Here is a 70,134-nt window from a genome sequence, read left to right on the forward strand (position 1 = left end):
ATGGTTGTGGGAACATGGAAATAATGACAGTATATTCACATTGTTCTCACCTACATTGTTTTTAGGCTTCATTTTGGAAATTACTGTGATGGTGTAGAACAATGTCTTTCAAAGTACGGGGAGGGAGAGCAGCTGGCTAGTGGAAAGTGGTGGCTGGGAGATAAGCCTTGTTTCAGCCATGGAAAGGATAGTTTTTTGAGTAGTTGTTTTTTAATGATAATAAAACCAAAGTTAGTGCATTGGATATATTACAGAAAAATTAATTATTTTGCTTTTAATGTCTAGCAAGCATTTAAGCTTGTAGGGCAGGCCCTCCTATATATATATCAATTTACTTAAATGTTAGAATAGGAAAATAAGCTTTCCTGCGTTTTCGAATTTCAATTGGTTTCTCAGTTTTGAATCAAGTTTCGGGGCTGTTTTTGTTAAACGACTAGCAGTGAAAATAATGCAAGTAGGCCTGTAGCCGTGATTTCCCGGAGGAACGCTGGGCAGGTCATGCCCCTCTGAGGCTGCCTTAAACGCTCTGCGGAGTCCAACCAGCCGGCCGCAGCCCCTGATGCCGCCCGGCCGCTTTTCCCCCGAGCTGGCGTGCGACAGCGGCTCCAGCGCCGGACTTCGCCACACCCCCAGCACAGGTTTGCCGCGAGGCATAAATTCTCTGCCAATGGCCGTGCTCGCCCCATGACCGGCGGATGGCCTGGAGAAGCCCGCGGGGTCCTGATGGGCCCCTCGGAGCGCGCTGACGAGCGCGGCCCAGACACACAGGCTTGGTTCGGGGATGCTCCGCGGCCTCTTTAAGGCAGGGGGCGGGGTGCCGCTCCGCGCGCATGCGCAGGGCGCCGGCCGTGGCCGCGGCGCTGGCTGTGGCGGCCGGCGGCGCCATGGGCTGCGGCGGAGGGGCCTGAGCCCGCCCGGCGGCGCCTCCCACCGCGCTCGGCCCGCGGTCGCCCATGGCGGAGCCGAGTGCTGAGGAGCCCGATGAGCGGCTGCTGCTCTTCGCGGAGCCGGCGCCTCAGGCAGGGCCGCCCCGGCGGGGGCCGCAAGGCGTGAAAGCCGCCCCCGGCGGGGCTGTGAGGCTGTGTGGGGAGCTGGGGCTGGAGGAGGAGGACTCGGGTGAGGAGGATTCGGGGCCCGAGGGGGATGGAGAGGACGAGCCTCTCCTGCGGGCCTCGGGCACCGGCCGCGGCCGCCGAGCGGGCGCCGCCCGGGACAAGGAGCCCCGCGCCGCCGCAGGTACGGCCCGGGGCCGCCGCCTCCCCCGCCGGGCTCGGCCGGACGCGGAGGGGAGCTGCGGGGGGCGCGCCGGCGCGGCTGGGGGCAGGCTGCCTTTGCTCGGGGAGGGCTGCCCGGCTGTCTCTGGGGCGAGAGGTAGCCCCTGCCCTGTCTGGCCAGCGAGGCTGGAAAAATACCTGTAGGGACTGAAGTACGCTTGATGTGCCATGCCCGGTGCCTCCTTAAGGTGTCCCTGTCCCCTGGGAAGCATATTACCAGCTTTTATCGCCAGGCGGTATCAGCGAGGGGCAGCGGTGCGTCACCCGTGCGCGGCGTGTGGGCTCGCTGACCATAGCCCTGGAAGGGAAAGTGCTCTGAATGGCTCGAAATTCAAATGCTTTGTCTTTCTGTGCAGGGCTGCACGAACTCATTTACATTTTCATGAGTGTCTCCACTGTTAACTTCTCCTTGTTCTCCGTCTCCTGTTTTGTTGGGCTTTCCTTTGTTTGCTTCTGTTTGTATTCTTCGAAACTTAGGGCTTTGCATGTTTTACAGACTGTGTTCTGTGGTGGGACTCGCTGCTGCTTCCTGAACACTTGGTGAACTCAGTCAAGTTTTCTATTTGTCCCACCTATTCCAGCAGTTAGTTGCTTGTGACACCCATGTTTTCATCCTTTAAAAAAATTTTAGTCTCTGTTCTTTGCTCCAGACATCTGTTCCCGTCTTTGTACCATCACATGTATTAAGAGTTTTTGATGTGGACACTTCTGTCATATTTTTGGTTTTCACAAAAATTTATCTGCTTTCCATGTTTTGAAATCTAGCCTTGGAGAGAGAAGGAAATGTAATGTGAAAATTCAGAAATGCAAAAACTTATTTATTAATTTGAAAGGAAGCATAAACATGGTCAGTATCTAATTCTAAATATACAGGCAAAATGATAAACTACACAATATTTATTGCTTACTTTTTTTCTTTAGACTTGCAAGCTTTCTGATTCTGTGCAGCTTTGTAAATAGGTGTACATCTAGGAAAGGTTTGCTGATGGAAATCTGTGGACTTCTATGACTTAATAGTGTTTGCTGTTGTAATTATACCATAGGATTTCTTGCCAGAGACTGGTGAAAATTGTTCCTTTTGCAACAATAGTGTGTTAAAAAAAAAAAAAATCCAAACAAAAACCCCATCCATCTGAGCAAAATATTTTAAGTTTTAAGTTATTAAAGTTGTTTTTTTAGTAGGCACAGAGAGTTTTTGCTAGTGTACGGTGTTAATCTCATCTTTTAACCAATGGTCCCAAGTGTAGACCAGACTTGTAATGCAAATGTGCCATTAAAATGTTAGAGTTCTCCTGTCTTGTTCCCACAAGGCTTAAGACGTGTTAATGCGACAGTGCTTTTAACAAAACGTAGTTAATGTTTCAGAGTGGAGACTAGAGCCATGGGTCTTGCACTACTGGGGCAGTTAGTGTAGTGAATGCAGAGTACTGCTTGGGAACTGCCCCAGGAGTATGTAAGAAAATCTCAGAACTGTGATTGATCGTAGCATCTCATCTCTTGCTGTTGCTTCTTTGTCCTTACCTTTTCTGTATGTCTAACACTTGAAGGTACAGCATTGTTTCATGTGTCAGGTGTAACAAACAGGCAAGGGATGTTATTCATGCATGTTATTGCAACGCAAGGAGTGTTTTCATAATGGAATTATGGTCAGAATATGAGACTCTGTATAGAAAAAGATGGAATTGGTTGAAGGGACTACCTTTAATTGTGTTAATGTTAAAATAGTATAAAGTTTGTTTAGTATTGAAGTTCATACATGTTACTCTTGTTAAGTGTATTAGTTTAGTTTATGTCATGTTAACATGGTGGAAGAACAGGTTAAGGTGTATACGTGGATGATAGTATTTGTATCTTCTTTGGCACGTCCTCATCATTCCAGTACAGCAGCCTGAAAGCTGTAGGCCTTGTTCAAATTAATTTGAAAACAGTTATTGAGCTTGGTAGTTAAGCTGTGTATGTGTGAGCCCTGGTCTCCTGAGTGGGAGTTCAATGAGAAGAGTAGTTTTCAAGAGCAGATGCAGGAAAAACCTTGATTAGTTACAGTTTTAAGTTTAGAGACTGTACTGGGAGTAAGTTGTGACCATGATACGCTTTCACAGTGAAAAACTTGGTTAAAATAATTTTTGAAGAGACCACCAACTCAGAAAACCCTGCCACATTCAGCAAATACTAGCTTCAATTAAAATGGCTTTTCATATGAAGAGTATTGATAAACTGAAAGGAAACTTCTTAAAACCGCCAGTTTCCTTGTTTTCAGCCTATATGTTTTTGTACAGCCACATCACTCTGGTAACAGCAGGCTTTCTAGTAGCGCAGTAGCAATACCACATGGATCATAAGCTTCAAAAATTATTGTTCTGTTCTTCCTTGAGCATACAGCATAATGTGGTTTCTTTGGTTTTAATTTGATTTTTAATTGAATATCTTTTTCCTGCAGTTATCTTTTATGTTAGAAAAGACATGGTTGAAGAATTTCCTTGAGGCAGTGAGACTAGTTACAGTTTTAGATTCTGGAATGAATGCACAGTCTGGAATGAATGCACAGAAATTAAAAACTGGCCTCTGAGAAAGTTGTTTTTCACATAGACAACTTCCGTCTTTGTGATAGAAAGTTCATCTGTAGGTCCTCTTCACCTGGAAGATGAATGTGCAGAGCAACTTAATACGGATGTTGCATTTCATCTGGTAACAGTATAATGCTGAACCCTGATTTTGCCTTCACTGGCAAAAATATGTAGTAGTTGCAGCTCAGCTGTGTGATGTGATGTTTCTTGTGTAGGGGTAGTTGAGGCTTGAGTATGGAATAAGAACCACCACATCACCAAGTGCCTTCTTCCGTAAAAATAAGTGTACTGTAGTTTTTTTGGTTTATTTCCCTACCTCACTTAAGTACTTTGTGACCAGGAAATCTTAAAACCCTTTCCCTCTCTCTTGGTGGCTGACTCTATGAACTGCAATTTCTTGATTGTCCCTGACAGTCCCAATAAAAATCTTAAACAGTAATTTATTGAAGAAGTATTGGCCAAGTAGTCTAACAGATTCTGATCTAATGGGCTGTAGTTGATCCTTATGAATGAGCTGCTATTAGTTTTAAGGCTTCTCTTCCTGTTGCCAAATTATGTTAAGGTTTTCTTGTGTTTTATGCTTTTTAGTTGTATTGGTTTGGAAGCCATGTTATTATCGGTGAGTGGTTCATGCAGGCAAGTGGTAATGTTCTAGAAAACTTTAGAGCATGTCCTGTGCTACAAAAAGGAGTTCCAAAACACCAACAGTGATTTGTATTATTGATTTTTTTATTTGGCTATCCGCAAACTCCTTAGGAGTATCTTTTCTGAATGGATTCTGTGTCAGCTGTCATTCCAGAAGAATGTATGTGTTTTATCTTACATTTCTTCAGGTGCTGAAATGGGAACAAGGCAACTTTATCTGTGAATGTTTAATTTAGAATGATGTAGCTGTTACTTAATACAGAAATGAGCCCTAATCCACAGTCCCATTAAAATGCATTCAGTAAGAATGTGGTATAACCTTAGCCTGGAAAGTAAGGTACAAAAATCTACAGTTTCAAAACTTGCAAAGACATAGTTTGAGAAAGTTTAAAGAGCAATAGAAGTATTAAATCCTGGCAACTTCTTTTCTAGTTATCTTTCTAAATAGTTGCATAGATGCAATAGTTGCATAAATGCCTGTGTGGAGCTGATCTTTTGGTCAGTACATAAAGAAATTCTACTAGTAGTTGATAGTATTTGAACGTTGGAATGGTGATGGCATGCAGTACTTCACCGGGATATTGGTGCAGCTTGTCAGTGCTAGTGTAACGGATTGTTTTGTAAATAACTTCATTGTGTCTTAGCAGATAATGAACATGTTAGCCAAGCTGTTAAATGAATGGTATGATACCATTCTAATAGTGGGTAACGGACAGTTTACTTTCAGGTAGCTTTCTCTACAGAAGGACACACAAATCTTAATAAAAATGGTATGTAAAATCTTTAGCACATTTTTTTACAGATACGGTTTTGAAGGGACTTTTTTCTTATAGGCTTCCTTACGTAAATCAAAATTTGAAAAAATCGTTGGAAAGTATAAACACTTTGCAGTGGTAGTCTCAAATTAGTTGTTGCAGATTTGGCTGATTTACTTGAAACAAAAGGTTGATTAGAGGCGGGTGAATCAGCAGCAAAACTTGCACTGGTTTAATGGACCAGATTTTTCAGCCTGCTGTTGAATGGGCATTAGCAGGGAAGGCTGTTAGCTTCTCAGTGTGTTTACTTAAGTTGCTGTGAATTTGTAGTACAAATTACGCTCAAGATGGCTTGTTTTCTTATTTTTCAGGACATACAGGACATACTGCTGATATGAATATATTTTTAGATGATCCAGAATTTGCAGAAATTATTCTGAGAGCAGAGCAAGCTATAGAGTGTGGAGTTTTTCCAGAAAGGATCTCACAAGGATCTAGTGGGAGTTACTTTGCCAAGGATCCAAAAGGGGTGAGCATGTTATTGAAAAGTCAGAGAAACGGTCAGCAATGAGTTTAAAATGGAAATTTTAAAATTCCATTTAAATGGAAATTAATTGAAATAAGTTGCTTAATAATTTGTGGTATGCCAAAATCTATGTTGGAAAAAATCAATGCAAGAAATACTTAGATTCCCAATTATGTCTTGCAGCATAAGCTTCTCTGTTGCAGTTTTACCATTTTTTGAATGATCTGCACCAAAGAAAATAAAAGGGCCTCTAACATCTGAAAATAATTCAGGAATTCCTTTGCACAGAATCTTTTTGTTCTTTGTATGTTTTAATTGATTTTTGACACAACCGAGCTTGTGATTTGGGTACTGTTTAGGTTTCATTAGCCAAGCTTTCTGTATTTTTATTTCTTTTCTTTTTAGACAGTCTTTTGTTTAGGTCATGTCTCCTTCCTCTTATATGATTGGTAGATGAGTAAGAAGAGTGATATAAACAAATCTACCTTTTTACTTGTATTTGTGTGCTGAATCTTCAGTTTCCCTCCTTTAGTGGTAGATGGTACCTTGAATAGTGATCATCAAAGAGGTGTTGAAAGGTTACTTTGAGACAGAGAAGTAACAGTTACCTGAATATCTTGCTTGAAAAGTAACATTTGGTTAGCATTATTTAGTAAGAGAAAATTATGTTTCAGACATACTTTCACATTGTTTTCTTTAAATCAGAATTACTTTGTCTGCTTACCAACCTGTTTGAAAAAAGATGGCTCCCAACCCCCACACCATTGTTAATTTGTCATATCTGATTTTATTTTAAACTCAATCAGTAGTCTTCTGGTCTTAGGTAGATGTAGGTATTCATTAATCCTGAAGATACCAGTTGTGTTGGACATGGAATTGTAAAATTTTAAGTGCGTAGGTTTTTAGAACATACTCAAAGTTGTTCTTCACTGCATCCCCAGAATGGTCATTTCCCATTTGTTTAGGAAGTATTATGGTTTTTGTTTAGCTTTTATTCATATTATTGGTCATTACAGAATATATTCCTGTTTTGCCATTTAATTTTCATAGATGCTTGGTTTTAATGACACTTTTCTGGTGATGATTTTTACACTTTAGTGAATGAGTGGTTTTTAGAATAGTTACCTGACTTAATACAAATAAACATATGAATTTACGACTTCATGTCTTAGATGGAAAGTAACAGAACTACCCCTTCAAAACCTTCTAAGAACTGCACCTTGCAATTCATATTCCTGTGTTCCAGGAACACTTGTTAGTCATGACCCCCTTCATTCTGGTGGAGGAGAGCCAAAGTAGGTTGGGAATGAGGATGTCTCTCTTTTTGAAACTGGAAGGAAAAAAAATAATTCGTTCTCTGATCGCTTTGTGGGATTCTTGCTGTCACGTACAATGCTGTTAATATGAAAACCTGTTCAAAGTTTCAGCAGACTTCTTAAACTTCAGGTCACTTCCCTACTTCAGTAGTTTGTAGGTTTCCAGGCTGTATGCTTATATATACGTATTGAAAATTTACACTGTTTTTAAAGAAGTATTTTAAATTAGGATTATAGCTTATTTAATATGCAATAGGGAAAAATCTGAGTAAGTAACCAAATACTGGTTTAAATCAATACTTTTTCAAAAATTCAATGCATGACCTGTCTAAAGAATATTCTATAGTGCTATGCTAAAAATGCTTTAAAACTGGTTAAGGGTTTGGGGGTTTTTTGAGTTTTTCTTAATGCTGTTCAATTGAGATCTTTTATTTTTAGGACATCAGTTAGTTGAGAAATGACTTGGAAAAAAGTCATCCCTGTTATGGATTTTCATATGTGCAAATCTCTTTTGTCTGAAGCCTCTCCAGACTGATTTTGCAGTTTTTTGGTGACTGGCAAATGCCTGAGAGGCTCACTGTGCCTTGAGGCTAATGAGAGAGTACTTACACCTGATTTTTGTAACCATAGCATTTTGAATGGAGCACCTTACTTCCTTGTTCTTACATGGTGATTTTCTTGTTGGTTTTACTTCTGTTTTGCAGTGAAGTGTTGGTTTTGTTCCTAATTAAGTTCCTAGTAGTGACTTGCCCTCCCCCTTTATGCAGGTCATTGATTTCAATGTAAGTATTTAGGAGAAAAGACTGAAAAACCACCAATATTTTTAACGTGGGCCATAAAAATTTAATTGCAAAAGTATTTGCTAACATGGGACTGTGAGAATAATGATGCTGAGTTCCTAGCTGCCTTTCAATTTTGCTTTTATTCTTTGCACTAAATTTAGAGCTTATCTAAGTTTGTTATCCATATTAAAAGTCTGATAAAACTTAATTTTGTCAGTAGTGCAACGCCCATTTGTAGAAGGGATTTCCCATCCTGTTTGTCACAGTATTGCATCATTCTACTTCAGACCAGTTTTGTGACTTGCTTTCTCCTATTCTTCTTGAGTAATCTCCTCTTCCTTATGCTGGGAAAGAGCTTATTAAAGACGTGCTAAGCTTTCTTACTGATCAGCTTCTGAAGTGTTTACCCACACAAATACCAAGTTACAGGTAAAATAACCTGTTTCCATTAGGTCATCTTATTCGCTGACTTGAGTCTATCAGAAAGATAAAACTAAAATTGTCTGATTAACACTAGAAACTTTTTGCATTTATTGGCATAGTTGTATACTGGTATGAAGCAGTTCAGTACTTAGTCAATACTTCAGCAACAGTGCTGCTTATTTCTGCAGTTGTTGTTCATTAAGTAACTAATAAAATAAAAGACATTGTGTCTGTTACAAACTGTTCTGCAACATGTTTTTGACAGTTTAGCTATTGGCTAATGCTAATGCCAATGGAGTCAGTCTAGAAATTAATTTTGACTTGCAAAATTAAGCATGTAAGTTGTCAACATATTGAGCTTTCTGGTTCTACTCTGGTCCTCAACAGCAGTGACTTTGCAAAATTTAGCAAGGTTCTGACTTAGGTGAAACCTTGAAAACTGTCTCTAGATTTGACAGTATAGCACAGTATGGTCCAGGCAAGTGATGGAATGGGCTAAGCTCCTTTTTAAAATGGGCAGTTTGTAGGAAGTATCCAGAGAGCGATTCAGAAAAGAGGTAATTAGTGGCTCAGCATATACTACCAAATACACCACTGTTTCAGGGAAATGAAAAGCTGCTAGCTTTGTTTTGAGTGGGTGGATACCTGTGATTCAATAGGAAAAAAATTGAACTTTATAACAATTCTAAACCTAACATTAGAATTTTGACTAAACTAGTATACTAAGTAAATTCAGTTTCTAAAGTGTGATTTTTTTTTTTTTTTTTTTTTTTGGGGGGGGGGGGGGGGGGAATGTTCAGAGAACATCATCTTGGCCTTTCACGTTGCATAGAATATTTTTTGTAAGTGCAACCTTTTGTGTAGGTCTAAACTGAATTGTGTCTGTGAAGTTGCATAGAACTTGGTTATGATTTTGAAAGTAGCCTTAGAGTCACAGATAACAGCATACCAAAACCAAGAGAATTTTTGTCAATTTGTTTCCTTCCCCAGTTGATAGGAAACTTATTTTATAGGATGAATGCAAATAATAATATTTCATAACTTATTTCTTCTGGTAGTTGATGGGAATGAATCAAAATAGATGGACAATACAGGTGATGCTACTAATGCCTGGTGTCTTATGTAATCTGTTTACAAACTGAATGAATAAAGTTCTCTGTAGTTTGTCTTGGACAAAGCAAGATTTTCTTGGACAATCTTGGACTAGTTGAATTGTCTTGGACAAAGTGGGTGAAAATTCTGGAGAAGCTAGAACAACTAGTCAAGTCTTCTCCCTAATCTAGTTGAATCAGCAGTTACTTGAAGCAGAACACTCATTTCTGACTGCCAGCAAACTTGTTCATGACTTAAGAGTGTAAATCATCTATGAGTGATGGCGCAACAGGAGGCAGTGTTTAGCTTAATGAGATACTCACTTTGAGAAGGATTCAGGAAAGTACTAATACGTGAAAATGCTTCTTAAACAGTTGTTCTTAAATATTTATTAGATGATAATTTCATTTATTCACCATGGTCCTGTGAGAAGGAATGAAGATACAGCATTTCTACAGCATTTCACTTGAGCTATGGAAGAGTCATTACATGGACTTTATGCACTAGGCTAAAGTTTATCACAGACAATTGGAAGGTTATATATTTTAGTGTGGTAATAATCTTGTGGTTTGAGGTTAACAAATATAGAATTGTGTGTAGGAGGCACCTTGAGAAATCATCCATTTAATGCCTGTGTTATGGAGCAGGATCGTTTTAACATGATTTCTGATGAATGTCTAACCAACCTGTTAGTGGCATCCTGTTTCAGAGACTCCACAACCTGGCAGTCTGTTCCAGTCTTGAGCCACTCTTAAGGTTCAAAAGGGTTTGTGTTTTTTTTAACTTATCTGCTGGGATTTAAGCCTATCATTTCTTGGCTTGTTAACAGTAAATGTGTTGTTCCTTTTTTCTCTGTAGCAACCTATTACATAGTTCATTGTGCCCTGATTTCTCTTAGGCTAAACAATCCCTGTTATACAGGCTTTCATTATTCACATTTTTTTGTGCTTATTCTCATTGTTTTTTCAACTTTCTCCAGTTTGTTAACAGATTTCTTGAAGCACAGTGTCCAAAATTGGATACAGTACTTTGAGTAATTTTAAGCTTTACTACATGTCTCCAATGTAAATGGAGGCTGATAGTGTGAGCCATTCTCAGCTTTGAGTTGAGGAATCTACAGCAGTGGTAAACAGCACCACCCTTGGGAATTGCGAAGTGCAGAACATTTTGATCCATTCAAACTTAAAGTAATACATAAAATAGATGTAAAAGAGAAAAGGTAACATCTGATTATTAGCATTCTGTATGTTTGTCACTTTCCTGGAACCATTATGTCTCTGAAATATCTCATCAATGCCTTAATTGGTGGGTTGAACATGATTTTTAAAACTACTTTTAAATCCTCGTTTTTAAAAAAACTCAATATAAAAGAAATTATATTCTAAAATGCTGTCCTCTAATTTTGAAAAACTAGTAAATGCTAGCTGGCTTTGATTTTTCTCTTATGAAGAGCTTATTTTGAATTTTTACTACTGTTAGATAAGCATTTGATGATAAATTTATTTGGAATACTATTTTGTAGTTTTATTATTTGATAATCTAAAAAGAGCAACTGTAAAATGCCATGTATGGTATCTGACCAATACTTTCAAATAACTAATTTTCATTATTGCAACTCAAAGTATTCATACTTTAATTTTATATTATTTATCCTAGAAAATTATTGGAGTGTTCAAACCAAAATCTGAAGAGCCTTATGGACATCTGAATCCAAAATGGACCAAATATTTTCACAAAGTTTGTTGTCCTTGCTGCTTTGGCAGAGGCTGCCTCGTTCCGAATCAGGGATACCTCTCTGAAGCTGGTGCCTATCTTGTGGATGACAAGCTTGGGCTAGGAGTTGTACCTAAAACCAAGGTAAAAGTTAAAATACATAAATTACTGAATGCAAAAAAATACATAGTGACTGACTTGTCAGTCTTTGGACTGTAGTTATGGAGACATCCTTGTGTATCATGCATTATCCCTAAGTCATTTATGAACTATCGCAAGTCCAAAGGCACAGTGGTTTGGTGTAGGAATAATGACTGTGATTTTTGTTTTAAAGGATAAGTTTGAAATCTGAATTGAATCTCTTCTTTGGAACTACTTCAGTTTCTAGCATTTTCTGACACTTCTGTGCCTCATGTTCTGATGCAAAAATTGCAAAAAGCAGCATATAAAGATTCCTGGTTTTGTTTGAGATATGTAAAATAGCAAATACTCATCTTTTCGTATAAAATTTGTCTGTTGGAAATGCCTGATGCTTCCTTTTTGCTTTTTTGACAACTGAGCATAAAATTTACTGTGATTTATAATTGAAATAATAAGGAATTCTGAGCTGTGTTTCTAACTTTCATATTTTAAGGTTGTCTGGCTTGTCAGTGAGACCTTTAATTACAGTGCAATAGATCGTGCAAAATCAAGAGGAAAAAAATATGCTTTAGAGAAAGTGCCAAAAGTTGCTAAAAAATTTAATCGAATTGGACTACCTCCTAAGGTAAGATGACAAATAAGTAATTTGTGCGTTTCTTGATTCTTACACAAAACTTTGAATTAAAAAAAAGAATATTTGTAGGTAACTTCAACAGTAGAAGAAAAACCTTGTTCCTTGTTGACAACTGTCTGAATGATTAAAGTTTGATAAATATGACTGTTTCTATGCAAAATCTATCCACTCTGTTACATCATTCCTTCATCTAACTGCTTTAATAATCTTGCCACTTTTTGTTTCAGTTTGCAGTCTAGCTTTTTGCTGGAGGAGTAATATGTTAAAATGTAAATCTCCCACCCCTGTGGTTTTTTTTTCTTGACTGTTTAGTATGTTTTCCTTCAGTGTCATGTTTTTATATTCTTAATTGTTTCTCCCCTGCAATTTATCTAGTGCTTTCATTTTTCCTGACTCTTCATTTTTTCCTTCTATTGTTCATTTTATTCCTTTAGATATGTGATTTTTGTGTTCATTCTACCTTCCTTTCATCTTGTGTGCAGTACTTCACTGACTAAAACCTCACATCTTTCCTGCCTAATGAGCCTTATTGTATCCCCAAAATGTTACCACAATTTTGATCCATGTGACATACATTACGCAAGCTTGTATCAGCATGGTTATTCCACATGCTGTGTGTTTATCCATGTCTCTGCATGTGTGCATCTATCCGTGTTTACTTCTCGAATATAAGTCCTTTTCTGAATTTTAATCTGGAGCTCCTTTCCTGTTGCCCACACATGTGGAGACTATGCTATCTGTAGTTTTTTTCCTTGGACTCTTTTGGGAAATGTATTTCAGCTATTTTCATGCAAAAAGTGTCTGTCTTGAAAAAATGGTTAATGCTGCTATTCTCATCAATGAAACATACAAATTTTTCTGAGATTTTTCTCCTGTGATTTCTTATGAACTATTGAACAAAGTGTTCCCAGTAGAAAAGAGAACAGATGCTATTTCTTTTTCTTTTGTTCCAACGATTGCTTATGACACTGTGTGTTCATCTACATTTTGCTGTCTGGCTACATCTTATTCCTGGTAAACTCAGTGAGTGCTTAAACAAATATTAAAAAAAACCAACAAAAAACCCGGAAAAAACCCTCACGATTTGAGTCTTACATTTTTCCTTTTTTTTTTTTTTAATGTCATACTTCCTGTTTTCTGAACTTTGAAAGTATATAATCAGTTCTTCTGTTAATGTTAAAATTAGTTATGTGACCTGCCCAAGTACATTTTCCAAATGCAGTTTCGTAATGTTTCAGGTTGGCTCCTTCCAGCTGTTTGTTGAAGGATATAAAGAAGCTGACTACTGGCTCAGGAAGTTTGAAACTGATCCTTTACCTGAGAATACAAGGAAAGAATTTCAGTCACAGTTTGAAAGATTGGTTATCTTGGATTATGTCATCAGAAATACAGGTATCTGTTAATGTCTCTCAGTATCTCATCTACTTTTGTGAGGCAAAAATGGTAAGCAGTGCTGGCTGAAAGCTGCTGCTGGAGGCTTTTAATGCATTTCAGATGCTTTTCTCAAAAGTGAAGGCCAGAATGTTGCATTTTAAACTTTAAAAAATATACTTTGAATTCAAACATTGAATATTGCAATATGACAAAGTCCAAACAACCCTTTTTAGCTGTTACTTGATATTTTAAGCAGTGTAAGAATTCAAGACCAACTACTTTCATTATGCTTTAATTCTGTCAATAAGCTAAGTCTGTCCTCATTAGGATAAGGGATGGTGGGGTTTCAGGAACCAAGAGAAAGCCATGACTACGCTTCCTTTTATACTAAGCTGGAGCCAATAACAGCACAGGTTCACATGAGTGCAAAATAGTTCATATTCATTGTGACTAGGCACTGAAGTACAACTGTGATGTATATCTCTCTGTTCTCGTGGATTCTTGTTTCTTTTACTCAGAAGCTGGGATTTTTCTGTTGACTATGTAGGTTGATTTATTTGCTCAAAAATGCAGAGGCAGTTTTATATTTAAAATACTTCCTTTGCTACTTTGTCAGAGGTGGGCGTCTTTACTCATCTTCAGACATACCAGTGCTAGTTCATTTTTCTTTTCTTAAATAAGTCACTCTAACCTGTGTCTTTTTAGAAGCGAACTAAAAGAGGAAAGTTTTGTAAGAACATAATACTTCCTACCTGTTGCTATGGTCTGTCAGCTTTATCAAATGGATCCCAGTGTTTCCAAACAATTCCTGTGTCCTGTGAAGTTCTTAAAATTGTAAGGAAAATACTCAAAATGCAAAACCTCATTATGTGGATGATTTTACCTCCACCTAATATATCTAACATGATAGAACATGAAAGTCTTCTGATGGATGCAGTCATCCTTTCTCTGAAAGACCTTGTCAAAGCCTTCAGTGTCTCAACTTTGTCTGAATGGTGCAGACATTTTCAGCTTCTGAAATGCTCTTCATTTTTTTTCTCACCTCCATCTTTGGAGAGTCTCTTTTCTCCATGTAGTCAAACATCACAGTATCTGTAATTTTGGAGGACCTCTCCCTTTCCCCATCAGCATTAAAACAAGCTTAAAAGTTAAGTCATTGTGGTTGCTGCTGCTGACAGTGTTTTCCCCAGGAAAAGTGCACACTACAGCCAATCTTTCTGCATAAAATGAGTGAAAGTAGTTTCTCTTAGTTTCCTTGATATTTTGCTGTATATTCAGCCAGTTGGGTAAACTAAAGCAGTAATACATACCTAAAAACACTTGGTAAATTTTTGGTCTTTCCAGTAAATCAGTTGCCTCATACATTTCAGTAAAGCTCAACCACATGTATTGTGATGGAAAAAAACTTTTTGAACAGTTTTGCCTGACTCCTTTGGTAAATTCTCAATTTACGATATTACTCATTGTATATCACTTTAGATGATGATTTCTTTATAAATGATGTATTGTGACATGCATTTTTCTGTTTAAAGACAGAGGTAACGATAATTGGTTAGTCAGGTATGAAAAACAAGATGATGGACTTGATCTGTCAGATAAGGTAAGAAAATTGTACTCTGAAACTTATATTCTTTAAATTGTTTAGTTTTAAAACTTGGTCTTGCAGGGGATGAAGTGTGTGGCTTTAATTCTGGTGCGTGGTCTCAAGAAATATGATAACTGCAAATTATTCTAGGCGAAATGAATGGAAAAGCTATTTGGATTAGACTAGTCTAGATAGAACAGTGCTAGAAGTTATTTTTATTGTTCTGTATTTTTTCTTTACTAGCTTGGGCTATAATAATAAAACTGCCCACTGTTGCTCAAGCACACTTCTTCAGCTATTTATGTGCTCTGCTTCTCTTGTATTTGGGGGAAGGGCTCCTCTTTAGTGGTGGCAGAGTAAGAATTGTATGTGCTGGAGTTTAAGCAGTGAAGCTAAAAAGTATATTATTTAGTATTTTTATTGTATTTCACTACTTTTGAAAGCACATAGGTATCACTTACTTCTGAAATATTTCTTCCGTAGGATAGCCAATGGACTATAACTAAAGAATCCACTATTAAAATTGCTGCAATTGACAATGGTTTAGCATTTCCTTTTAAGCATCCTGATGAGTGGAGGGCGTGTAAGTATTGCATTCTTCAACCACCTTCCTTTTGGGAGAGTAACTTCCAAATAAGCATTTTTTTTTAGTTGTGTGGTTGTAGTAAGAAACTAAGAAATCATTGCTGTAGTTTATATATCGAATTTTTAAATAATGTACTCTTCCTTAGAAAGTTAGCAACAAATGCCATTTTTGCAATGGCATGTGTGATTTAGTCCTTCATGTTTTTTTACCCTTATACCTTTAAACAATATTAATACATGGATATACATAAACATACTACTGTATGTAAACCTATTGATTTTGGAATTGGAAAAATTTAGCAACACATTTTTCATGTGTGTTTTCTTGAAAAACATAGTGGAAAATGACTTGAGTGCAAGGATACGCAAGTTCTGTCTCTCACAGCTGGATTTCTGTTTCAAAAGAAAGGGTACTGTTTTAGGTGAACAAGTAGACAAGTTACATGTTATTTTCACTTGTTCTCAGCTTTAGCTTACTTCTACAGGGTTAATCTTTAATTAGTATTTTCAAGCAGACTGAAAATGGATACTACTGTTAAAGCTAGATTGCTTCTAACACATCTTTGACTACTTACAGTTTAGAGGGAAGTGCCCAACAGGATTTACAATTATTTCTGGGGACTATTAGCCAATCAGGTGATTACGGCAGTTAAGTGTGGGCTAGTTTTGCTGTCAAAAGGCTAGTTAATTACCCCACCCAGCACCCTGTATAGTCTCTGTGTATCTTGATACTGTCCTATGTATCTCTTGGCTACAGTCACTTCTGCAGCTGTTCTAGACTATTACTGTTTATTTTATACCATCTTTTACTTTATCATCCAAAGTAATAAACTTGGATGATCCTTTAGAATTCTTTTGCAGTTGGACGAGTGTGTGACAATTCTGTAAAGGTAAACTTGTAGCATAAAGTTGTTTAAAATTGCAGGCTCTTGACAGATAGAACATGTTTTCTTGGTGACTAGAGCTGGTTGATCATCAAGGATAACCTCCTCAAGGCCAAGAGAACAGCCTCTTCAGAAGGCAGGAAGTTGGTCCAGCATGGATGAACAGGGAACTCCTGACTGAACCAGGGCACAGAAATTAAGTATATTAAAAAAATGGATGTAGAGACTCCCCTGGAAAAATAGAGACTTTGTCCGAAAGTGCAAGAATGGAGTCTGGAAAGTCAAAGCCCAGCTGGAGTAAAGCTAACAAAGAACATAAAGGGCAACAAGAAAGGGTTAAGTAAATTAGAAATGAGAGTGGGGCTGAAGAAGAGTGCAGCAAACACCTAAAGGCAAAAGGCATAAAAAAGAACAAGTTATTCAATGCTGACTTTGCCTCAGTTTTCACTTATAAGATTTGCTTTCAGATCTCAGAGCTCATAAGCAGAGCCTCTGGGAATGAATCATTACCCAAAACAGAAGGGAGCATTTAAGCAAAATGGGCATATGGAAGTTCACAGGAGTAGATGGGATGCACTGGAAATATGATGGGAGCTGGCTGATGTTGTATGAGGCTGTCTTCCCATCACTCTTGAAAGACTGTAATAATGTGGGAGGTTGCTGATGACTAGAAAAAGGTGAGTATCACATCCATGTTCAAGCAGGGCAGGATGTAGGGTGCAAGGAATGCTGGGGTAGCCAGCCTAACCTCAGTCCCCATGAGGATTGTGGAATGAATCCTCCTGGAAGCTGTGTTCGAGCATGTGAACAAGAAGGTCATGAGGAAGCCAGCATGGATTTACCAAGGACAAACTGCTTGACTGTCTAGACAGCTTTAAATAAGGTGACTGGCTCAGTGGATGAGGGAAGAGCAGTGAATATTGATTTTTTTTTTTTTTTTTTTTTTTTTCCTTCCCCTTCACTTTTGACAGGCCTTCTGTGCAGTCTCATAGTATTCCTGTAGTGAAACGTGAGATACAAACTGGACAGACTGAGGTGGGTGGGAAACTGGCTGGACTGTCAGACTCAAAAGGGCCATGTTAGGAAGTTCAGTGGGTGTCCTGCTACTACTGATGCTCCTCAATTCCTGCAACTGATACTGTTTGGTGTCTCATTTAACATCTGGTGGTATTAATTACTCTTACAATATCTCTTGAAAAAGCTGTTTAATAGCAATTATGTGAAAAGTTAAGAATGGTTTTCTCAGCGTGCTTAAAAGAAGGCATTTTAATAAACAAAATTTTATTAAAAAATAGTAGCTACTTTTTTGTTAATTCTTCAGTATGAGTCAAATGTCTGAAAGAGTTCTGTTTGATTGCAGCCATTATTTTACTCCAAAGGAGACTGCATTACTAAACTAGAAGGCCTCTACTGTTGCTTACAGTATTTAATTTATATAACTTTTTTACTTATTGCTTCAGCTAACTATTTATTACTTAAAATATATTTTCACTGTTTGGAAAAAAAGCTAAGTAGCTGTAAAGCTGCTTTTCTAACAGTAGCCAAAAGAGGTATATTGGCTAACAATGGTGTGAAAAATGGTGTGTTACTGAGAACTTCCAGTAGACCACAGGGTACTGGCAAGCACTTGAGAATTTCATTTTTGCCTGTGGTTAATCATTAAGTGTATTGTTTTTCTGCATTAGATCCCTTTCACTGGGCGTGGCTTTCTCAAGCAAAAGTTCCATTCTCTCAGGAGACCAGAGACCTAGTTCTTCCTCGCATTTCTGATATGAACTTTGTACAGGATCTTTGTGAAGATCTTTATGAACTATTTAAGGTGAATTGAGTATTACTGAAATAGCTAATACTTGTAATGGAACAGTTAGGTGATTTTTGTTTTTATGAATTTAACTTCTGTATGTCATGATACTGTGCTATTTTAGCTTTGACATTGGAATGGTAGAAAGGGTTTATATAATTAAGAGGAAACTGTGTCACTAATGTGGCTAATTGATAATAATCAGCTCATGTGAAAACATAATTACCTTTTATGTACTTAAGTTTCACATAATCAGTTAAAGGTGGTTAACTTCTATAGCACAAATCTGTGTAAAAACTCTATTTGACATACCTGTGTGGTTTGTATATGCTTAAGATAAACTGTAGCAACCTGAGCAAATTGTGTATTTAATGTAACTTGAAGTACCTGCATACTTCTGATATACTTAATTTTACATACATATGTTGTGTGAAGTTGATGCTGAAATCTTGACCATGTTTTAAGTCAAACTTATTTTAAAGATACTGAAACTGTGCTGCAATACTGACATGTAAAAAAGTGTCCTTCTCTTAAACATTACATAAACAATTGTGTCAGATATTCAAGTGAAATAATCCAAACGATAAGGACAGAAAGAAATGGAAATTTTAAACTTTTAATGAAAATGCAGCTGTAATATCGAAACTATATCCTGAAACACATTCACAATATTTGCATCTTTGACTCAGTTGTATTCAAAGTGACTCTGGCTTGTCTGTTAAACCCGGTGGAAGTTAAAGTATTTAATAAATCTGAAGGAGGAAGTGTTCTTTTGCCAGAGTAAAGGTGAGAGACAGAACAGTGTGGCATTATGTGATGGTATTAAGCCTCCCTACCAGTGCCCTAAAGTGGTATCTGCTGATGTATTTTACTTTTATGATGTGGAACATCCTTCATTTTCACGTATGTAAACTTGCTGCAATAAATAGACCTTTTTGTGGGTCATACTATGACTATTTGAAGCTTCCAAAAATTATTATGCTGTTAGTAAATATCACTGTGATGAATTTGTGTGCTATAAATATGTAACTAAAAATAAATGGGTCATTTCTTATAATAACTGTTTGTTTTCTTTAATAAAGGCTGATAAAGGATTTGACAAGTCTACTTTTGAAAACCAAATGTCGGTTATGAGGGGGCAGGTAAGACTGCTTCTTTATGTTTTTATTTATGTATTTAATTTGTCATCAATTCTCAGCTGGTTTTTTTTTAGAGCTACATAAACTGACTCCTGTTGAATGAATGACACTTGAACCTGTTTTCATCAGAGAAGACTAAATTTCTTTCTAGAGTTTACTCGTATTTGCATATAAATGAGACAGCAGAAAGTATATACTGATTCTTTTTGATATTTGTAGAAGATGATTTTTTTAAATAATGTAATTGGGTTTTATTGTTTTTGTGGGGGATGGGGAAGACTTAATACCTGCGTATTCTTAGATGGTACTTTAAAGATGAAACACTGGAGAAGAGTCATAAACTTGGATGAAAAATTTGGTGGGTAATTTCATTATGTTATTAAAAGAAATGTAGCTTTATTGTGGACAGTTAACTTGAGTATTGAAATACCTCTCACAAGAAAGCAATATCAGGATATAAAAATTTTTCATCCTAGCAAATGTCAGAACCATACTTAGAACGAATCCAGCTATTTTCAGATGATTAAGTGTTGTTATTTTTTGACACGGAAACAAGAGAGGAGAAGGGTTTCTCCATCTCCTTGCTGCTTTAAAATTTAAGACTGGTGTGATATACTGGAAAACAAGGTTTAGCTGGGAACAAATTATTTAGTTCATTGTAGGCGTAAAACAGTGATTTGTGAAAATGTAAGGGAATTGGGCTAGATAAATTAATAGTCCCATTTGTCCTGAATTTATTGAAATTGACTTCTCTGTGTTCATAAATTTGGCATAGATAGTTTAAAGCCAGACATTCACAATTCCTAGAGCGGCTTAATCCGGCCTTTTCTGTGTAGAGCTTCCTATATCAAGAAGTACCTTGCACAAGACTGCAGCTGTGCATAGCCAAACATGATCCTAGTTAATGTTAGTTATGTGTGGTGGCTAAAAGCCAGCAAACCTTACTTATTAAATTGAATTATAGGAGTTATTGCTGAAATAACTTTTCTGAGAAGTTTGTGCAGTCACTGGAAGGTCACTTCTGAAGTATTCATCCATCTTAAACTGTGTTAAATAGCTTTTTTGTGATGAGACAATTGGCTACAGGGAATCTGTTATTTAACAAAAAGCTTAAGGAAAAAACCTGATGTATGTATTTGAGAGAGATCTAGCTAAGGTTGTCTAATTAATTTCCCACTGTAAAGGCTGTGTTTGGACCTTTTCTTCACACCCTTTTCCTGGGGTGGATTTCAGCAGAGATTTGGGGTTTTTTGTTTTGTTTTAAAAATCTCTCTCTAGCTGTACAAGGATGTGTTTCACTGTGGGAAATGTCATGTTTTCAGGCATGGATTTAGGGAAGAAATGCAATAATGAGTTATTCTTGGATGTGATTGGAAATACATCAGCAAATGTTGCCTTTTAGCACTGATTTTAGACTTGCTTTTCGTTTAAAACCAATGTTAAAGGGCATTATAGAAGAGTTGGTATCTAGATCACATGATAATGGATTCATTCATTTAAGATGAATTTGCAGGATAGCCAAACATCTGTAAATACATCCTTAAAAGTGAAAACTTTAAGAATTAGAAAATGAAAAATCTAGTTGATAAAGATAAGAAGGCTGAAGAGAAATATATCCTGCACAGAAGGGGTGAGATCTTTAAATCTAAGGTACCAAAAGTAGTTAGAAGCACTTTTCTGTGAAGTGGGGGAAAAAAAATACTGGGAAGGGTTTCAAACCCAAGATAAACAGTTCTCTCAAGAACATAGAGATTAAGAAATCAGGTAACACAGATCTACAAAGGTTTGCCTTAGAAAATGTAAATACCAAGTGGAGTTGCTGGAAGACCCAAATTGCAGTAAACGATGCACGACTTTATCTGTCCAGGATTCTTCAGCCATGAAAGTGCAGAATGAACAGCAGTAAGTCGCACAAGGAACAGAAGGGCATTGTGCAGGGAAAGAAAAGGCTTGATGTTAAGGATAATGCACATGTGTCACCATAACTAAATTGAATACTTGCCCCAGTTTTCAGCAGGTTAACATTGAATGTGAAGTAAATGATCAGGGCAGTTCATGAGCACTGAAGTTTCAGAAGGAAGATAGATAACAGAGTCCTGGGAGCTGAGGGCTAAATTTGGATCTTAGCACTGGGTCTGGTGTGGGTTAATAATATGGCTACATATCTTCTGATGTGAAAATAATTTGTAGCTAAACCCCTGGTCGATCCTATGTTAAATACATGTAGATTGCATTCTTGTAGGTTTTTTTTGTTAATGGTGCAATGCTCTTGACGTGCTAAATTTAAAATGCTGTTAGATTTTTGTCTCTAATGTTTTCCAAAAATTTGGAGAGGATTGCATGAAATACTCAGGAAAAGAATAGAAGGGTAGTCAGATAGCGGTAGGATGTCACAATGTTACCAAAAAAATAAAGTATTTCTACTTCCAATAGAGTATCTTTTAAAAATAAATTTGACAGCATAGACCTCTATAGCACTGATTTAAGAGTGACATCTAAATTTATGAGCCTGTTAGCCACAGTTTTATTTGTGCACCCTCACCTTACTTGCTTTTATTCTTTTAGATACTAAACCTTACTCAGGCATTAAAGGATGGAAAAAGTCCCATTCAGCTTGTTCAGATGCCACGTGTGATTGTGGAGCGAAGTAGCACTGGAAGTCAGGGCCGAATTGTTCATCTGAGTAATGCGTTCACGCAGACCTTTCATAGCAGGAAGCCTTTCTTTTCCTCCTGGTAGCAACAAAAATATGTGAGAAGAGTAAGTTTCCCTTAACTGTAGAAAACTACGGTGTAAAGGCTCTGCAATAACGTACTTCTGCTGTATACCAAGAGCTCTGACTGCTGACACCTCAGAACTTAAATTCTAAAGACTTAAGAAATGTATTTTGAATGTAATAAAAGTTTACAATTTTTGTGTCAAAATTGTGAATTCTTATGTCAGGGAATGAGAAGAATTTGTCCATACTGTATTTTTATAGGCTAAAGTAATGTATTCTGAATAATACTCTGAATAAGGGAAGATACAGTTTGCATATGCTGAGAAACTAATTTTGAATACAATCAGAATTCTTTTTGTTTGAAAACCTATACACTCTCAATTTCTTTTTATATGGTCTTTAAAAAAAAAGTGCAGATTGTTATCTTTGATTGTGAAAATGCTTTTCCTTGGAATTTCTTCCTGATATTTTAAGCTGTTTATAGATTTTCATAGGCTAGTTACTTGAAAAGTCATGCACTAAAAAAAAACCCTATATTCAGTCTGTCCTTGACAAACAAGTAAAAGAAAAGGAGAAGGGAAAAAATGCTTGACGTAGGTTGGTTTTTTGTATGTGGGGACCAAAAATAGTTAAATAGTTGAATTTACAGCAAAATTCAACCTAAGTACACACAGTTCCTACTGTGACAAAAGAAACTGAGTGTATGTTTCAGAGGTTGAAATTTCACCTCTAGCTTTTGGAACTTGTGTGTTTAAGCACATGTATGGAAAATTGTGATATTTCTTTATATATTCATCACAATGAAAGAATTGCACCATGTTGTTACAGGTTTTTGCCATATGCATATAAATGTGTTCATCAGTAGTCACTGAAGTGGTTCTGCACTGTTAATGATAAAAGCACTAATGTGTTTGTCACAAAGCCAGTCTGCCTTCTAAATTTCTATCTAAACACACTGTTGGGTTTTTTTTGACTGGAGGGGGAAAAAAAAAAAGTAATACATGGAGCACTGTTGTGCCCTTAGTGATGTCATGCTCATCTGCCAGTTGCCATTTGCATTTAAGTTATGTTGTTTAAGACTTGATGGTCATGTTTCTAGATCTGTGGCTTATGTAACATGGTAAATATTTTTATTTTAGTAATTTTCTGGACAGTTAAGACTGGGAATGGGAGAAAAATTGCTGCTTTTATGAAGCCTTCAGTATTTCAGACATTGCTGTATTTTGTAATTCAAAGCAATACTGTTAAACTAAAAAATAATAAAATGCTTGTATTTTATATAATTTTGAGTGGATGTAAATATTAATGTAGCATGTCACCAATTCACATGATTAACTAAAACGTTTAAGCCTTAAATGTAGAACTCACTATAGGGTGGAGTTCAAAACAAGATTGAAATGACCACCTTTATAAACTTTCCATGATGGTTTCTATCAAAGTTTAGTAAAAAATAAAATATGGTGTTTATGTACCAGACATGTCCCTTGAAGAAAATAAATGTCCTAGTCCCAAATGCACGGGGTTTAGGCTCAGCTGTCTTATTTCTGCTGCCGTAAGTCGCCCCTACTTTCGTTTTGTGGCGGCGGATGACTCTGGTCCCAAACCGGCACCTGCTGGGGAGGGAAGTTTTCTCCCTTGGCGGTGGGGCCGCCGCGCCGCTGTAGGGGGCACTGCGGCGCCGCCTGCCCCGCCCCTGCCTCACCCTGCCGGCGGCGGCCGTGCCCGGCGGGGGGCGCGGGCTGTCGGGAAGCAGGCGGTAACATGGCGGCCAGCGCCGAGGGTGATGCGGAGGGCTCGTGCGCTGCGGAGCGGCCGGGGGCGGGCGGGCTGGCCCTGCTCGGCCTGGCGCCCAGCGCTCCCAGCTGCCCGCACGGTGAGCCGGGCGGCGAGGAGGCACCTCGGGCGGGATGGGGGTGCGGGCCCCACCGAGGGGAGGAGCGGGGCCGGCCAGGGGCTTTGAGGGGCCTGACTGAGGTGGCCGCAGTTCCGGCGGCTGGGGGGTTTGACACCTCCCTGAGCGTCTCTCTTGCTCGTCTTTAGCTGATTTCTCGGTTCCTCTGCCAGAGGTTGTGTCTTACAGCAGCCTCTGTTAACGTTTTATTCTGGAAGCCTGACACTTGCAGTGGAGGCGTTAAAACACATCTGTTGGTGTCGTGTGTGTCATCGTATAATCACGTTTGTCCTTTAGGTCCTGCTCTTCTGTTTGTAAAGACCAGCCAAGGAAAAGAGGAGGGACGAAGATTTTATGCTTGTTCAGCTTGTAGGGATAGAAGAGATTGTAACTTTTTCCAGTGGGAAGATGAGAAGGTAAGGGAGCACTACTTAAGAGTATAGTAAATATTGGGGATTTTTTTTTCCTATTTAATAGAAAATTGGGGAAAAAAGGTATATTCTGGAAATTTGCAGCAGTTGATATTTTGTAAACATTCATAGTTTATATTTAGCGGAGCACTTATTTCTGTCAGGAGAATATGTTTCAAGTATAACTTTCAAGGAAGGCTGTGTACATTTAGAGCAAAACTGGCATTTGTTACTGTATTGCCAAAACATGAAGGTATTAAGAAGTTTGCCAATACTATGCGATGTTGAACAAAATAGGGTAGTTCTGATCCCAAGATGTCTCCATCTTCTATGATTAAGACAAAATCTGGTGGATACAGGCAAACTGGGATATAGAGAATAGTGAGGTGGTGGGGATCAGCGTGATGCTCAGTAGTCTCAGAACATCTGCAGCAATTTCTCGTCATATAAAGAACTTTTGTCAGATAATTGCAGGGTAACAAAATTGGGATTGATACATTCATGGAGAGTTTGCCGTGGTTTTTGTCCACTACATCTTGTGTTACTTTTTCTGTTTCCTAAATGAGTATCTTGTGTTGTGGTCATTGTCCTCAGCAGGCTGGAATTTAATTGGGTTCATAAGCGGTTCATTGCTGTGCTTGTTACTACTAAAATTTGTATAAAGAGAAAATGAGGTGGTTAATCACTCGTCTGTATAGATTTAAATGCTATTCCTAGTGAAATTTCATTTTGATTGTCACTTGTATCATGGTGTCTTTTGTTCTATTGAATTTTACTGTCTCCCCCTTTAAACAAATCAGTTCCATAAGTTTTGAGCAAATGTCTTGAAACTCTGTTAACTGTGAAACCGTAAGTATGTTTTGTGGGAGCAAAGTAGAAGACTGAGAGGAGAGCTGTCATGCTTTTAAAATAATCACACTCAAAAGACTTGGGCAACATTTCTACTGTCATCAGTTGTTCAGGATCAGATCATAGTTCTTCCGAGGGAATGCAACTGCTGGCATGCATTAATGGAGGTTATACCTCTTCTGTCCTCATCCTGATCATCTTTTGAGTTTTTCCTGGATGTGGTAGAAGAATGAAATGCTTGTACTTATTTTTTTGCACAGTTTAAATTCACAGTGAGAGACTCGTGTTGTTTTGCAGCATGTCTCTGTGCTGCAGTCATGCTTGTTCTTCTGAAACAACAATCCAAAGAATGTGGTAATTTTTCTGTGCAGAGTAACTAAAACATGAGACCTTTGATGCACCCTTTTTGTTTAATATTGAGATTTAATGTGTGATACAGAGTGATAGCTCTTCATTTTGTAACTTTTTATGTACCTAAATTTTACAGGTGTCAGAAGCTAGGCTTGCCGCACGTGAAGAATATAATAGGAATCATCAGCCCTCTTTTACACACAGACAGAACGTGGAAAGGTATTGTTATGTATATTTTCTTGGGTAAAAATCAAGTAATAATGAGCTTAGGTGCTCTGAATGTAGAGATACTATTTTAGGATTTTTTAAGATATGAAAACATGCCAGAGGGATTTGGAAAAATAAGAACTGGTTGGCTGCAACGGGAAAATAGCATGAAAAATCTAATTAGAGCACGATAGCATGGTATTTGCAATCCAGGAGCTGTTTGTTGGTTGGGTTTTTTTTTGGTATGTATAGTTCTTCTTACATTAGTGCTTTTGATGTGCTAACAACAGGTCAGTAGAAGTTTCAGTTCAAAAAATTATTCCTGACTTTAGTATGCAAAAGTAACAGGCTTAACTTTGTGAAAAGAAGCAAAGGTAATACAGTAACAAACAACATCAGAGTTTTGTGTATAAACATATAGGACTGCTTGCTGGTAGTTGAGACGGAGTCTTCACTCTGTAATCCTGTTAGTTTATGGGGATTCTCAGTATATTTGGCCAGAATATTATATGCTTTTAAGTGTCCTTGAAATATTTTTTTCCCGAATATTACTTCATTCACATGTAGATAGTAGAGTTTTGCAAGTGCAGCTTAAACTACATTGTCTGTTTAAATGTCTGAACTCTTAAAATATATGAAACCCCCTTCATAGGTCCCCTTCATGTCTTTTGTAGAGGCTTTGTCAAAGTTTGTTCCCTATTGTCTTTTGTATTTAAAGGTATGAGAATTTTGTTCTGTTGCCGTTATCAAAGAGGAGGTTTTGCCAGGAATGCCAGCAATTGCTATTGCCATCTGAATGGGAAAAACACTCGGATCACCAGTTCCTGTGTGATATCTCCACTGCCCAGTTAAAAAGTCCCAGTCAACTTCTGTATCCACTGGAGAATAAAAAAACAAATGCGCAGTATTTATTTGCAGACAGAAGTTGCCAGTTCCTACTGGATCTTATTATTGATTTAGGATTCAGACAAGTGCTCTGTGTTGGAACACCCAGGTACGTCAGTGAGAATTGTTACACTTTCAAATAATATTTCTGTCTCAAGTGCAAATTATTAATATTTAAATAATCGAGGATTCTCCCATAATAAGAGGTTCACTATGCTTTAACTGGTTGGGGTTATCCAAGCATCTCATGGGGTCTTGCTTTGAGCTCATAAGATACAGGAGAGGACTGTAGGTGCACTGCAAATAACACACATACACACTTTAAATTACCTGCTTTGTTTCTTACAGAAGTGACAGTGAGTTACTTCACTTATGTTTGGGGGCGTTTTTGTGCATGGTGATCTAGTAGCCTCCACTGACTTTTCATCTTTTAAGACTAATGTATTTTTCTAACTGTGAATATTAGCCAAATAGAATAATCCAAATTCAGATTACTCCATTTTGGTTTTAGGTTTATCTGTTTGGTTTTAGGTTTAGTAAAGTACCAGGCATTCTTGTCTTGCAAGATCATTTCTGAAGCCAATGATTATGTGTTAAATTTCTTTGCTCAAATTATACTTCAGGCTTCATGAAAAGATCCAGTCAAAAGCATCACAAGAAGATGATTTCAGGGTTAGAAGCCTTCTGCTAGATATTGATTTCAGGTAGGTTTTGACAAATATTTATCTGTCTGAAGAGTACGTACAAAAATTTGTGTTCTTACTGCTTTAAAAGATAAACCAGTGGTTGTTTTCCTTTTCCTGTTTTTGCATCTCTGTTCCTGCACATATATACAAATAACATCCAGTTTATGAGAAAAGTAATTATACTTTTTTTCCCAGTATTGGTATGTTGTCAGTAATCGGAACCCAAAGATATTTTTCGTAAGGGCTTGTTTTCATTGTAAATGCCCCTTAGGGCAGGCAAGAAGTTGTTTATATTTTTCTACTACTATTAAAACTTATTTTACAGGTATTCACAGTTTTACACAGAGGATGAATTCTGCCACTACAACATGTTTAATCATTATTTTTTTGGTGGAGAGGTAAGGCCAAGTATTTCTTGAGTGCTTTGTGAAGAAGTACATGTTGTTGATGCAGAATTTTGTAAGAAAGTCAGGGCTAGTCTAGTAGGAAGCAGCTATCATGAGATAAAAATGGTCAACAGTACTGGAAATCAAAGAATGACAGTGCCTCTTCAGTAATGCTCTCTCACTTGATTCAAAGATAAAGTTGCCTATTAAATTTATGCTAATGTTACTTACACACCTTAACTGCTGCTTTATTAAAATGACAGCCTTGTGTAAGTTGTTGCCTTATATAAGTATTCGTTAGCACTGTTCTTGTATTGCTACAACAGAATTAATTGTTTTGTTCCCAGCCTTTACAAGCCCAATGGATACCACGGGACTTACTCACTGGTACTTGAGGTGGGAGGGAAGAGGAGGTTTTTCTGCTTTGTTTCAGGCAAGCAAGGTCAAAAGGTTAACCTTGTTGTCATATAATGAGGTTGAATTAGTGTAATGGTTAAAGAAAATGCTGAATTTCTTGTTTCTTTCTACATGTCACATTAAGTACTTAATTTTGAGTTTATTAGGAAACCGGCAGCTGTAGTAGGATATTTATTATAGCTTTGTATAGAGAATCACAGTGTAATTCAATTCCAAACATTAATTTCAAACGTTTATCCCAATAGCATACTCACTCTTTGTTCTTCTTCTGCTATTATTATTAGTAAGCCACCACTGATTTGCATAAGCGTGTTTATTGCAATACCTTTCACACTATGTAGATAATTTTCAGATTTTTTTCATTCTAAAGGCTACTTTTGAATGGTATCTTGAAAGTAAAAAGAATCGCCTAGAATGAAATGGGAGGCTGTCTGACATCCTTACCTTTGAATTTTTTCAATCCATTACTGTATTCAAGTTTTGTATTTTTCAATTAAAAAAATAGACTCTGTTCATCTGCATTATAAACACGGTAGTGTTCTTTTCAAGGTGTGAAAAGGTGACACCTGTAGTGCCACAGTATTACAGTGTATTCAAGGACTGAATTGCAGCACATTTGAAGGCATATTAGGGTTAAAAATGTGGTTTGGGAATGCAATAGAATCTAAGTAATAGATGAGAGAACACTGCAAGATGGCAGTGAATACATCGCTTTTTACATTTCCTTTAATAATAGAGTCCAGGTTGGATTGCTAAAATTCAAACACTTTATAACTGATATGGATTTAATTGCTTTTCGGTGGACTGAGTTTTTTCCCATTTCTTTGATGATGCTTTACAGAATAAAGCTAAAGAGCGTGAATAAAATGTATTCTGAGCCTGCACTTTGCTTTCTTGCTATGAAGAACATCTTTTTTCCAAGTTAAATTTAGCACTCTTTGGAAGAAGACTGTCTTAGGAAGCTTGAACTGCATCTGCCCTTGATACATTATCTCTAACTGAACAGGGCACTTCTTTTCAGTGCTTCAAATCTAGTTTTTTTTAAACGCTATACAAGAGGAAATACAGCTCCACAAGAGGAAATAACTTCCTTCTTCAAAGTTGAAACTTCTAAAATAACAATTTTACTGCCAAAGACAATATTTTTACAGTTCTTGAATCTGTATTTCTGGAATTAACCTCTGTTTCTTACAGGCTTCACGTGAAACTTGTAGGAAATTCTTGTATCAAGACAATGGTGAAAGAGTCATTATGGTAACTGATCCCCCATTTGGAGGTTTAGTGGGAGCACTGGCTTCTAGTTTTAAAAAATTGATGTCAATGTGGAAGAAGACCGAAAAAGAAGGTATGTATTACAACCAGATTGGTGGGTTGAGCTGTAGCATCACTGTAAGAAAAAGTACCTAGTTAAAAGTCAGTGATTCTTGCTACTCAGGTGAATGTGAACACACTCGTTATAATTTCTAAAGATGAACTCACATATATACTCTCCTGATACTTTTAGTTTAATAATACCCAATTCTCTAAGTCTCTGTTAAAAACTTTTACAGTTTTACAAATCTACTTTGCAGTTAAAACAGACTTTAAAGGTAGAGAAGAATAAGCTATCCAACCAGTAACATTTCTTGCCAGCCTAGGTGGGTGACGAGTTGTTAGTTAAGTGGAGCTTAAAGCTCCACGTATATAAAATATGCCAAAAGTTTCTGTTGCCTACAGGAGCTAGTTCTTACTCCCAGCATGACACACATATACATGTTTACGTATTCAGAACGTTTAGTGTAAATTTTTCATGCTTCACGTACCTTGTTTTTCTTTAACGTACATCTAAGTCTTTTCATTACTAGGTCATAACAACCAAGAGATGCCCGTGTTCTGGATATTTCCATACTTCTTTGAGTCTCGTATTCTTGATTATTTCCCAAGCTTCAGTATGATGGATTACCAGGTATGACTGAACCCAGTGACTCTGTTAAATTTCAGTCATATGCAGTGTGAACAGGAGTATGAATGAAAGCAGGTATAATGGCAGCACTTGTCTGTAGATGGGCCGCCTTCTTGAACTTTAGTTTTGACCTCATTGGAGGTGCTGAAAACCCTGTGGTGCTCATCATGTGAAACCCAGATTCTGTATTTGTACTAGTTATACCTTTGATAACTTTGTCACACTCCTGCCGTTTATTACATATCTTTAACTCATCTGTCATCTATCCATTAACTCATTTCTTTTGCCGGGTTTTCAGTGTGACAAAATTTGCACTAATTTTGACAGGTGCATGTTACAGAGGTGGGATGTAACTTGAAGAGTGTTTCATTTTTCCCAGATGTTGAAATGTCAGTAGCTTGGTGGGTAATGCCCTGCCCTGGTCAAAAAAAAAAAGAAAATTAAGGTCTTTCATCTCCAAAACTGCTGTCACCAGAGTAGAATTACAACAATGGAAATTTTTGGAATTACGTAATAAATAAAGTTGTCAGTGATAAAGCAATAATCTGGCATCAGCTTCTCCAGTACTATATCCATTCTGTAAGTTGTTCAAGAACGCATACATCAGTGACTTCAGAGCACTCAATCATGGGTGTTCATGATGTTAAAGTTTTACTTCTTTGTATAACAACTGCATGAAGTTTGACATGGGTGTTCAGAACTACATATTTGCATGTTGTAGAACTGAATTTTGTAGAAGAAAATTGGAAACTTGTGCTAGGCTAGATTCTGCATTCCTGCTGGTGTTCAGAGATGAGAATTTTTGTGACAAGTCTCTGAAGGCAGTGCTGGAAAAAGCAGTGCTGAATGGATTTGCAACTTTGTAATTATTCTAAGATAGGTTAAGATGCACATCAGTTCTTGTACTGCCAAGTAGACCAAACAGCATAGTTCCATTTTTTTTAATGGGTTGCTGTTTTGTAGAACAACCGTAATGTTATCTTAGATATCCCATGCAAAAGAGCAAAAAGGGATATGTAAAATAGGATTATTATAGTATTGGGAACTTAGTTTCTTGAGTCTAGCCTGATAATATGGTTGCTAACTGTCATGGTTTAGGCCCAGTCAGCAACAAAGTACTGTGCAGCTGTTCACTCACACCTTCCCCTCCAGCGCTGGGAAGGAGAAAAATGAATCAAAAGGCTCAGGAATGGAGATAAGGACGTGGAGGGTTCGCTTACCCATTATGGGTCACAGGCAAAATTCAGGCTTGTTAGGGGAAGAAAAAAAAGACATTAATTCAAAACACTTAACAACAATGACACTTAACAGGCAGAATGGGGCAGTGAGAAGCGTTACCATATCTTAAACATACCTCCCCCCACCCCTCCCTTCTTCCTCAGCTCAGCTTTGTTCCTAGTATCTTTACCTCCACCTCCAGTGGCTCAGGGACAGGGGATGGGGGGTGCAGTCAGTCCTGCCACTTCTTCCTGCAAGGGAGGGGGGACACTCGTCTGCATTCTTCCCCCTGCTCCACATGGCATCCCTCTCACGGGGGACAGTCCTCCACAAACTCTCTCTGCCGTGACTCCTCCCCACGGGATGCATTCTTCTCGAGATGCTCCGGCATGGGTCACCTCCACGTGTTACAGTCCTCCCAGTGCCAAACTGCAACAGCTGGGGCTGCTTCTTCCCACAGAGCCCTGGGGGTCCTCAGCAGGCAGATCCCTGCTCCTCTGGTGACCTCCATGGGTGGCAGGGGGGTGGCCCTGCCATCTGATAATAAGATACAGGGGGACTCTCTGCTCTGGTGCACCTCCCCCCCCTTCCTCCTTCTCTCTTCCACTGACCTCGGTGTTCGCAGAGGTGGCCTTCTTGTAACACCTCCTCACAAGTCCCTCAACCCCCTCTCAGGTTCCCCTTCTTAAATACATTATTGCAGAGGCACGGCCACCATCGCTAATTGTCTCGGCCTTGGCCAGAGGTGGGTCTGACTTGGAGCCAGGGGAGCTTTGAGAAGCTTCTCACAGGGGGCCACTGCTGCAGCCCCTTGCCCTGCTACCAAAAACCCTGCCACACAAACACAACAAAACAAAAATAAATGAGACAAAATACTTGCTGTACAATTTGTAATCTAATTTGGGGGTTAGAGTTTTTTTTATAAAAACAAAATTTTCATAAGGCGCATATAGAGATAATAAATATGTAAATAGTTCTGCCTGTGGTTAGCATTCAGTTTAAGACTCTTTTTCTTTGGTTTTATTTTTCTAGGTAGACTATGATAATCATGCACTTTATAAATATGGCAAGACAGGTCGTAGACAGTCCCCTGTCCGTATCTTCACGAACCTCACCCCCAGTATGATTGTACTTCCTGTAGAAGAGGGTTATAGGTAAGATGTGTTAACACTCAAGTGACTGAAAGAGTGTGTTCTTAATTGGGGCACAAAATCTCTAAAGGACTTTGGGATGGTGCTGTTCAGTATTGTCATGTCTAACTTTTGGATGCCAGGCTCAAGACTGCATTTCTCTGTCTCATTCTAATGTCGCATGTTCTGTAAACTGGGTAGGAGGGCTGGGCACCTAAAAAGAAGCTTACATTTTCCAGTGTGGAATGATGAGATTCTTCAGCTTATCTGCAGGAAGTGCTGTGTATGCCTACAAGAGCGATTTACAGCTATGCCTGATCATAGCTTGGCTGAGGCAGTAGTTAATAAAATGAACACTAAGAGAAGCATCAAGGACAAAAGAATGGATTTGGTTTGATTTACTGCGGATAGTGTTACTAATTTGAATTCAAACACCTGAATTTTATTGGTTGGATGTACCGTGTCTGGATGATTATGAGGTTCTGGGCCTAAATGGTGTTTTCATGCATCAAAAACATCATCTTCAATTTAGCAAAGTGATTTTGCAATCCTTGTGTTTATTGTTGAGCTTCTATAAAATTAATTCATGTTGCTTTGTGAGCAAGTAGTGGACCAATACATTTATATTTTTTTTCCCAGGTTTTGCGCTATATGTCAGCGGTATGTTAGTTCTGGTAACCAGCACTGTGAGATATGTAATTCATGTACGTCAAAAGTAAGTATTTTGACTTCTTTCTGGATGGCAGTCTTAGGAGTAATCAAGTAATAACTTCTGTATTGTTTGCTCTGGTAAAAACCTATTCTGATACTGATTTCCTTGGGAAACTGCGAACAGTTCAGTTTCAGAGACTTATTATTAACTTCACAGGACTGCATTCTTAACCCACTGAGAATTAATTTCTCTTTCCCCAATTCCTTTGTGTTGGAAAGAGGACAGGAAAAGTTTGCTACTTGCCACTTACACTTACACTGTACCTTATTCATCAGTGGTCTGTTGACACATACATTTATTTCTTCTTCTGTTTCAGAAGTTATAGAAGTTGCTAATTTCAAAATGCAGCCATTTTGCTGCAGTTGTCACAGATTCTCAGGACTCTTGTTTCTAAGTTACAGTCCTTCTTTCCTACAGAGGACTTGTAAATAATGGGGACCATCCATCAATAGTTCCGTTTTGAGATACAATCAGTGTTTTTTTAAAACAAACAAACAATGAATTCATTCATCTTTTGTAGGATGGTAGACGATGGAAACACTGTGTTCTTTGCAAAAAATGTGTAAAACCCTGTAAGTACAGCAAAATATTTTCTAAATAAAAGTACACTTATTGTTTAAGCTATAGTCCAAAGAAATTTGAGATTAAAAACCAGAGAAAATACTCTGTAAAAGAAATAAAATGTAATCTTTCAGAAGACATAAAGGAAGAATTTAAATTTCACATAAGTTGTTATTCAATAACTTGGGTATATTTGCACTGTGTGGAAATGTGATAAATTCTTGTCAAAACATACTAAATCCCATTTATATTTGTTATGGGAAAACTTAAATATTTTGATTCATTATATAAGTGTTTCCTAATTTTGTAAACCTTTTCATTAGGATTTCATAAACAAATAGGCAATTATTAAAATGTGTGAGAGGGCATGGTCAAACTGTGTTTCATACACAAATGCAGTTGTATTTATAGCTGTGTATTTATAATGGAAACAATCATTTTTGTTAACAATGCAGAAATCACAATTTCTAAGGCCATTTTAACATCTGGACTATTTTTCATGTTAAGATCACATACAGGATACTAGTTCTAATGGCAATATAATTCAGTTATATTGAAATAGTTACACAGTGTATCTAATGAAGAAGTACCTGGCTGCCTTTTGAAATGTGATAAGGGACCAGAAACTGACTACATCCATCTCTTAAAACTAAAACAAAATTTAAAACCTGGTAATATAGCCTATATTTAAAGCTTCGTTTCAGAATGATTATTCCAAACCTTTTCAAGATCATAAATCATGTTACTTATTTTGCAGCTTGGTTTCACTGTAACAACTGCAACTGCTGTGCTCTTCAAAACCACACTTGTGAGAAGACTGATGCTGGCTGTTTTGTTTGTGGCAAGGCAGGTCACAAACGCAGTACCTGTCCCAGTCTCTCATGCACCAGAACAGCCTACCAGTAAGTGTGATATTGCATTAATATAATAAAAGATAGCATTCAGGTGAGATTAGATCTTATTTCATGGAAATGATTTAGAAAGATAATTTTTGGCTTTGGGTGCTGATGTCAGCTTTCACTATTGCCCACTTGCTGTATTGCTGGGGAGTGTTTACTGAAGGGAGGGTATGATAAAAACCAGGCAGGTCTCTTACTGTGGCTCCCAGTTTCTTAACCGTGGCTTTTCTATCCAAACTGGATCCCAGACTTGGTGAATGGTGCATGGGATAGCTCTGTCAAGAAGATTCAGAATTAAACACTTTTATCCCCTTTGGATTCCTCATGAAAGGGCAGAGAAAAGAGTCACTGCACTGTTTTTATGGCTTCCTGTCTCTTTCTTCATTGTGGCATCTTTTTTTTTTCCCTTCTGGTATTTCAGGCGCTCTCTGTAATATGGTCTAAATCTCCACCATGTAAGATCTGTATTAATGAGTGTCACATTAACTACTTTATTCTGCCATGATTGTACTTCTGTAACATACCCCAAGCACATACTTGTATGTCTCAAAAGACAAAAAAAAATTGTGTGATGGTCTTCAGGAGATTTGCTAAGAGACGATGCAGCAGTTGGCTCAGCCTTTCCAGTTTGGAGTAGTTGGCCTGCGCTTCTGTAACTTCCTCTCCAGAGTACATGGGTTTGTTTGTGATGCTTGACTTGAATGCCTGTAGCAGTGGAAATGCAAATCTTCTCTCCCAAAAGAATTACCTCTGTTGCATAGTGAGATTCAGATAGTTAACCTTTTGGCTCAACATCAAGAGATCAGCAGATGCCTGCTGGATGGTAGAGGACTACAAGTACGTTGCTTCATGTCCTGCTGTGACACTAATCTGAGTTTTGATTATGGAGTATTAGAGATAAAAGGTAGCAATATATCATTTCACATACCTGTCTTATAAATTCCCTCCCTTAATGTTTTTTTCTTCGCTTAAAAAAGTAAAGAGGATACTAAAAGAAATTAATGAAACTCATCTGTTTCTTCTGTCAAGTAAGATATTATTCTGTCCATTGTACTAGAATGGTTTAGTCCTTCAGTTATTTCTTTTGCTGATTTATTGCAGAAGATAACTTAGGTTTCTTTTTCTAATAAAAACATCCGTATGTTTTATTTGTTAAAATTACTCAGTGTTTTGTGTTAGGAAATACATCCTTTGTCAGAGACAGAAGACAATCCACTTGATGGTTATTTAGGTCCTGTGTTATTTACAGGAGTCTTCATAATGTTGTTAAACTTTATGTACTTTCTTCTAAGCCTTTCTATTATATATTCATGTCTTCTGTACTGAGCACGAGTCTGTATGTGTTTTTTTGTACTTGGTGAGTGGCATTTGTTAAGATTTCTTTATACGTTTAAAGGTAAATGCTGAAGAAGCGCATAAATGAAAAACAATGGCAGTAAAGTGGACAAACAGTTTTAGGAAGATTCAGTGTCATAACATTGTAAGATGGAATGTTCCTTGTGCTTCTTGTGACAGTATTTCTGAGTTCATATACGTACACGAACACATTATTTAAAATACCAGCAAATGCAGAAGTACATTCTACATTTTATTCTAATCTGTATGTTCCTTTTTTGCTTTACAGAGGTGATGAAAAGCAAAGGAAAAAAACTCTAAAGAGGGTAAGGATGGGGATCTGTAAAAGATCAGCTATGAAGCATGCCATATTCTCCAGGAAGAAAGCAAAGAATAAGAAAAAAAAGACATGACTTTGCTTGCTGATACAAAGCTATTTTTTTTTTTTTATGACCAGCCTTCGATTCCATTTTCTAAAAATGTTAGTATTAACATCCAAAATAAAACCTGATGGAATTAAAAGTGACAATTCTTTTACTATACATCATTACCGGCACAAAAAAAATGCTAAGTAAACCACACACCATTTATTTGTATAATGTAACGTGTGTGTTTAGGATTAGCTATTTGTCTAATTTAGCGGGTGTCTGCAGTGAAGGGAGGAGTACTGCGGAGAGGTGAGGTGGATACGGTGGCTTTGTGGTAGGTATTGGGGGACTTGGGGCGAGGGAGGAGGTGCGGTTAGGTGCTGGGCAGGCACACATGGTTAGGAATCCAAGATGTGTTGGTTCCTGTCCTCTCACAGTATGGTTTTGGGTTTTCTTGAATTTTCTCTCCAATGGAAGAAAGCCTAGCAACAACAACAACAACAAGAAGTAATGCAGAAGCTTAGTAAGTGGAAAAAAGTGACCTTGTTAAGTATCTTTAAATTTATTTTTAAAGTACTTCCATGAGTTAAATTTTTAAAAAATGATTGGTTTTAATATTTTGGATTGGCACTGCTGCCAGAGGCGGGTTACATTGTAAAGATGGTTGAAGTGCGGGGGTGTCTGCACAGGAACGAGGAGGTTTGTACTGCAGAAGGAGGGAGGAGCGAGTGCCGTTACCCTGCGTGGGGGCAGAGCGGTCTCGCGCTGCCGGGGGCCCAGGCGGGGCTCTCCCCCGGCGCCAGGAGTCAAACGCCGCCGCCACCACCCGGCCGCGGCCGGGGCCCTCACGGCCGCTGCCGGCGTTTCTGTCAGCCTCGTGCGGGAGCGAGGGGAGGGCGCCGCCCCCGCCGGGGGAGAGCCCTTGCGCCCGCCTGGGGGGCAGTCGGCAGGCGGGGCCTTGCAGCGGGCAGGGCGGGGAGAGCCTGCCCTGGGGCAGCGCCCGCCGCCGCCCGGGCTGGGCGCTGAGGCGCGGGAAGCCGCGGCGGCCCCGCTCCTCCCGGGGCCCAATGGGCGGTGTGGCGCGGCGGGAAGTGACGCCTCCGGAAGCCGGGAGCGGAGGGCGCGAGGCCGCAGCGCTGTGGGGGTAGGGGGCGCCCGGCAGGCGGGCAGGGGCCCGGCGGGCGGAGCGGCGCCGCCATGCCCGCCTTCCGGCAGGTGGGCGAGAAGCAGCTGCCCCAGGAGGTGGTGTTCATGGCCTGGTCCCCCAAAAGGGACCTCATCGCCCTGGCCAACAGGGCGGGGGAGGTGAGTGCGGGGCTGCCCGCGCCCCGCTGGGGCCGCGCAGGGGCGGCGGGAAGGACGCCGAGGGGGAAGGGCGGCCGCCGCCAGCACCAGAGCGCTGCCCCTTCCCGAGCCGCTGGGACGCCTCTGTTGGTGGCCGTGGCGTGATGCTTGTGAGCTTGGCCAAGCACCTAGGGGTAGCAAACCTTCCATCGAGCTTCTCGATACGTATTGTCCCTTCCTTTTTTACTTTCTAGTTTCAAACAGATTCACTGATGATACTTTCATCGCCTGCATCTGTGGGATTTCAAAGCGTGTGAAATGTCCTATTTAAAATAAATATATTTTCAGGTATTTTTTTTCCCCTGGAACTGCTGTAGGCGCTCACGCATGAAGACAGGCTGTTGTGCTTTCAGGCTGTCTCTGCTGGAGAGGTGTGAGTAACCCCTGTTGGTTACAGGCTTTTAGGCTCGTACAAAGCCCAGCTTATTTCTCTGTCCTGCTGTAAACGGTATACTGCCGTCTAAAATGACACGGAAGTGAATCAACTACTAGAGGAGCTATTAAGATACGGTAAAAAAAATGCACATTGAACTGATTTACAATCTGGTATTAATAGGAGAATGTGGTTTATTTTTGTCTTTAATATGTTTGTAGGTTTTACTTCATCGGCTTGCAAACTTTCAACGAGTGTGGAGTTTGCCTCCAAATGAAAATACAGGAAAAGAAGTGACTGCTCTTGCTTGGAGACCAGATGGCAAAAGTAATGTCAAGTGTATGAGGTGATAACAATGCAACAAAAATCCCATTGGGAATCACTGAAAGTTGTGGTGATGATACTTTTATCTGTGAAGGAAATTTTCAAGTAAACTGTTTGAAGAGAAGGGTGGGTTAATTTTATGTAGGTTTATTCAAAGTAATATATTTACACTGTTGAAAGCAATTGCAAAAAAGATTTGCAAGGAGGATTTATGTCCAAAATACTGCTTTTCAAGGCGTAGCAAAACTTCAGGTTCCTAACTAAGAATATTTTTGTGTGAACTACAAAATGTATTGGGAGGCTGTCTGATCAGGATTGAATGAAGAGCTTAGCTTATTTAGCACAGGCTGAACTTTAGAGACTAAAATGGCTCTAATAATACACCAAAGAAGAAAAAAAAATAATTTCCCTTATCAACAGAAATAATGTTGAAATTAGTAGCTTAATAAACCTAGGCTTGGAAATCAGTTACTTTTTGATTTATTAGAGATGGGAGAGTGGGAACAGTCTTCTTCCATGACTTGTGGGTAAAAATACCTGTATTGTTTTATGATGGAGTCTGAAGAGTTTAAGAAACTTTCTTTTAAGCTGGTTGCCTGTGATTACAAGGAGGTAAGCACAGAAACCTATGCCTGCCATATGCTTTTTATGGATGAATAAAGTTAAGAAGAAAGTGATGCAAAAGTTGCTTGGCATGTTCAGTTCAACATGCAAATAAATAATTGTGAAATCAGGCCTTTGACTTAAATTTATTACCTAAAATATGGTAAGAGTTCAACCTTTCATCCTAATAAGTAGATTTCAAATGAGAATTTAGGACTGTAAATAGACAAAATTCTGTCCGGTAGTTGGCTCTGAAGACACTTTATTTTCTAGTTCAGTATAAAGGACAAAGTTTTTCACATTGGTTATTCATAGATTTTACTCATCTTTCTCTAGTTTTGGCTTTTGGCCTTACTGATACCAGGCGGATTATTCTGTGTGATGTAGAAAAACCTGAAAGCTTGCACTCCTTCTCTGTGGACTCATCTATTACATACATGCATTGGATGGAAGTAACTGAGGAAAGCAGGTGAGTCTGAAAAACCCTAGAAGTGAATTATGGGCAGTGTAATGCCACCTTACTAATGATTTGTACTTAGTATGCTACAAGCAGTCAGATAATATAATATTACATAGCTGTGGCTTTTTTTTACCACTTGGCTAACATTTTCCTTTGTGTTAGATAGACACTTCATACGCTTATTTTCAGTGCTGATCTCTTAGTCTCGTGGTTCTTTAGGTTATACACAAAAATTTCAGCGTGATCTTGAGCATCCACCTCTTAAGAGCTGCTTAATCTAGTGTGTTAATTTATACAGCCTGTCTTCTGATCCAATTTACTTCAATACCAATTAACTTATTAAACTAATTATGTTATTATGTTCATTATTTTGTTAGAATAAGTATTATATTTAAATCTTTCTTCACTTGTGTTTTCAAGATCATTGGTTTAGTGCTTACATCTTTCATGATGTGCCTTTGGGGGGTGCCAACCCCGCTGGCAATTCTGTTGTGGGTGTACTTGCTCCAGGAGGTCAGGTTGCTCTTAGTGACCAGGAGCTCTGCAGCATTAGACAATTCTCAGCAGCGCCTGTGAGCTGGAGAACATAGTGGTCCCTATTTCTGTGGTTTTACAAAAATCTCTGATAAGTACCTTATTGCAGTGCAAGACTATAATTAAATAAAACTTTTATTTTTAATAGGGAGGTTTAATTATTTAAAAAAAGGAGCCTGACTTGGGGATTCCCCCCACCTCTAGAAAGTACCAATCTTCAAACAGCAAGAAAATAACTGCATCTTAAATCACTGTAGCATTTTTCTCCTGATGGGGTTAGACTTATCCCCTTATGGGGAATCTCATCCTTCTGGCATGTCTAAGGTGTGGTATTAAGTATTGCACTGTAGTCTTCCTCTCGCTGTAATGTGTCTTTAGAGGGAAGGTTTTTTGAGGTGTAGGTCGGTTGTACTGCAGGGTTGTACAGGGTTTAAACAGAAAGCCTCAGTCAGTGACTGTATTACAGATGACGAGGAATTTGGTGGCAAGCTACTGAGCCAGCACATACAAACTTTATATTTTCCTTTGGTGGAAATAAATATTTTTGGACTTATTTTATTAATTTGATCATTTGATAAATTATTAAAGGCCCCGTATGGGATTACCCTCTGATATTTGTAACTCTGATATACGTGACTTATTGGGTATATGCTGTAACTCTGAAGTTAGAAAGAAATTCTCTTCCCACCATTTTTACAGCTTGGGTGGTAAAGACGGTCCTACTTCTTTTTCAGTGTTCTCACTTCCTTTTACAATGCTGAGGATGAATCAAATCTCCTTTTGCCTAAATTACCAGCGCTACCGAAAAAGTAAGCATTATACTAGTAAGCTTGAGAAGATACAGTTTGTCGTTTGTTGTCATTGGTTTGGTTATTAATCTTTAATGCTCTCTGTAGATGTTTTGAATTAGATGTCTGCTCATTTTTACTGAGAATAATTATTTTGTTTTCAGTTACAGTACCACTGCAAAAATTTTCAGGTAAGAAATTGTCATCTAGTATCTCTCTATTTTTTTTGTTTTATTTTGTTTTCTGGTATTGAGACAAGCTACATAAACCCCAATCATATGTTTTGTATTTTCAGTGAAGAAAAGTCAGATGAGATTATGAAGCTTCTGGGTGATGTAAGGTAAATTCCATATGTGGAGGGTTGTGGGGTTTTTTGGTTTTTTTTTTTCTTTTTTGTTTTTTTTTAAAGCTATAAAATAACGGATAAGTGGGTTTATTTTTAAGTTATTCGTAATCTGGTTTTAAGGGTCCTGGAGAAAGAATGTGGAATGTCTCTCTTTTTTCATGTACATAAAGTGCAAAGAATATATTAAAGCCTCCATCAGTTTACACCTTTTCTCCTCAATTTAGAGGGATTATAAGGCACTTTATGAGGAGCTGCTCTTGGTGCCATATCTTCTTTTCCTCAGAAGAGGATTTCTTGGGGTGCATTTAAATGCTACGTTGTATGTGTCACTTAAGCTGATCTTGCAGATGTTTGTGAATGCTTGTTATAGATGGTGGAATTCCTGTGGGTTTGCATGAGTGTGACGAAGCTGAACTTAAAATTAGCTTTGAAATCAGCTGTATTAGGGTTACTTTAAAATAAAGTAAGCATCTCTTATTAGGAAACACATGAGGAGCAGCTGGAGAAAGTGTAGTTTAGCACTGAGACTTTGTGGAGTGCTTGTGGTGTGTTTTTGAGGAGGGCGCTTAATGTCTGTGCCTTGTTTTTCCATTGCTTTCTTTCACAGTTCCTTACAGTCCCACCACTGAGAATCATCCCTGTTATTTCAAAATTTGTATCTGTGTCTATCACCAGCTGTTCCTTTTTAAGACTTGATACCTTTTCTTACAGTAGGAACTCCTTGCTGGAAAGAGGTGTGGCAGCTGTCTGTGGTGTAGGAGCTTTCTGGATTCTGTGCTCCTTCATCCTTTCAATTAATCAAACCAAAAGTTTTTCAGATACTGTTTTGTTAAAAAACTTATGTCTTGGCTTTAGTGGAAGCATTCTCCTTTAACATATATTTAGGTGTGTAACAGGCAGAAGTTGCAGTTAGTTTTATTGTTTTATAAGGGGACATGTAAAGCATTCTCATTTTTTGTGTTGGAGAGCAGTACTGCTCAGTGTAATGTTAGCAAATATGTGTAGTTGAAGATGTATGGGTGTATGACAGCAATAGCCAACCTCCCTGTCCAAAGTTTAATGTTTTAAACATAGGCAAAGAGGGAGGGGTCACAGAGAAGCTTTTTCGCAGGTCATTGTAGCAAGTTGAGTTTAGTAAGTGAGCAAAACACAGACCCTGTTCTTTGAACTGGGTTTCTGTTTCTGATGCTATTGTTACTTGTGGCTGTTCTTTGCTGCTGCATCCATTTCAGATGTTTTTTGCCTTTGAGGTTTTGCTGAGGAGTGCCACAGAGTGACTGACAGAGTTACTCTGCACCTAGTTAGGATAAACTCAGAAGAATACAGAAGTAGCTTTGTAAGAATGCTGTGCAGCCTGTATGGGTAGGTGGGCTGTTGCTAGAAACTTAGTTTTTTCTTCTGGAAGATTTAAAGTTAGTGAAGAAGGACTTCTGTGCCTAAATTGTGTTTTCTTCCCCTATTCTCTCAGTTAATTTAGTAATTGATACTCTTTCTGCAAATGTTAGAGGGAGGTTTTATCAATGAAAATCCAAGCTAATATTTTCTTTTGTTTTTAAATGTCTTGGATTGTAGACACTAGCGCAGTGTTTCTTCTTGTTCAGTGATTCTTTAGAGGATCTTTAGTAAAGGGATGGAATCTAAGTGTTAAGAATTTATTTCAGTATGCTCATCAACATGTTCATCTGTTTTCGTAGGCTTAATGCTCTAGTCCTTGGTGGCAGCTCAGGATTTATTGAGATTTATGCTTATGGAATGTTCAAGATCGCTACAGTAACTGGGGTACGTTCTGTTTCTTTCTGTATTTTTTCTTCATAATATACCAAACTACGGATGAATGAAAAAGATACATAAGTGTGCTTACACGTAAGTGGAACGGGGTTGCTGAGTTTTAAAGAAAGGAATAGTTGTTTCTCTTGATTGGGTTGTGTGGTTATTGTTGGAAAGACATTCTAACGGGTGATTTTAACATCTTGTTTCAAATGAAACAAAGTTCAACATAAATCCACAGTAAAAAGAGTGCTTTTGTTCCTGAACAGTAGCTGAAAATTCCACTTTGTTTTTACTCGTCATTGACTGCAACTTTCTTTGTATGTGAACGTGTTAGAGCAGTAAATACATCTTAGAGGAAATGAAATATTTCATTAACTTTTAAACTGGAATCCTTCAGGTGGCAGGTTCTTGTCGTGGACTATGTTTGTCTAGTGATTTGAAATCACTATCGGTTATTACAGAGATACAAGACTCTTCGGACAGAGAAGCAGAGATAACATATTTTCAGGCAAGTAAAGTATCTTTTAAATGTTCTTTAAAAGTAAAAATGCTTTTTTTCTGGTAGCTTTGTTCTTTCCCATTATTTGCAGAAAAATCACAAACTACTATTTCCAGCCTTTCTGAAATTCACCCCTATTTAGCTCTTGGATTTATCATGTTAACATGCAGTTTCACTGATGAGACTGCTGATGATGATGATCTGAGGCATTCTTTTAAAATATTACTGTAAATATAACAATCATTTATTCAATTACAGTTATTCAGATTTTCTTCATTCTGCACACAGAGGCATAGCTGCAATACTGTTGATTACCCAGTCTATCAGAACAGTCATCCTTAAAAATATTACTGTTAGAACTCCAAAATGAGCAATGTTATCAGGAGTTTTTATAGATGTATTTAAAATATTTATTGCTCCTTTGAATTCAATGTATTTCCCTCTTAAAATCAACTTTAAGAGTTGATGACAGTTTTTCTGTGGATTCTCCCAACCTGTCTTTTCATTTCTGTAAAAGACAAATCATCTGTTACCTGTTGCTTGTTTCATTTGTTACAGCTGGACACTAGTCTATTATCAAGTTACTTACCTGAGGTAACTCGAATGGCCCGGAAGTTTACTCACATTTCAACTCTGTTACAGGTACAGTTGTGTTACAACATCCTTTTAATGTCACAGTTACTACAGGCTTTGATATTCTTAATGCAAGTAAAATGTTTTCTAGTTTAAGGCGACTTTAAGTAAATGTAGAGCTCTAACTTGGAATTTGATAATAAATTTTATATAATATCTACAGTATACCTTCCCTTTGTATTGTAACGTCCAGTCGTTGCATGTGTTTTGAAGGGGGGAAGAGGGAATAATGCTAATGTCTGTATCTGTCTTGCAGTATATAAAGTTGTCATTGACGTGCATGTGTGAAGCATGGGAAGAAATATTGATGCAGATGGACTCACGACTAACAAAGTTTGTACAGGTACTGTAGTATTAACCATTCTTTTGCCGTATTTCTGCTGTTCATGTTAATGTTAATGTTGCTTAAGCATAATGCCTCCAGGTAACCATCTCTAAGTTCAGAGGCAACCTGGAAGCTATTGTGTGTCAGGCGCTCTCATGCTGAAGCTATCCGAGTACAATCAAGCACAATTGTATTGTGATGCTTCTTTATTTATTCTAAGTTATTCAACAATGATAGTTTTCAGCTTCAACAGCTTTTGATCAGTTGCTTTGTATTTAAGGTCATGCTCTTTGTACTTTAGTCTGAATACTGTAAATGTTAAATAACAGCCCTTAGTTCAGTAGAGCATGTATAACAGCCATGATTAAGATGCTCTTGGATTTGCTTAGATTTTGTGTTCATTGACCGTGGCTAGAAGTTAACTGAATCAAATTTTTTTTTTTTTAAATAGATTCTTGGTGATGGCAAACTGCTTAGAATTGTTGCTGGGTAATACATTTGAAAATAACTTAAAATACTAGAAAATTTCCAGTGGTCAGTAGTCTGATTTCATCATTCAAGGATATGGGTGGGTTTTCCAATATACATTAATTGAAGTGTTTGTGAGATTACTTGGTAGCCTGGATTTAATCTCTTCTCCAATCTATTTCAATCATTTTGACTGACAGGAAAAGAATACAACCACTTCTGTTCAGGATGAGTTTATGCAGCTGTTGTTATGGGGCAAAGCAAGGTAGTTACTGTTGTTTTATCTGAGTATGCATTTGCATTTGATACTGAAATATAAAGTGAACGCATGTTTGGTTCTCTTCCCCCACCCTCTTCAGTCTGGAACTTCAGGCGTTACTAATGAACCAACTGACGGTAAAGGTATGTTAATATTTTTTTTAGTACATCAAAATAATCTGTTTCAATATCTTTTAATCACTGTTCTGTTAAATTAGCAGAACATTATTATATGCTTGTATTTCTTTTTTTAACAGGGTTTAAAAAAACTTGGTCAGTCCATAGAGTCTTCCTATTCCAGTATACAAAAGTTGGTCATAAGTCATTTGCAGAGGTAAGTCATAGAGTGTCCAATGAATTATAGATAAAATCGCATGTTATATGCTTTGCTAAAATACAGTATGCTGTATTGGTGGTTCTTTGTATGTAGGTGTGCTGGTGCAGAGACCATGATCATGGCAAAACGTACTATTTTAATTCTGGGTAGTGGAGGACTGTTGAAGTATTTTGAACAATCTCCATGACACATCACCTGTGTATCACTGCCTGGTGTGTTTCTAGGATGAATGCGAAATACTCACACCAGCTTAGCGTGGTTAAAATCCTGAGGACAATACTTGCTTTTCTGTGAAGTAATACTGATACGAAACTCTTCCATGCCAGACTACCTTATAAAGCTCTTCACTTTGCACATTTAAATGATGAAAACTGCATGCAGTGAAGCAGTGGCTTTCAAAGGGTGACTAAAAGATTATACTACTATGCTCTGCCTTTCTAGTGGTTCTGAGGCACTGCTATACCACTTGAGTGAATTGAAAGGAATGGCTTTATGGAAACAAAAGTATGAGTCTCTGGGATTAGACGCATCTGGAATTGAAGGTACAGTAGTGTGTGCGCTACTTCCCCATTCTAATTTCACTTTTGCAAGCTTAATAATAATGGTTAGCTCTTTTTGCAGAGGCTATTACTGCTGTTGGTTCTTTCATCCTGAAAGCAAATGAGCTGCTTCAGTAAGTATAAAGTCTGGAGAGTTTAACAAACGTGCCTGTTGAGCCTTTTATCTACGGGGGAGCATGTGACTGGGAATAGCAGAGGTTGGGAGGGCAAGAGTCCTCTGGTGGTGATGCGCCTTTATCTTGCCTCACTGCATCTCATAGACTCATACCCCAACAATAGTCTTAACTTGGAATGTTGCATTGGGCGGTTTTTAAAAAATTGATAGTGCTTGCAGGCCTTTCTGTAGTAAAGATGGGACTTAAGCCTGGAGCAGCTTGTGACGTTTAGATCTGGTAATTTCTTTTCTTGTTTCTTGCTCAGAGTTATCGACAGTAGTATGAAAAACTTCAAAGCATTTTTTCGATGGCTGTATGTTGGTAAGCTTGATGAGATAGTAAGCATCCAGTGTCTGTTTCATATTGTAAGCATTGAAATGTTGGCAAGTAATTAAGCCAGTCTTAGTTATAAACAACTATTTCTATCATAGAAAATTCCTGGACATATGAAAGGTTACAGTTGATGAGGCAAGAATAATTATAATATTAAACACATAGATCATAAACTTGATAGTTCTCAATTAAATTTAGTGTGTGTACAGTGGGTATTGCATATGCTTTTCCTGTAATGTTACTCCAAACTGTTGTCTGCTTCATGAGCAATTTGCTGGTCTTGACTTGAAGAAATTAAAGGACTTTCTTTAGTTTACACCAAATTTGAAGTATAGTCTTAACTCCCAATTACTCTGTCACTTGCTGTTTTCTCCTGTGGAGACCTAGTTAGCTGTAAGGTTGTGCACAGATGTAAACAGTTTCTGAATGTCCAGATGCACTTAATAGCTATCTCTAGTTGTAGCTGGGTAACTGCAGGTAAAATGTTGGAAGGAAGTGCAAAATGCTGTATTTTAGCCTGCTTGTTTTTATAAAGTGGTTATGAATAGGTTTATAATTTTTAATCAATCTTTTTAGAACTACTTTATGAAAAAATAAGCAGTCTTACCAGATACTGTAAAAGCACCAAAAATGCAGTGTTAGCACTTACTAACAGGAATACAGTAATTTTAATTTTAAAAATTGCAGAAAGCAGAACTATCAGAATTCTCTGGCATAATGTTGATTCTTTAGATGTTCACTGTGTTTGCTTATGTTGAAACTAAACAGAGAACTGTTTATCTGAGCCTCACTGATTTAAAACTACTTCTGTGCAATTCCCTTAAAACACACTATTCTGGGCATGACAGTATCCATGTATTTTATATATATCCATTTACTACTCTATGTACATGAATAATATATGAACCCTTTTTATAATAAACTTACCTCAGTCTTGTACAGGCTACAACGCAGTTGGAAAAGATTAAAGATAAAAATTCTTCAAGATTTGTATTGTAAGCTAGTGGGGCAAGTGAGGCTTAATTTTAGTCTCAATTTGTTATTCTTCATTCCAGACTTTTTCGCTTCTGACAGATTAATCTTTCCTATTTTATCAGCAGTGTCTTATTACATTTCTATGGAAAATTAAGAATATTAGGAAAACATATTAATATTAATGCAGTAAGAATATAATTTTTCCCTCAGCCATGTTGAGGATGTCAGAAGATCATGTGCTTCCAGAGCTGAACAAGGTAGTAGTAACATTTCCTAATAAATGGTGGTATACTCTGTATTCTGCTTGACTTGAACATGAGATTAAAGGTTTGTTTTTGTTCCAGAACTTAAAGGATAATGTCTGTGTCATTTCTTTGAGACAGTTGATGCCTGCAGAGTCACACTAATATGCTGTCTCATGAATTACTTTTTCTTTATATAAACTATTATTTTTAGTACATTATATGTGAGTGCGAGACCTCTGTTTATAGCAGCTCTTTATATGCTCTAAATGACTACGTTAACCAGAATGGGATTTTAACATCTTTACCAATGCCTTGGTAGATGAGAGGGAATACACCTGCATCAGATTTTCAGACACCATCACACTGGGTGAACCAATTAATATGCTCAAGGACAGAGGTGCCTTCCAGAGGGAAATAGAAATAGAATGAACAGATAAAGAAGATCCTGAAGCTCAACAAGGACACAAAAGGTTCTGTCCTGGGGAAGAGTAACCCCCTGCAGTTGCACAGCGGGGCCCCAACTGGCTGGGGAGCAGCTCTGCTGAGATGGACTTAGGGATGTTGGTGGATGCAAGTTAGGCGTGAACCAGCAGTGTGCCCTGGCAGCAAAGGCAGCCAAGAGTGCCCAGGGCCGTACTAACAGGAGCAGGGCCAGGAGGTCAAGGGAAGCCGTTACCCTCCTTATTTAGCACTCATCAGATTGCGTCTAGAATACTTTCTCCAGTTCGGGGCCCTCATATACAAGAGGGACATGAATAAACTGGAATGAGTTCAGCAGAGGGCTCCCAGGCAGGTTGGAGGCTGGAGCACTTGCCCTGTGAGGATAGGTTGAGCGAGCTGAGCTTGTCCAGTCTACAGAGCATGTGTTCTGTGATCACTGAAATGTATTTCTTACCCTTTGCATTTCTCACCTTTTTTTTTTCCTTTTAGATGACTCAAAAAGATATCACGTTTGTTGCCGATTTTCTTACTGAACACTTCAATGAGGTAAGTTATATTGGTTTGCCAAGTACAGCATCTGACTGTATTTCAACTGCCAAGCATTGAATCCGAAAAATCTTACAATAATTCAATCATCTTTTTGTACAGTACTTCTCATTACTTTGGGTTTAAATAATGGTTTTGTTTGCATTACTTTTTCAGGCACCAGAACTTTACAACCGTAAAGGAAAATACTTCAATGTGGAGAGAGTTGGCCAGGTGAAGAGCTAGGGAATAAATGGGAGAACCCTTAGATGGAGAAACTTTTAAACCTCTGCTCAGTTTTCTTCTCTGTCCCTTTTGCTTTGTGTTGCACATTCCAGTAATGGTAAAGGAGAATATTTTTATTATTTTCCCCTATTATTAGGAAAAGGAGTGTTTAAAAACATAGTTTTACCTTACACTTGCTGTATTTTTAGGAAAAGGGTGAAACTTCTTCACAGCCAGCATTAGTAATGTAAAACTTAAGTGTGGTGTCTTTATGCCATTAATCACCGGATTTCAAAACATTTGTGCTCAAATTTGATTTAAAATTCAGTTTCTTATGGAAATGTGACTATGATCTTAGACAATAGTTAATTTTTCTTATTGTTTCTAGAAGGGGTGGAATATTTAGTTTTAAGACTAGTGCATGTTAAATTAAGAAATGTTTAATAGACTCTTGAGGGGCAATGTTGGAGGTGAATTCTTATGTCCCTTATTAAAATGCAATCTCACAAATGTCTGTTTCTCGTCTAGTACTTGAAAGATGAAGATGATGACCTTGTATCACCACCTAATACAGAGGGAAACCAGTGGTTTAACTTTCTTAAAAGTAGTACTCATCTTAAAGGTAACGTCTGCTTTAGTAAAAAGTGAATGAAGGATGTATGTAGTATGTAACAAATGTAGAAGAGTAATCTGGTTTTTCATCCTCAGGAGTTATTTCTATAGTGTTAGTCATGGGTCTTCATCTGAGTAGAATAAAATAAACAGGCCTTGTTATTTTTGTGTACGGTTTTAATGTAGCTTCTTACCCAGTCAGTTACCATTTTCAGGGTATTAGGAGTTTCCTACCTTTTATGTACCAGTCTCGGAAATGTTGGCTTGCAAGGAATCCCAGGAGATGTCTGTTTTAGGAGATCTTAATTCCAGTTCAAGGAAGTAGTAATTACGTTTAGGTCATACCTGGGGCAAGTGTCCTAACTTGTTCTCTTTCACTGGAGTCTGAGACGATTTTATTAATTAGTGGTGAAAAAGAAGTAAGAGACTATTACAAGTTGATGGTGATTATTCTTGTTTAACTTTAGAAATCATAGACTGTAAAACTTTTACAGCATCAGCTGTCTTGTAATAGAATTTGCTATAGCTGCCTCTTTCTGCCTATTTAATTCAATAAAAAGGGGCGAAGTGGTAGCATTTTCATTTGGAAAAGTAGTATTTAGAAAATGTATTCTTAGACATGCTTTGAAAATATGTTTGATACTTTAAATGTGTAAGCTGCTTGACTGGTCATTTTTGTTATTACCCAAGATCTATGATTGTGGAGATGGTTTGTAAGTGGTTTTGTTGGTATTAATTTGGCAAGTACCGAGATGTTTATAGGATTATAGGACAAGTAATGCTTCTGCCATTAATGCTTTCTACCCTTCTTTGGTGTTTTACATTGCTTTGTTGATTGATGTGATTTTATCATTTTTCCAGCTAAAAATTGGAAAAGAAATGGGTTGTGTACTTAAAGTAAGTAGTGAGAAAGCTAGATGTCTTCTTACAAAGTAGTTCATTTCATGAGAAAAATCAGTCCTACTGAAGCCAAATCATAGCTACTAAAATATGGAAACTGTTTGCTTAAACAAGATATTTTATGACAACTGTGTTTCTAGCTCTTGGCTAAATGCACTTCCGTCTTTCTGCAGTTTCGAATGGGCTGTGAAGAAAAGCTGAAGGGGCAGGCAGCCCTCCATTTCTCATTCATTTACCTTGTTTCATACTGTAATATAGTTAGTTACCTGAGTTAAAATTTGTAATCAGGGAATAATTTAGGCAGTTGCCTAATCCAACCAAAGCAGGGCTAATTTTGAAGCTAAAATGGGTTGCTCAGGCTTTGTACAGTCGAGTCCTCTGTCTTCTGCAAGGATAGAAACCTTGCAGCTTCTCTGGACATCCTGTTCCAGTGACTAACCAGTCCTTGTGAAAACTTCTTTCCTCATACCTGACTGGGATTTCCCTTGCTGAAGCTTAGGACTGTTATATCGCCTCCCCTCTCTGTGTGCAGCTTTGAAAATGTCTTCTGTAACTTTCCCTTTAGGCAGCTGAAGAGACCAATGGGTTCCTGCTTGTTAGCCCTCACTTCTCTAGGCTGAACAAACCCAGCCCTCTCAATTTCTTCATGTAAATCATGTGTTCTAGCCCAGTGACCATCCTGTTGACCCTCCACTGGACTCATTCCAATTTGTCACTTTAATAAGTGTAGTATACTTTTATATAGATACAAACATTTTTTAAATGAACTTGTATCTGTTTACAGAAAGTCCACTTCTGTTTCCCTACTATCCTGAGAAATCACTGCATTTTGTTAAAAGGCAAATGGAAGGGGTCATTGATCAGTGTTTACAAAAGCCAGCGGTAAGTTCAATTTATATAACTTTCTTCTAGGGGTAGCAGTCAACTGAAGATAGTAGTCATGTTCAGTAAGGCCTGTAGGTTTAATCTTTGCCTTTGAGTGCCTACAGCTTAGGTGGTAGCATGTAGCCCAGCTTCACCACTGCCAGGATGTCTCAAACCTTTGACTAGGGAGAGTGTAATGGGGGATTTTTTGTTTCATGTCTTCTGTTCTCACATTATTGGGATCTATTTTTAATGTCAGTTAGCTTGGTGCATGTGCTATGTGCTAGATAACTGTGTTAGTTGGCAATGTTAGTCTATATATTATGAAGAAATACGAAGCAAGCATGTCAGGTGACAGTGGTGTTTGCATTAGGGATGTTTATTCCAGCATATTGGTGGATTTTTCTTTCAGATTTACTCAGGTGTTGTTGGTTGGTTGTAGTTTTTTGTCTTAAAACTGTGTATAATTATGAATAACTGCCTGCATTTTTTGGCCTGTTTTCATTGTATTTGTTAGGATGTGATTGGAAAGTCAGTGCATCAAGCAGTCTGCATGTCTCTTTACAAAACTTCTCAAAGGTATTTCTTTACATTATTCCTAAAGCTCAGTTGCACAAAATTACAGTAGCATTTTATAAACTGGTTTGTTTTTTTCTTTTCAGTGAAGACTCCACACCTCAGTTATTTAAACTACCATTTCTGTAAGTATGCTATTCCTTGTTCTATGTCATCTACCAGTTACTAAAACTTGATCTAAATTTTCATTTCCTCCCCCACATTACAGGTGGAATGACAAAACATCCAATATACATTATGTTCTCTTCACCATATTAGAAAATTCGATTTCTAAAATACACATTTTGAGGAGACATACTGATACTTCCAGGTAAGACAAAAAGAGGGAAAAGTGGTTTGTGAGCTTTGGCACATGCGTACAGAGACAATTACAACTTTAATCTATTTGTAAAAAAGAAGGAATGAGCAGCATGAATACAATCTTTCTTGGATACTGGAGAAAATGGGGAGGATATTTGGAAATGCAGTAGGAAACTGCAGCAGGAGTTTGTGTTGTATTAGACTCAGACAATCTAATCACAAGACCCAAGATGGTTTTAGGCTTAGGAAGAAAATCAGGCTCCCTTAGTTTTGCTTCCCAGAGAATTAATTGCTTGTGCAAACTTGTGAAAAATGACAGGGAATCATGCTTTGTCTTACTGTAAATATTATTCTTTGATTAAACCCCGTGCAGCCTGTAATTTAATACTATAAGAAAAAATGGGAGGTGGATTCATAGGTATAACAAATAGAATACATCTCTTTGGGGTGTAATTTTGTGTACCTTCAGAAGTTTGTGTCCAAGATGCAGTTTATCACTGCTTAGTTGTGCTGATACAACTGTTTAAGATACATTCTGTCAGTGGGATGACTGAAATGACCTGGGTTTAGAAAACAACAAAAACTACTCCTTTCCGTGAAATACTGATTTTCATAATCTGTGTCATTTAATTTGAGGGAATAATGAACTGTGATGGGGTGGGAATTTTTAAAGCAGTTTTACTGCTGAAGAAACACATGATGAAACTATCTTTTGTGTTTCCAGTTGAGAGCTGCTGATAACAAAATTACAGCTTTGTGGTGTAGTTTCTATCCTATTTCCTCCCTCATTGATATCTAAACCAGTCTAAACTCATTTTCTGTAGATTTGAGTAACGAGTAACAAGTAACCTAACAGACCTGAGACTAGGATAATTGAGCCAAGAGTTCAGCAAAGAAGAACTGTATCCCACAAGCCAGATGCAGTTTCCCATTTGACTCTGTTGGTCACGTTTTGCTGAGGGGCGGAAGAGATCAAAAGGTTCCCATCCACCAGTTACATCATTTGGGAATATAGCCATGTATTGTGCAAATCTTAGACAGGCTTACACCATCTCTTACCACAGTTTCTGTTAGAGATTCTGAATTCCCTATGAGTGGAAAAGAAAATAATCACTGAGATAATGAACACTGTTCTTCTAGATCCGTCAGTAATGGAATTCTTGCAGTAGAGTTTGGAAACTTCTTGAACAACAGTGTAAATGAGAGCTCAGACTCCAGGTCAGTATATTTGTTTTTTTCTTCTAGAATTGCAGATTGCTAAATTGAAGACCATGTTTTCTACTGTGTATTTTACATTAACTTCTTGGGCATTGTAGTTTGGCTTTTATCCTACAAGTCACTACTTCAGACACCAGACCAATTTATAGTCCCTGGGTGAGTCGGGCTGTAAGAAATGACACAGGTGCATGAAGCTGCGGGATTGTGAGAGTCTTATTTTACACTTCATCTCAAGGTCAAGTAAATTTTAGTTTTTTAGTTGAAAACTAGAGCTTTAGCACATGTGCAAGAAACAAAGCTAGCTGGCAACAGCTCTTGCTTATATCTGTGATGTTCTTTAAGATGGAGTGAAACTTGATATGCCTGAATAAAGGCAGACTAAGCTCATCCTTTTAATGTACAAAGGTCAGGTGTGATTGTCCCCAGTACCTCAGTTGTGTTTCTGAATCTTCTTTGGTGTTTGTATGTGTTGTTTCTTACATTTCTCCTGAAATGGTAAAAAATAAGGTTGTTAGTAAATTGATTTTTTTTTTTTTTTCCCCCTTCAGAATCCTTGATCATGATACAGGAGTCTGCCATGGTTATGGCTATCTTTCAGTGTCTTTGCTGCATGACTGACCTTTTTTATCATCTACAGTGAAGCCTACTGTTAACTACTGAATACTTTAACATGAATGCTGTGCAACTTAAAAATACTTTAGTTCTGTGTTCACTTATATTCCCTGATGCTTTCTAAATTATTTTCCTATAGATGCTACAGTTGTTTAGATGCACACTTCTATGATGATGAAACTGTAACTGTAGTTCTGAAGGAGAGTGTGGAGCAAGAGGGGAAGGAGAGAGTCTTGGCTCAGCTGCCTTTATCTTCAGTATATGCAGATGAGGACCAAGATAGGGAATTCATCTGGGATTCTACTAAAAGGTACTGAAAATCTTTGAGCACATCTGAAAATGCAGAACTGAAAAGCAGATTAAGCAAATATTCTAAATGCGTGCAATTACTTACGCTGCATGTGCGTGTGTGTAAACATTTTAAACACAAAAACTCTTGTGCCAGGGAGAGTGGAGTGGGGAGATGGAAGCTTCCTAAACTGTTTTTGGGGGTTGGGTTGGGGTTGGTTTTGCTTTTTTGAGACTGAATAGTACCTGTGTACGTGGCTTTCTTTAAATGGGAGGACCAATTGAAGACGTCCTGTAGAAGCAGAAATCTTTTCTTTAGAGGATGCTAACTTTGCTGGTCAGGATACTTGAAATTAGGATGTTTTCAGCATATTTGCTCATATACCTCTGCCTTGTAATAAGGATACACAGATATTTCTTCATCTTTCCCCTGGTAGTCACACTTACAACTATTGTCAGCTTAGCCTTGAAACATCAGAATTGGTGCCTCTCTGCCTTGGCATAGGGAGAGGAGAGCATCTGTGGGAATTGAACACACACACAAAAAAAAAGGCCAATATAGCTCAAGTGGTGAATCCCATCTTTTAGTTGTGCCTCACTTGCTTTTTCTTTTTCCTCCCTATGTCTCTCTGGTGGATTGCTTAAGATAATTTTTACCTCAAAATAAAGAGCCATACTGATCTGTAATTTTTTTTCTTAATGCCACAAATAAGTTGTCCATTGAAGAATGAACGAAAAATATTAAATGCAAGTTTGAACTAATCCTGGCCACTGTAATAGTCAGGGAGTTCCTTCATACAGTCTCTATGAATGGAGGTAAACTGGAGTGTTACATCTTTGAAAGGTCATGGAGGCCAAACTTCCGTGTTTGGAGGCATCGCCTCCAGGATTTTGTTCAAAAACTCCTCTTCTTGCAGAGGAGAGGTCTGAAGGAAGACCTTCCTCATCCTCCTGTTGTAGCTGTTACTTGTGGGAAGATCAGACTTTACAACTCCCTGCTCACCTTTTATCTCAGTTGAAACATGCTGTGTCTCCACAGTTGGATCCCCTGCTCTAGAGTATCTGTAGCAGCATTATGATGGTTTCAAACACTTATCTGCTTGTTGCATATGATATAATAAAACTTAGACATAAAAAACTGGGCTGACGGAGGGTTTTTTTAGTACTGGAATTTTCTTACATACTACCTTTTGTGCTTTTCTTCTTGCTGTGTGCAGGCTGGATGAGCAAAGTGGTGAGATACCCACACGTACTGTCTTCTTGGAGAATCAGTGGAGAGTGCTGGAGAATATGAAAGCTCAGTATGTTTCTGTAAATGGCATTAGAAAAGTTTCCTGTGTGGTAAGTACAGTATCTGTGAACAAGCCTGTAAACTATGCTATGACTGGAGAGAGTGATTTTATCAAAACTTTTTTTTGACAAATAGATTATTCTCTCATAATCTGTCATAAGTGTGTCAGAGTACAGTCATACCTCTCTCAACATGGAAAAACTTTAACAGAAGTTAATAGATCTACTTTATTTTTCAGCCTACAGAGCAATAAAAAAGTTGCTAATTTCCTTGACTCCTCCATTTCAAAGATAAAGGCTATTTTTAAAGCTATTGGCTAACATTTGAAATGGTATTGGTGCTTTTATTTATTTGTTTATTAACAGAAACTTCTTAATGTCTCTGTAGCTAAGTTCAAACCTCCGTCACGTGAGGGTGTTTGAGATGGATGTAGAAGATGATGGGGAAGTTGAGGAAGAAGAGGAAGAAGAAACAACTCAGATTGCAGCTGGGGAACCTGATGAGCTAAATCAGTCTGCAGATAACCGTGACAATGTGTGTGGTGCATCTGCTGAAGAACTACCTGATGAAAATGAAGAACATGAATCAAGTCTGGATCCTTGACATAGGCTTTTATACTGGTAAAGGGACAAGACTAATCTGACTTCAGGCTGCTGAGATGGTGTATCCTGTACATACTCAAGCAGCTGTAGTAGGATGTTGTGTGTCAGAATTCAGTTTTGCTTCTCCACTAAGACTATGTGTTCTAGAGTACGTTTATTTGACCCATTTTTGTCTGGCACATGAACTAAATTTTCTTGAGAGCTTTTCCATTTGCAAGTTTTTATAGGTGAGGAGAAAAAGAAATACCAACTCATGCTTTTGTAGTTAACCTGTTCAGTTCTGGATACTGTTAAGATAAAATGTATGTGAAAACAACAAAACTCAGGACTGAATTTTTTTCTTCTTGGACTTCATGTTCTAGTAGTGGGTACAGAAGCTTCCTGTAGAGCCAAATTCTAAGAGTATGGCCAACAACAAGCTTGCAGATCAGCATAAGACTAGTTAAACAACAAAATTTAGCAATTGTTACTTAAATACGTGCTTTTAAAAACTCTTTTGATAACATCTGTTTCAATAACACAGTATTTCAATCTGTGCAGTTCTTCAGTCCTCAGTGCAACATTTGCGTGTGTGTAAGTTTTATCAAATGTTTGCATGTTTCAGCCTGCGTAGCTTCTATGAGATTGTTTCTGAAAGTCTGTCTTCTCCATCTGGTATTTTTGTAATGAAAAGTTACAACAGAGAGTATATTTTTTTATTCTGATGTGGCATTGTATGTTGTGCATAGGCTTCAGTATAATCATATTCCTTACTAACTTATATATTGCTGTAGGAGTGACGTAGTGCTAAGCAGTAGAAACTAGAAACTGTTCAGAAATCTAAAATGTTTTCTTCTTCCCTACTACTCATCAGAGTTTTAACTGAATTAAAACTCAGCTCTTTGAATGAACAATGCTGCTAAATGCTTGATCTTCCTTCAGAACAGTGAGTGTACCTTGTGTTTGTGAAGAGGACCAGGCCATATGCATGTGCTCCATTCTGTACTTAAAAAATAAATAAATCTTCTGAAATTGCTGTTTGGCATTGCAAAATTCAAATACTAGACTTACTCTCTCTATCTTGTTTTTAAGTAACTGTTTTTTTAAAGTGGACTTTTGAAGGTTTTGGGCTGTTTGGGGGAGACCCTTGTAAACAAAGCTGTTCAGTTTTGAGAGAGACTACTTATTTTTTCCCTTCCTTACCAACCTCCTTGAAAGCTGCTTACTGTTCAGCATTCTCATCTGACAGATGCTAATGGTTTGAAGGCACAGTGAAGCTGTAGGACAGGAGGGACAGAAATGTCCATTCAGAAGTGCTGTGGATTTTCTGTATAGAGCAGTTACTCTTGATGAGAAATTGCTGCTACAACAGAACTCACTCAGCTTAAGCCTGGCCTTCTCTTCTTCCAGGAAGCTTTTGCTTCTGGTCTAACTTTAACAATTGTCACGCTAGAGTGCTTGGAAACAATTGTTTTGCTGTGCTTTCTGCTAAGTAGTTTTAGTCCATGGGCATATGGAAATCTGATCTGTCCTGCCTATAATTGTTTCTACATTTCTGTTAATAGCAGCTGTGTCCCATGCCACAGGGGCATGCCCTTCAGAAATCTCCCTGAGGTTATTCTGTGCATCTTTCTAGTCGGGTCTTGGATATACTTGAGTCAATGGGAGTTTTGTTTCTGGCTTGGATAAGTACATGTGCACCTTCTACGTTTCACAGTGACATGATACAAATGCACCAGTTAGTGCTTCTGAACATGTTGCTGATTCCTTCTGTCAAACTTATTTTTATTTTGCTACCAGATTTCTGTAATAATGCGTCAGTGATGTGCTTATGCACCTGTTTTCAAAAGGATGATAGGAAATACTTGATCTAGAAGCTTTTCAGGATTTTGATGGTGTCTGGACAGGGTGATCTCACTTGACACTTTGATAATTTCTTCATCTTTTTTTTTTTATGCTAGCTGAAGGCTCATTCAACTTTTTCAGCGGGGAGTTCTCATTCTTTCTTGATAGTTTCGTAGTCAAAAGAACTTTTATATTCTCAGCAAGTGTGCAAACAATCCACTCTTTGTAATACTAATCTTTAGGTCTCTTAAGAATCATTTACTGCTGCCCCTTTTTCAACGTCTACCCATTTTGTATGTGACACTTCTAGTTTTTTAAAGCTCTTGGGCAGCTTTTATTTTCTGCTGTTCACCTTGTGTAATCCCATTTCTAGACCTTTTGCCCATGCCTTTTCTGCCTGATCTCAGTGACTTCAAAACTTGCCACATTACTGATTTTCTGCTTCAGTGTCTCACCAGCTGGTGCTGTTTTGCTTCACAACCTGGGCATGTCCTGGTACTGTTGCCTCCCACTTAGATGGATTTAATTGCACACTTGCACCTGCCTTCATAAATGACCACTTCAGCTGCTCAAAAAGACAGGAGGTGGATGGAGAGAAATAGTGAACGAAAGCTTGCTTTAGTTAACTTTCTTTTGCGAGGGGAGAAGGGGTATGTATTTTTGTAACAATACATACCTACAGTTGGTCCTAATGCTGCTTGGCTTTGAAAAACTTACTTTTAAAAAGCATTAAGTTCATATGTAAGCCTTGACAGAATGGGAAAGCCATGCACATAAGTACTTAAGTTCTTTTAGTAAGTTTCTGTGGCTTGTAGTCAGAGTTGGCTCATGGGTCTTGTTACATAGTGCAGTAATATCAGAGAAGATCTCTCTTGCTACGTTGAACTAGCTGTTGCTCTTGGAGTTGTGACTAATTTCTTGCTTCACAAGCTGGTTTAGGGGAAGAACTGGCCTAGCTTGTGCCATGGAGCAATGGTAGCAGTCTACAGAGAACATTTTCAAGAGGGGAAGGAAGACTTCACCATGGATCACTTCATAATAAGCAGTAAGGAGAATGCACATGAACGAGGAGAGAGGATGGAAGGAATTGTCGTAGGGTGAGTTTCAAGGAGGGAGATGCCAAATGACATAGGGATCTCTATGGAGAATGCCACTGTGCAGGAATTCTAAGAAAAAACCCACACCACCTCTGGAAGTGGAAGAGAAGAAATGCCACTTGTAGGTGAATAAAATGTATTTAACTATACCTTTAGGCTAAGTAATAGAGCTGCTCGCAAATCAGTCTGGAGACCATTGGTGCCAGCAAAGTCCAAGGTTGAAGGAAGTTTTAATGGGATATAAATTGTAGTGCAGGTGTTCCAGCATTCTTCCCCCAGGGGGTATTATACAGCTACTGCTCCTGGCTGGCAGTTCTGCAGCTCTGCTGGCAGCTCTGTGCAAATTATTTAATTATGCCTGCTCCTATGAATCAGAAGACCTTGGGTGGTTTTATGCAGTTCTCACACTTAACCTAGAGAATAAAGAATCCTATCAGGTTTAATTCTTACAGTTCTCACCAGGAACCACACCTCCTAGAGTGAGCCTATTCTTACTAAGAGAAAAAGAAAATAACCACTTAGGGCCTAGTATAGGAAATAAAAGACTATTTCCAAATCCATACTCTGTCACACAAAAGGAGTTCGGTCCCATGCCAGTAGAGCTGTTGCATGTGGGATCTGGTGTTGAAGTTCTCTTAATATATCACTGAACCTGTTCTGCTATGAACAAACCCAATTATTTGTTTGCTTGACTGAAAAAAATGTTTGATTCTACAGTCTGGAGATTACAGTACATGTTAGCCACCTGAGAAAGTGAGGTTCAAGGCCTTCCAAAGTGAACAGAAAACAGGATTTGAAAAAAACCCCTTCTTTTTCTCATCCTAGTGATTCTTTTACAGATTTAGAGGTACAATAATTTCTGCCTGTACTTTTTTTCTTAAGTTTGTTATTAAAGTCTTCAGAGGTTGATTTTGCTTCTTGTAATTCTCAAGAGAATTCATATGTACATTCTGTAATGAAGATGAAGACTTGCCTGCAGGTGCACTGAAAATCATTCTCTGAAACAGCCACTACAGATAAGACCCACAGGGGCAAAGGTAAGGAATTTGTTCATCTGGTCACGTATTTATTTTAGACTGTTGAGGTAACCTGTGGTTTCCTGAGGATAGCACAAAGACCAGTTCTTTCAAATGTTGCAGTAATCTGAAGAACAATAAACTTTATCTTTCCATATGTTGAATTAACCATATTCCCTTTGTAGTGGACTTCTACCAGACTAGAAGCAAATGGAAAATGCTTTTTGCTTTTTCTTTTAGAAATGTGTGGTATCTGTCATGTCCTCTCTATTGCAGCTGATTTATACTACGCTCCAACTACTTAGCTAATGTCCAGAATATTGAAATGCAGAAGGAGGATGGAAGGCATCAGTGAGCACCGTGGTTTCCAGATAGTGTATATTAATTTCGAGGTGATGTTATTTTGATCAGTTGCATAAAAAACAACATACTATTTGCCCTAATTCCTAATTATTTTATTTTTCTAAAAAGTACTATTAAGGCAGGAAGAGCAACTAGTGGGTAAAGCAGATGAGATTTCTGGATTTTCTTGTGGTACCTAAAAATAAGTCTCTTCTAAATTAGTTTATTTTCTAGAACATTTTTCAATGTATAGTAATCCCTTGAGAGAGATAACATGGAATGCATATGGTCTTATTAGAAGACTATTAAAGACACTAACATTGGAAGACAACGCATTTATAACCAATGGCCAAATTGTGGTTAGTTCACTTCTTGCCTTAAAATACTGTGAGGTTCTGCTGTGCACTGAAACAGTTTCTCTGCTTTATTCTGCAGAGGGTTATAATTTCTGTAGTTCTCTTCCATGCTTGGTGATCACTGAAATTTTGGAGAATTGTAATAGATATGTTAAGGCTGGTATGAATGGGAATGTCTGGGAGTTCGAGCTACCAGAAGGAACAACAGCAGCAGAAGGGCTATAAGAATGGCATGTGTTGAAGTCACTTAGATTAGCAGGTCATCAAAATTCTAGCATGTGTCTACGTGCAGGTGGTCAGGAGGCGAAGGACCTGAACAAATGAGCAAATACTCTTGGAGGCAGAACAAGATGGACAGACTGATTATTGACAGTTCATTCAGGGTACAAAAAGGCCTATCCAAAACTAGCACACGGTTGCCAGCCTAAGAAAGAGCCCAAAGTGGTAAGAACTCAATAGCTCATGTCCCTTTTTCTCTGTGTTGTCACAAGGAGTCCTAGGCAGACCTCCTGGATTCAGGAGTCTTGGCACCTGAATTTTCCACAAACTGCTTGGACACACATATCCAGGTGCCTGTGAGTCTGTGAATATGAGGGTGTGAGTAAATGAAATCAGTTTTGTTTTAAAATGAAATCAGCTTCCCTTCTTACACTGCCTGGCTCTATGGTTCACTATGTTGCTGCTGCAATATTGATTACATAAGAAATAATGGCAAAGAGGATGGATGGATGTAGCCAAGTGTAGATTGGAAGGATGGACCCACTCTAAAGATGGCATGAAGGGAAAGTGGAGAGCACGAACTGGATGCAAAGATTTTTAGCAATGTATCTGATGAGATCATTTTGAAAAACTTAAAATACTAGTCCAGAGCTTAGGGGTATGTTGATTTCTTTGTGGTATCAACATCTTGATGTTTGAATGCAACTTAAAAGCAAATTGGTCTGGGCCAGATACCACTTTTGGTTATTCCTGTAAAAGATCACTGGAGGCTGTTGGACGCAAAAGCACAATTTTTCATTGCATTCCTACTATGTTTATGGCAACAGTTAGATCAGACCTACTTCTTGGTTTGATTTCTCACCAGAACTTATGACAGAGATTGGACATACTGTGGTCATGCAGAGTCAGTGATGTCATGACTTACAATAAATGGATAAAAACAGTTTCTCCTATTTGGTGTCAATGTCCAGACTACAGTAAAAAAAGATACAAGCCAGCAGAGCTGAGTGCTTCATATGAATTTAAAAAGACACTGATGTTCCAAAAATGGTGCCCTACAAGTAACAAGTGACCAAGGCTTTCAGTTTCCCAACTACACATTTCACTTCTACCTATGCTCTAAGTTGAAGCTCCCTGCTTAGTAGTTAAGTCTCAGGGTTGATCCCTTCCTTCTAATAAAAGCAGCCACTAATTTGAAATCTGAAGTGACTATTTGACTGGGCTTTCACTCTTCAGTTACTTCACACCCAGATAATTTTCTTCCTTACAATTTTTGAGTGTTTTTTCAGCTTCAGGGATATGTACAGTGCTAGATATGCTGTGCTCCCAAATAAGAAGACATGGTTTGTACCTGGAAGATTCACATTCTAAGGACTTTTGCTGGTGATCCATAAATACATGGCTAGTTACACTGTGTCTTGGTTTTCCCTCTTTTCCTATCAAATTTAAAATACTTTTAAAAATAGAATGAGTATTTTTTTGATGTGAAGAATCACTGTGGTTGGCAGGAGTATTGAAATGATCACATGTCAAATAACAGATGTGATATCCTCTTCTAAAAGATGCAGTCTGTATTTTGGGAAAGTTTGAAGTTACTGAAGGTTGAGAGAAAGTAGGATTTGATTTAAATCAAGGGATCTGATGGCTTACTCGGGAAGAATGACACTGATTGTTGGGTTGGTTTTCAGGGAGGTGATAGATTGACATGACCTAAGTGGAAGGAATTTTAAACAAATTGCAGCTAGAGGAGAGTGAAAAGGCACTCTGTGCCCCCTTTCCTGTCTCCCCAGTATATTTTACGTTTGTAGATTACTGGTAATTCCTTGACCTGAAGCTTGCTCAGTACTAAGTGAAGGTACAACCTTATCTGTCCTGGTTGAGCGTATTGACATTTTGCTGGCACGATCTCAGCTCTAGCCAAAGTCCTGTGCCACCCTGTCCTGTCCCAGCAAAACTGATCCAGGGCCAGCCTTTGGTTTCTGGTTGAAGGAGATCTCCCAACAAGGGGAGGCTGCTTCCCTCCTCGCTTCCCTCCTAGCTTAATACTGAACAGCTACAAAAGCAAAGTTTAGAAGATGTCAGTGAACATCCTCATCTGATTCACTTCATAACATTAACATCACAGAAATCTGCATGTCTTTACAGGCAGTAAGAGTAGTAGTAAACAAATACAAGAAAACTGTTTACAATTTGTTGAAATAAAGTGCAGTAATAAAAGCACTAATTATGGATTTTGTAGAACAAAATCCATCAGGAACTCTCGCAAAAGCTTTCTGCTACTGAAGTGAAGCTGTGCCAAAATCCCTGTAGGCATGTCAGAACTGGTTGTCTCAAAGTGAACCAAGGCAGAACTTCAAAATAAGTGCTCCCTGCTAATTATAGGGGGGGCCAGTCCTGGACAAATGTAGGTGAAATTTACACCTTCCATTTCCCCCGGATGTTTATTGATTTTTTTTTTTTTTTTCCTTTTTCTATGTTACAACTCAAGACTTTCAGATTTAATGTTCTCCAACAGACCCAAACTTCTCTTTCAGTTTTTCTGCTTGCGTTAGAGAGTATATATACTTTTTGTTCTGTAATATCCCTCAGATATGCTAACATGAACTCATGACAACAGCACATGCAGCTCAGTTATTGCTGCGTTGAATTTTGTAATCTGAGGTGAACTCGACTTCCTAGAGTGGGCTTGTCCAATTTGTTGTGAGCTACTTTCACTAAAACACCAGCGAGGTTAATTCAGTTTGCTGTGGTTGTGTCCCCTTTCTACGATGAAAAGTATATGCAAGGAGTATTGTATATAGGAGGTATAGTTCTCAGTGCAGTCATCTGGCTGGAAGTGGCACGGCTTGCTTGTTAGGTCATACTATGTTCCAAGTTGTGCAAGGTGAAGTCTATTTTAAATGAACAGCTTGTATCCTTCAGTTGTTGTTTCTGTTGTTCATCATCTACAGTGTGGTTCTAAGATCTGGTTCATGGGTGGGACTTTGCTGTAGCTGCAGCTAAACTACTGTCCTCTACCCTGCAGCTCCAAAGTTGTGTGAGCAACAGCCTGAACTCACAAGGGAGCTCTTGTATCCTCAGACTACTCCCGAGTGAAATATTTTGATCATGTGAGAATCTGCAGGTCACTTTCAGTGAACAAAGTAGCCCACTCGGATGCATCTGCAAATGCTTTTAACAGAAACCTGTCTTCACTGTTCTTTCTTATCTCTCAGACTGGATCCTTCCATGACTTGAGACTGGACACGTACTTCTCTTCCTGCACACTTCGTGCCTTGAGGTGACAGACAAAGTGGTGATATTTTAAAGCAAGCCATTGATTTGACATCAGAGAAAGGTTTAAATCTGGAAGCTATACTTTCCTCCCTTCCACAGGACTTCAAGGAGAACATGCGAATTCAGACCGAATCAGTTGACTTCTGCAAAATCAGCACTTGATTGGTGTTCTGCAAGGTCCAGGCTCATGCCCTGATGTGAGTATTACCAGTTATGACAATATTTTTTTTCTTACCTTTGGATGTCATGTGGTTTTGAACATCTTAGGATGCTTGAAGTACAGAATGAGAGCAACTTTATAGAGCTGTTCTGTGACTGCGTGTGGGGGGTTCTTTTGGTGTGTCTTTTGGTGCTTGCTTTTTTTTTTTAAACTCACTTTTTGTTGGCCACTATAGTTTCATTTTTTATCTAGGTTTATGGATTTATAGCTTGTGTGATTTATCAGGTAATTTCATTACTTCATTTTCAAATCTAATATGAAGGAGGTGAATAAGTTCAAAGCTCTTAACAATCCTTAAAAGGGATTTGGGGGGCATTTAATAGCAAACTGCTGTGACTATCTCAGAAATTAAGTATGACTGGACTGAGGCAGGAGTCAAGCGAGACTTCTAGGTGCTACACAAACACCACTGGTGTTTTAAGGGGGATAGCATTTTTTCCCTGAGTCCTCACTTAAATTGTCAGACATATGTTTGCCTTGGTACCTATATTATTTTTCCAAGCTCTTCATTATTGCCCTCCAGCATAAGCTGATGCAGGTGTCTTTGCTCACATGAATTTTTCTGCTGCCTGTGCTTGAAGAGTAGTGGTAAGCGTGCAGGTAAGATGAACTCTGCTCAATTTAGATTCACAAAAGGAGATACCACACTTGGCAGTAAAGTAAAGCTTCCATCATGGTATTATGTCACTAAGGTGTCAGCACTGGGAAGTGATGTCAGTTGAGATTGTTTCCTGAAGCTCCCTCTCCCAAGAGAGTTTTGTTTTAAATTCAGTCTCTTTGCCACATACAGTTTGAGTTACTACCGTTGTGTGTCAGCGCTTCAGCAATATCTGAAAATACCATCACTGCGGCATGTTGAGGTTGGGAAGTAGTATTATCTGTTTTGCAGAATGAGAAATAACTGTGGCAGGGTACAGATCATGCCGTGCATTACCTTCCTTGTCTTCTATTCTTCCAACTGCTGCTTTGATATAGCAGACTTCTACAGTGAAGGTCTGCTGCTCAAGCCAACTCTTAATATGAGGTGTGGATTTGTCTTCTCTACGGGCCTGGGATTTGCCTCTAGAGAAGCAGCAGTGGTGGAAATCCTGTACTGGTTTCTGCAATCAAGGCACTGGGCTGCTGTTTTCTGGTCAGATTTTTAAAGACTGCTTCCACTGTGCCTATCATAACCTTATTTAATCCTAATGCAAACTTCATAGTTATTTACAGTAATGTTCCTAAATATCACACATCACTATTGTTAACACTTTAGGTCATGGCCTGTGATGTTTTGTTTTAGAGAAGGAAGACCTTTCATTCATTTAAAACCTCAATACTCCTCCTACCTATCTAGAAGCCCTCTGAAAATGCGGGGCTGACACGAGGTGCTGTAGCTCCATGACAGCTGGAAGTCTGTTTTGAGATGTGAAGGAATGCGTTAGTCATAGGTAGCCAGCAAAAATTTCAGGCACTGACTTTGAAAAAAATATTCAGTGTTGCAGATGGCTGTATAAGCTGCGTAAGTGACACTCTTGTTTCAACTTTGTTCACTAGTTCACTAGAAAACAGAGAAAATGTCATATGGCAAAAATAAGTAAGCTGGTTTTGTTATCTGATAGGTTCCTTAGTTAACTTTAAATTTTTGGTTACAGGTAAAACTCAGTTCTGATATTTTTCTGCATATTCCATACTCATGTTCTCCAATTTTAACCCATGTAATAGTAAGGACATGCTTCTATAACTGTATTCTTGACAAAACTCTTAAATTTAACGCTTAATTCTAAATACTTGCAGCTCTATAACAGATGATTTTGAAGGAGCTGGTCATTAATGTGAGGCAGACTGCATTTGCCTTTTCAAAGGACTTCCTATTCGATCAGAATTGTGGGTTGTTTTTAAGTATAATTATTACCAGGATCTTGTTTTCTTAGTTTATGGAAGTGTTTAAAATGGGAAATATTTGATAGTGCCAGTTAGACTAGGCAGGGAGGAAAAAAAAGTCTTTTTCATTCTAGTAGGCTTTCCAAGTGTTATTTTAAAACATTTTTCCAGAGTTGAGAAATTCTCTAAAAATAGTTTTGTTTTGTCAAAGAAGGAAGTTATTTGTAAGCATTGAGAAGACTAGATAAGTGAGAACATCCATGAGAAATGAAAGTGAGTACAAAGTCTCTCTTCCTACACAGACATTATCTACGTTATGGTGAAAAAGTTTTTGTTCCAAATGTTGCGATCCTTCCAGTGTCTTTCATTTCTCATTGCAATACCTGATTATGGGATTGCTTTCAGACATTTACTGCAGTAAATATGTAAGGAAGGCATTATTTCTGTTACTCATTGCTGGAAGTTGCTTCATTGTTTGGATGGAATTTACCTAACATTTGCTCAGTAATGTAAACATTTGGACAAATATTCATAGTTTCAAATAACTCAAAATCATTTAGCTAATAGAAGAAAAACTTCTTACCAGAAGTTGATTCTTTCCCAGAAGCATGCAGCAAGGAGTGTTACAGATCCCTGAAACACAGTATTTGAGTTGCATGATCTTCACTGCACTCTGACATTACTTGTGTTGCAGAGGCCTTCCGGAGAATGAAATCAGTAAACAAAGTCCTTTTCATTCGTGTTTCCACACTTTGGATCATAAGCTGTTTAGTTTCAGGAAGAGCAATAGATGCATGTTCCTTCCACATTATGAATTCAGATATATGCTTTTGAAGTTATCATTTCATAAAATATATAACATGGGGCATCTCGAAGACAAGATAGATAGAAAAACTGGTTTTCTAATCAGGAAAATTCAGTTTGACTAGATATTGAGATAGGGACGGGAAAGAGAAAACCTATACGTGTGTATCAAATGTGTGCCAAATTTTCACTTTTATTGAAAAACTAAACCTGGCTTTGTTACTTGGAGAAAAAGAAAAGCAAAGCAAGAAAACTCTTTCAGTACTTTAGCTAACAAAATATTTATCTATATTGCCTGTATGTTGCCAAACACATGCCAGACAAAGGGTCAGACACAAGGTATGGTACGTATCATTTCATGTTTTCTACATATCCCCATAATCTTTAAGAGTGGAGTATTTTTCAGAACAGGAGTTTTTTGGGTGCTCTTGATGGAGGAAAAATACGTGGTAGATACTGGCTGAGAGGTTGTTTCTACTAGCATGGGTGGGATATAAGAAGGTTCACAGTTGAGGGTGGATAAAGAATCCAAAAGGGTCAGTCATCAGTAATTTGGGCAGAGCTTGGAGAGTGGGAGTAAATGGGAGAGACATAGGTGGAGACAATACTGGTCAAAGCTGATGACATGAGACCTTGTGCCTTGAAAATGGGAGACAGTGAAGGCTTTTAGAGCAGCCCCAACTTGACAGGTGCAGAAGGACATTTTGTGTCAGAGCAATGTGGTTCAGTATGGAGGTACCCAAGAGAGCTGCTATTTTTTTCTGGTTTATTTCCACATATAAAAATTACTTTTTTTTTTTTTAAAAAGAAAGAAAAGGATAAAAAACATGAAAGAAAAAAAGTTATTTTCTTTAGCAGACTTCTATCAAGTACGAGGTCCAAACATATAGCTGTTCTTATCAATGTTGAGACAATTTTGTCAGCAATTCTGCAGAATTTATTTAACTAATGGAATGTGTCAGCCCTTGCTAAGGTGCACTATTTGCTATATAAGAGTAGTAGGCATGTTAAAGGAGTATAAAGTTGGCCTGCATCTAAAAATAGGTGTTTCTGGCAGAAAGCAAATGGAAATCTGCGTCACACATTTTTATTTGAAGGAAATTAACTGTAAATCAGATCTGGACATAAGAAAGGATTAAAATTAACACAGTGTTTCTATTTGAAGGAGTGTATCTGTAAATCATGTCTGGACATAATGAAAGGTTTATTTTCAAAGTGTTGTAGGCAAATGCTGATAATACTAATGCAATGCCAAACATGTAAGGCCTCTTTTTAAAAATCTAACTGAAGTTTCTTACCTATGTGGAAAAATGTGAATTAAAATAGAGCACACTTTTTTTGGTGTCTCCCAGTACCTGCCCAGTACTGTTTCTGCATGCTAACAAGGCTGTTACTAGCTTAGCTCTGGGTAACTCAAAAGGTTGACATAGGCAGGTGGGGCTGTGCTTTAAAAAATCCTGTGCTTCATCACTTAATTAAAAAAGAAAATCTAGACAGTTGTCCTTGTTGTAGTATACGCAGTGACTTAACATAGTCTTGCTTTGTGCCAATCCGTTAAATGTCTAACAGCCAGGTTAAATGCCTAAGTTTGTTTAAAAATCTGGACCAGTGTGTATGGATCCACAAGCAAGATACAGCATAGTGGTAGAAGTGTTTGATTTATAAAAATAAGCTACTGGCTGGTGAGTGCCTATGCACGCAACTCTCATTTGGTAGCACATGTGAGGTACCTACCGTGCAGTCATAGTGAAGTCAACTCACGGGCACCATGTGGTAAGGGCATGTGCAAGGGCAGCTTTTGTGAAATGCCTAGTGTGCCATAATTCCACACCCTACCTTAGCTCACAGCAACTCATTTAGGTAGTCATGTCTTCATAGTTTTCTATCAAGTAGAATTGGTTTTGGTAAAAGAACAACCTGAACCTTCTTTTTAATATAATTCTAATGAGCCCACAGAGTATGTGCAGAAAAAATGCTCAAGTTCTGTTGGATGATGTAAATCTACATTGGTTCTAGTTATTCCTGGTTCACCAGGACTAACGGGATGTTTTGTGTGCCTATGAGAGGTTCTGCACACCAGGTAAGTAGCTCTGAAAACCTGGGCTTAAGTCAGGAAAGTTTTCCTGAGAATGGGACTGAAGTGTTTGGGCACATGCTCCTATTGCTATGAGCACATCTGAAATATATGTGGACCTGATGCATGGTCACGACAGATTGATGTAGATTTTGGTGAAAGGCATGGTTTTTATTTTTACTGCCTCTGGATTAAAAACTGGTGGTCTTCAACCTGCTTGCTGCAGTGACTGTGCACACGTTGTAGGGTTTGTCTGTATATGCAGAGTGGCCATTTATCAAGGACTTCTAAATATTTGATAGCCCCACTGTAGCAGCAGTTACCTAACATCCAGAAAACACAGAAAAATGGCCAAACAAAATACCTAGAGGGGAAGAAAAGGGTCTGTGTGGGGAAAAAACCCTCAGAAGTTTGGTGGTACTACTTCCTGACTGCTGGATAATTTGCATGTTTTAGTACATAAAGTGCTACAATTATTTTAAAGGGCCAGGTGTTTGGCACATTCATTGCTTTCTCAAAGTCAAACTTTAACTTTGTACCAGGGGATAGAAATCATGGAAGGCTTTTGATACTGTCCTTTTTCCTTGATGTCATTTCTGTTTCAGCTGAAGACCATATTTGTGACTTAAGATTTCTGATTAAACCTGTACTTTCCCATATCTGACTACTTGTGATGTGATGCTAAAGGAATATTACCATGCCTTCTTGGCTGGTCCTTCAGTTGTTAGACCCAGCAGGGGTGGTTAAGAGATCTGGGATGGTTAAGAGTGTGAGAGCCCAACTGGAGAAGAAAGAGAGCAGCATTTTTCTCTCTGAGTAGACAAAGCTGTTTAAGAAGCCATTAGATCCACTATTTTGAATGAAACAGAAAGGGGGGAAAAGGAGGAATTATATTGTGAAGTGTGATTTCAGAAACCTTCTGTGGGTTTACTGTGTTACTGGGGAGACTAGGAGCTGGGGGAGCATGTGGTTGGAGTGAATATGGGCCTTAAGAAGCCAGTTCTACCCATTACTTTTATTACTTGTGTATTTTGACTACACAGAATTGCTTTTTCTTTTT

The 70,134-nt window shown here is 38.2% G+C and overlaps 3 protein-coding genes across 11 annotated transcripts; all 3 read left to right on the forward strand.

Annotated features, from left to right (window-relative positions):
- Positions 1-850: 850 nt before the first annotated feature.
- Positions 851-23,469, forward strand: PI4K2B (phosphatidylinositol 4-kinase type 2 beta). Of its 3 annotated transcripts, XM_074865925.1 has the most exons (11): positions 889-1,236; positions 5,211-5,253; positions 5,610-5,767; positions 11,034-11,234; positions 11,725-11,856; positions 13,104-13,257; positions 14,772-14,839; positions 15,308-15,407; positions 17,979-18,112; positions 19,177-19,236; positions 21,799-23,469. In XM_074865925.1, the coding sequence occupies exons 1-11, from the start codon at positions 1,144-1,146 to the stop codon at positions 21,970-21,972; spliced, it is 1,317 nt and encodes a 438-aa protein (XP_074722026.1). In that variant the 5' UTR covers positions 889-1,143; the 3' UTR covers positions 21,973-23,469. The 3 variants fall into 3 exon arrangements, with proteins under 3 accessions (XP_074722027.1, XP_074722025.1, XP_074722026.1); XM_074865924.1 differs by lacking the exon at positions 5,211-5,253 and having other exon boundaries at positions 853-1,236; XM_074865926.1 differs by lacking the exons at positions 5,211-5,253; positions 14,772-14,839; positions 15,308-15,407 and having other exon boundaries at positions 851-1,236.
- A 202-nt stretch (positions 23,470-23,671) lies between these two features.
- Positions 23,672-36,360, forward strand: ZCCHC4 (zinc finger CCHC-type containing 4). Of its 3 annotated transcripts, XM_074865927.1 has the most exons (13): positions 23,672-23,825; positions 24,141-24,259; positions 25,590-25,672; positions 26,379-26,654; positions 27,169-27,249; positions 27,557-27,629; positions 29,229-29,379; positions 29,879-29,979; positions 32,227-32,348; positions 32,964-33,039; positions 33,557-33,608; positions 34,355-34,499; positions 36,121-36,360. In XM_074865927.1, exons 1-13 carry the CDS (start codon positions 23,714-23,716, stop codon positions 36,242-36,244), a joined length of 1,515 nt encoding a protein of 504 aa, XP_074722028.1. In that variant the 5' UTR covers positions 23,672-23,713; the 3' UTR covers positions 36,245-36,360. The 3 variants fall into 3 exon arrangements, 2 of the variants coding, with proteins under 2 accessions (XP_074722028.1, XP_074722030.1); XM_074865929.1 differs by lacking the exon at positions 27,169-27,249; XR_012628652.1 differs by lacking the exons at positions 32,227-32,348; positions 36,121-36,360 and having other exon boundaries at positions 34,355-34,443.
- A 968-nt stretch (positions 36,361-37,328) lies between these two features.
- ANAPC4 (anaphase promoting complex subunit 4) lies at positions 37,329-57,021 on the forward strand. Of its 5 annotated transcripts, none has more exons than XM_074865934.1 (29): positions 37,391-37,504; positions 37,832-38,053; positions 38,138-38,262; positions 39,180-39,312; positions 40,572-40,646; positions 40,790-40,816; positions 40,921-40,965; positions 42,666-42,750; positions 43,139-43,249; positions 43,799-43,882; positions 44,130-44,216; positions 44,867-44,931; positions 45,026-45,068; positions 45,182-45,258; positions 45,703-45,803; positions 45,883-45,934; positions 46,242-46,297; positions 47,495-47,544; positions 48,460-48,516; positions 48,673-48,729; positions 49,249-49,342; positions 51,017-51,114; positions 51,614-51,675; positions 51,759-51,797; positions 51,881-51,982; positions 53,113-53,190; positions 53,942-54,112; positions 55,308-55,431; positions 55,769-57,021. In XM_074865934.1, the coding sequence occupies exons 4-29, from the start codon at positions 39,281-39,283 to the stop codon at positions 55,982-55,984; spliced, it is 2,088 nt and encodes a 695-aa protein (XP_074722035.1). In that variant the 5' UTR covers positions 37,391-37,504; positions 37,832-38,053; positions 38,138-38,262; positions 39,180-39,280; the 3' UTR covers positions 55,985-57,021. The 5 variants fall into 5 exon arrangements, with proteins under 5 accessions (XP_074722031.1, XP_074722032.1, XP_074722035.1 ...); XM_074865932.1 differs by having other exon boundaries at positions 38,138-38,243; XM_074865933.1 differs by having other exon boundaries at positions 37,443-37,504; positions 37,941-38,053; positions 38,138-38,243.
- Positions 57,022-70,134: the final 13,113 nt, after the last annotated feature.

Source organism: Strix uralensis, chromosome 4 (assembly GCF_047716275.1).
Source record: "Strix uralensis isolate ZFMK-TIS-50842 chromosome 4, bStrUra1, whole genome shotgun sequence".
NCBI lineage: Eukaryota > Metazoa > Chordata > Aves > Strigiformes > Strigidae > Strix > Strix uralensis.

What these genes read in the sequence shown, in the direction of transcription:
- ZCCHC4 (XM_074865927.1), top strand. Translation starts at nt 23,714, where the DNA reads ATGGCGGCCAGCGCCGAGGGTGATGCGGAGGGCTCGTGCGCTGCGGAG. An exon ending in TCCAGTGGGAAGATGAGAAG is followed by an intron (nt 24,260 to 25,589) that starts GTAAGGGAGCAC and finishes TAAATTTTACAG; the next exon opens with GTGTCAGAAGCTAGGCTTGC. An exon ending in CACAGACAGAACGTGGAAAG is followed by an intron (nt 25,673 to 26,378) that starts GTATTGTTATGT and finishes TTGTATTTAAAG; the next exon opens with GTATGAGAATTTTGTTCTGT.
- ANAPC4 (XM_074865930.1), top strand. Translation starts at nt 37,397, where the DNA reads ATGCCCGCCTTCCGGCAGGTGGGCGAGAAGCAGCTGCCCCAGGAGGTG. An exon ending in AAGCTTCTGGGTGATGTAAG is followed by an intron (nt 40,966 to 42,665) that starts GTAAATTCCATA and finishes CTGTTTTCGTAG; the next exon opens with GCTTAATGCTCTAGTCCTTG. An exon ending in AGACATACTGATACTTCCAG is followed by an intron (nt 51,983 to 53,112) that starts GTAAGACAAAAA and finishes CTGTTCTTCTAG; the next exon opens with ATCCGTCAGTAATGGAATTC.
- PI4K2B (XM_074865924.1), top strand. Translation starts at nt 954, where the DNA reads ATGGCGGAGCCGAGTGCTGAGGAGCCCGATGAGCGGCTGCTGCTCTTC. An exon ending in GGAGCCCCGCGCCGCCGCAG is followed by an intron (nt 1,237 to 5,609) that starts GTACGGCCCGGG and finishes CTTATTTTTCAG; the next exon opens with GACATACAGGACATACTGCT. An exon ending in TCCTGATGAGTGGAGGGCGT is followed by an intron (nt 15,408 to 17,978) that starts GTAAGTATTGCA and finishes TTTCTGCATTAG; the next exon opens with ATCCCTTTCACTGGGCGTGG.